General features: G+C 38.7%; 2 protein-coding genes across 2 annotated transcripts; both read right to left on the bottom strand.

The window, feature by feature from the left end:
- Nucleotides 1-16679: 16679 nt before the first annotated feature.
- Nucleotides 16680-26233, bottom strand: BLOC1S5 (biogenesis of lysosomal organelles complex 1 subunit 5). The gene is made up of 5 exons (XM_021534547.2): nt 26125-26233; nt 24918-25000; nt 22679-22808; nt 20976-21034; nt 16680-18764 (listed from the first exon to the last, which is right to left on the bottom strand). Exons 1-5 carry the CDS (start codon nt 26216-26218, stop codon nt 18585-18587), a joined length of 546 nt encoding a protein of 181 aa, XP_021390222.2. The 5' UTR covers nt 26219-26233; the 3' UTR covers nt 16680-18584.
- An 8486-nt stretch (nt 26234-34719) lies between these two features.
- EEF1E1 (eukaryotic translation elongation factor 1 epsilon 1) lies at nt 34720-51776 on the bottom strand. The gene is made up of 4 exons (XM_021534534.3): nt 51644-51776; nt 49514-49714; nt 42410-42505; nt 34720-35381 (listed from the first exon to the last, which is right to left on the bottom strand). Exons 1-4 carry the CDS (start codon nt 51740-51742, stop codon nt 35241-35243), a joined length of 537 nt encoding a protein of 178 aa, XP_021390209.3. The 5' UTR covers nt 51743-51776; the 3' UTR covers nt 34720-35240.
- Between the last annotated feature and the right edge of the window lie 20313 nt (nt 51777-72089).

The following is a 72089-nucleotide window of genomic DNA, read 5'->3' as shown; positions in this document are numbered from 1 at the left end:
ATCCAAATCAAAAACTCCAGTGCTACCAGGTCTGGAGAGACACAATGAGTTCAACATCTTCCTGATGAGCCACTGTACAGTGACAATTCTGTACTTTTTCTTGGTTGAAAAGAAATTTATACTCAATCCACAAGAGTGTTGTCAGGATTGACTCATGAATACTTGCAAATTACTTTGGAAAAAAAGATATAAATAGCAAATAAGTTTTATTGAGCCCTCCAGCCAGCAAATGCAGGAAAAATTTCTAGCATATGGTTAACTTCTACTTCATTCTTCCTTTAAGTTTGTTGTTTCCTGTTCTTTACAGTCACTCAAATAGAGTGAGGTTACACCTCTTAAACAACTCTACTTGGACATTCCTACTGTGTAGCAAAATATGAAAACATAGATTTTACAATGTGATTATGAGAAATCGTGAAAAAAAATAAGCTTTGTAATATCTGCTGTCACTCTTTACATCTCTTGCCACAGAGACAGCTGGTTTGGGGCCTCTGTTTGCAGATAAAGTTCAGGCAGCAGAAGAAGGAAATGCAGTTTCTTGACAGAGCTCCATAAGTCAATGTGTGTCACTGGCTTTATTGCAATGAGTCACCCCTCCAAGCCTCTGCTCAGCACCTGCCAGTGAAAGGAGACTTCACCATTTCAGGTACTCCAGCACAGCAACTACTGCTTTTGGACTACAATTAGAATTATGGCCTGTGGGAACCCGAGTCATAAATTTGAGATACATACCCAAGCTTCCACAAGGCTGGAGGGCACATTGACACCAAGGGCTTTGCCTCACTCCCACCTTCAGTGGCTCCTCACTGCCTCCAGCTGCTTAAATCTTCAGCAGTTGTAGAAAATGACACCCTGCAGAGAAGGATGTGGGGGCTTTCATGCCACTTTTCTCATATGTACATGCCTGAAGTCCCACTGAAACAAATGGACCCGATTTTAGTGTGTAAGCTATTAATTTTATGTGGCAATATTGTGCAACATTGCATGTTTTATAACCATTCTTACAAGGCACCTCTCTGACATGCCTGGTACATTAACACATTGCATTTTCTAACTTTGTCAAAGAAATAGAGAGGGAAATGGGAAAAGAATCAGTTCATAAAATATACTAAAATTCTGAAAATGGTTTTGACAGAATGTCCAACGGCTTCCAGATACCACCTTCTGAACTGAAACCTTCAAACCAAGCTGTCACCCCACACATATATCCTTGACAGAGATCTATAAGTCTCTTTGGACTTTTTCTGGGGGCTGTCCCAGTGCTGTGCCTGCACCATGTCTCAAACTCTGGAAAAGGCCTTGGTATCCTCTTAATGAAGAAAGAAAATTGTTTTTCCATTAATGTATTTAATTATTAATAAGAAGGAATTGTCCAGCTCAGAATAGAAGTATCTATTGAAAAGTTAAACAATCTTTTAGATTTCTAGGTTTCTGATCTGTTTGGATCCTTTTGGGGGTCAGATTCTGCAAAACCTATAGATCTGGATTAAATTAGAATAGTTCTCTCCTCGGCCTGTAGCTGCTGGAAGGCTTATTTGCCTTTGCCACTTTCAAATGCTATTTTGAAGTAACATCATGTGCTCTTTCTCAGCCAGCACAGTGAGTGCGTTCAAAGCTGTTTGTTCCTCAGTCCCAGTAACCCCTACCAGGTGCATTTGGCAGGTGCTAGCAAAATAACCCTACAGGGAGGGGGAAAAGCCACAAACAGCTGTGTCTGCCCATGTAGAATGTGAGATGGCAGCTGTAGGTGTTACTCAACTTTTAGAGTCCTTTACTCTGTCATCAAATAGTAGGCTACTACCTAGTGCAGCTACCAGATACAGTATCTTGGGTGTTGTCTTTAAGTTAACATTTGTGGTAAGAAAGGGCTTGAAGAAGGATGAGATGCCTGCTTAGAGTCCTCTGAGCCAATGTTACTGCTGTGTGTGAATAAGAAAATCTAAAAGCTGAGGGTCTCAACACAACGCTCCCTTCTGATCTCATGAGAAGGTGTTCAGCTTACTCTCTTCCTACATTTCTCTTGGGAATAAAGGGTAGTTCATGCTCCTGATCCATATTTTGCTACTGACAAGACAAGAAATCTACAACACTTTATAGAATTACATAATATCCATTCAAGATGGAGAACTGCATTCCAGCTTCCTTAAATTCTTGTGAAAACCCTTAGAATTCAAATGAAAAGCAGAACTGAATCTTTGGCAAAGTTAAGATGGTGCCACATAAAGGAAACTTAAGGAGATATTAGATGAGAGGGAAAGGGGAACAGTGAAAACACAACAGGCAAATGGAATCAATACCACATCACTAAAAAAATGTAGGTCCAAAAAAGGACATCAAATAACAAGCAGCATTGCTGATGCTTGAATGGCTGATTTCTTAGAAACACATGAGGTAAGGTAACGGGGTGAACACCCCAATACCTTCAGGGGAATGAATGCCAATGGGTTTTTAAAGCCATGGTTGTGACTTGTTGACTCTGGGTTAATGCTGGGAACAAAGAGACAGTCAGTCCCTGCTCACCTGGCTGATGTAAGTAGACAGTCATGACAAAATAAGCAGCTCCTGGTCCCACCACTCCTCCCTGCTCATTCCTTCCCTCTTGTGCTGGCACAGCTGTGCACACCTTCACCTGATGGAGGGCACCAATCCTGCTCCAAACACCTGGCACAAGGGAAGGGCACCACTGCAACAAGGTGAGGAGCCCTGCTGAGCCCCATCGGGGTTCTGGCAGCTCATGGAGCATCTCTGGCTTTGGCTCTGCAGCCATTGCCTGACAGTGGCTTGCAAGGTGGCTCTCAGTCACCAGCCCACAGTGCTAGTCTGCCTCATCATTTAGGTGTCCCAAATGTCCTTGCATGGCATGGCAGTGTCCTCAGTCAGAAACAGGGGTGCTACAATAAAGAGGTGGATTTCATTCATAACACTGACTGTGTCGATTTCTCCCAGGAGTGGTTGCATTTTTAAATGAAAATATTTAAGTTTGTCGGTTTCATATTTTGCCTTGTGATCTAATGTACCTGTTTTTTCTTTCCTTCCTTGGCACCACACTAGTTATTAGTTATTTATAGAGCAAGCAAAAATGGGATAAACTCTTAGAAAAAATAGATATGGGAAAGGCGTGGTCTCTGGTGCTAAAAGTCTGACTAGATGTGATGGGGTAAAGTGGGAGTGAGAAGGCTGGAGGTCAAGATGGGCGCATGGACAAAGATTACAGCATAAGTGCATTTTGGATGTTCCATTTTTATAATAATATTGTTGATTCACAGGAAATCATTATTTTGCCATCCTGACCTCATACGTCAGAAATCAGTAACTTTCTCATCTCTTGGTCTAGTGGTTATGAAAAATTTCATTGCAAACCATCTTCATGCTGTTTTTTTACTTCTGTTGTTTCTGCTGCGAAACAAAAATAATGATAATAGTTCAGGAAAGCCTAACTTTAGAATTCAAAATACCAGGAAATTTGAAGTTTAAAAATTGATAGCAATTTTTCTGTCCTGTGTTGAAGGAACTAGAGTCCTAAATTAGATACGATTATTCATGGAAGCCAGATCTGAGATCTGAAGTGAGAAGTAGCATGATCAAACAAATGTAAGTGGAGCTGGAATTTAAAACTTGTTTTGGGGGAGAAGCATGTGTCTCTGTGACCCTTGCAAAGAGCATGTTGCAAGCTGAAAAGTAACACATGATACCATAAAAGCTCAAATCAGAAATCTGGATGAAGTTGTGGAAAAAACTGCTCCTCAGAAAAAAAAGTGGAAGGATCTGAATATAATCTAGATGTATTGACAGGGAAGAAAGAAAAATATGAAAAAATAATCTCTATCAAGCCAGATTGGAAAGACAGTTTCTGACACTGAGTAATATCAATAAGTAAATTTGATTTAAGACATAAAAGAGGTGCAGAAAAAATTGCATGCTTCAGTTTCTCCTTAATCTGAAATGGGTTTTAGCAGTATGAAGGCCAGCTGTAGTGGACAACCCACAACATAAACTTTCCCATTTCTACTCACTCTAAACCCTCAGATTTTCTATATGCTTTTGTTAAATTAAACATATTGAGTAGTATTTCATTAATCATGATGAAATTTGTGTAACAGATTTATCTCCATCAGTTTTCCAGTTACATTCAACATGCTATTTGGTAAAATGGGTCTTTTGTCCAAAAAGCCATGCAAGTATCAGCTGCAAAGCTGTAGCTTAGAGTTACCATTTCAGTGAAGCCTGAGTTTCTCTGACTAGCTAGCAGAGGAATCTCCTTTCAGAGAGGGCTGTAATGAAGCTCAAATATTGATATAGTTTTTGTAGGAGAATTTGCCTCAGGTGTGGCTATATTTCTACTCTTGAGCAAAAGAGTCATCCAGATCAAACAGAGAAGCATTGATATGAACAGGTGATCACTATTTTGCAGAATAACACTGGAAAGAAACAGGTTGAAATGTCAAATGTGAACTGCTGTGAGCTCGTTTCACATCACCCTTACTACAGGACCTGACTGCTGCTCATATATGAAAAACCCAGCACTTCACCTGAGAAGACCTCAACCAACTCAAGGATGTGTGTACATTTGTGGACAACATTTACCTCAGGACCTAACTATCTTCAGAGTTTTGTCACTGTGGTTTTGGCACCTGAAAAAAAGCCTGCTGCATTAGGCTGGTACTAATAGTAGACCAGTTAAAATGACTGTCTGGCTCTCCCAGAGTATTCCAGCAACTGCTGGGTGCCTCTGCCTCCTCCTCCTCCTCCACCAGGTAAAGCCTGTAACGCCTGTTGGCTCTGGGTTGCAGCCTGCTATTTATCTGTGGCAGGCAAGCAGCAGCCCCTCTGCTTCCAGAGCTTCAGCCTCTCCCTGTGCTGGTGATAAGTTACTCCTCGTGTCCTTTCTGCCAATTGTTCTTGGCAAAAGGACCAGGGAAGACTTTTGTTGTTGCTGGCTGTTATCTCTGCCTCTGATTCCACTCGGCAGAGGTGCAAATCCATCTCTCTGGTGTGGAAACGGGCTGCTGGACTTTGGATGAGTCAACTCATTAATAAACAAAGAATTACAAAGCAAGCAGGGATCAGTCTTAACAAAATAAATGCTTTGAAAGTTTGGATGCTAAGGTATTTGTCCTCCCCAGCATGACACTGCTTTATCTTGGGCCCCAGCCTTCCTATCAGAAAATGGGGAAGTTTGTAGTTTATCAAATTTTAATCAGCTGAAATGTTGATGTATTACTTACATAGCATGGAAAGTATTTTCTCTGCTGTTACTGGTGAAAGTGGGTTATTTTTAATTATTAATTCATATCTGTTTCTATACCTTCCCTGCTTTGTGGAATATGCCAGTACTAACTGGAAAACCTTCCATCACCTACTGTTTACCCTATCTCTCTGAGGGAACCTAAGCAAGCTGCTCTGTGGGAAGCTCAGGACTGAAGTATTAGGTTCTCATGGTATTCTCTTCTTTGCTGAAGTAGAAGTATGTGATCAGATTCAGGAACATGGGACTTGGAGGATGGGGGGTTGCAGATTTTTAGTGGATGGGGTTGGTGAGGTTTACTTTGTGTTAGTGTATTTTTTTTCAAGGAGAGGATATTTGGATTTTCTTCTTGTCCATAGCCCACTGTTGACTAGGAAAAATTTCCTTTGGATGGGACCTTAGTTTTTGTTCAGCAACACCATTGTAGTGGTAAAAAAGAAAGCCTGGCTCAGCTTTCTTGGTGCTCCTTATGCCACTCCTAAGGACAGCAACCCCACTTTCCTTGTGCCAGCAGTGGTAAACCTCACAGTTTCCTCATCTGCTGTCCACAGCCAGATGCCCTTCTCTCACCTTCAGAAGCCAGTCCTGCTCTCCAGCAGACACTTCAATAGCCAGCCCTCACCGGAGGTCACAACCATTCCAGCGATATAAAAACAAAGCAAGATAAGTACTTTACACCTCAGAAAAGGTGGAAGTAAAAGGAGCTGTAGGCAAACATGCTGCTGGACTATTAATTCCACATAAAGCACATATGGACACACAGATAAAAAGCTTATTTACAGCAAACTCTTAATAAGCAAGAGCAACAAAATATTAGAGGTTTGGCACAGACTGAAGCCATCTTGTCTTTCAATACCTTTACGTGGTAAATTTATTTTAAAGCTTAAAAAGTGACTCTAATGGCATGGATATACTTGCTTTATAGAGGAAAAAAAATTGGGATCCTTTGTATTTTCCTAGCAGAAGCATGTCCTCTCTCTCCCCCAAGTCAATGTGTCATTTAGTTTCCCCCCAGGGTACCTGTCAAAGCCATGCAGGATCCAATGTCACCCCACCTCCTACAAGGTATTCCCAAACAACTGCACTGCTCATTCTTTCTGCCCCAAATTCACTGACAAGTTTAACACTGGAAATAAACCAGATATGACCAGATATGTACATTCTCCTCTTCAAGAATTTTGTAAAATGAACATGAATGTTTATCTACCCAGGAAAACAGTGAGGTGTCAATAGGATATGGGAACCTTAAAGGAAAAAGGATACATCATACTTCCAGTAGAATGTGAGATTTTTTGTTAATTAATTCCTAGAACTCCCTAAGAGTTAGACAGCAATTGTTACACAATATATATTGTGAAATAAATTGTTTGAAGAACTAAAATACATAGAAAACACATAGCTTATGACAGGTGTCTGATGAGATGCCTTCATCTGTGTTAAAAAAGTGTTGTGCAAAGGATAGTGTTCAAGAGCTAGGAAAGGTCACATAGAAATTAGGCCAAGAAAGCCAATGGAAAGTTTCCTAAGCAGAGTCCTTCGATGAAGCGTGGACAATTTTCCCAGAAAGTTGACTGACAAAGCAGTTGGTCAATGACAACCTACAGTGTGGACAACAAATCAATTGTGTGTTATATAAAAAAAACAATTTCTCTAATCAGTTGTAACAGTCAAATAGATTTAATCAATTTTTTTCTCTACTCTTGGATAATAAAGGAATATGAATAGATCTATGATTTACTTTGTGCTGTTTACTGTATTAAAAACTTCAGGCTCTACACCATGCCTCTGAAACTTTCTCCCTACATACATACCTCTCAAAACTTCATTAAATTTTTGCTGTCCTTTTCCCTTCTCAGTCATATTCCTTCTGAAGTGGAGCAGACTAAAGTGTATTTAGTAGTCCAAGTACATACTGTATATCAAGGTTTTACATTATTTTATTTTTAGTACTGTTCTCTATTCTTCTCTTAATACTACCTAATTTCCTATATATGTCCCTGCTTTTCAGCCAACATGGCATGATGGAAAGATCCTTTCTCTCTGTTCTTCACAGCCATATCTGTGTCCTTTTCTGACCTGGTTTCAATTAATTAAAATCCAGTATATACAAATAGTCAACATTGTTCTCTAAATCACATTACACTGCAATAGCAGCTTCATCATCATGTCAGATTGCCTGATATTTGTTAGTTCCTTCCACATTTCTTTCTCCTCCTTTCTAAATGTGACTGAGTAATTTCTTTGGGGTATGTGTTGATTTTACGATCCCACTGCTTGTGCCTACCTCCAAATCAAACATTAGACAGCACCAGCATAAACTTTGGGGGAACTCCACTTAACCTTAATTAAACTCTATGAAAACAACTTGTACCCACCTTTTCCGCTGTAGAGCCTCATACTTTTACCATAAAGTAAACCAAACTGCCCTTTTCATGTTAAAGAAAGAAAAAAAATAAGAGGAAAAATACCCAGAACTGTGCAATCCCTGATATAGGCTTGTTGAGGAAAAAAGTGGTTAAAAGATTGAAGTTAGAGCTCAGAGGGCATCATTGCTCACTAGGAAACCAAGCACAGAATAGAACGGAGAGGAGAGAAATCACAGGAGTGAACGCAACCCTTGAGGGTGAGTCTCACACCACTCAAGGAGGCCGTACAGACGATGGCCACTCTCTTGGTCAGACCAACAACACCTGGCATGGTTAAAGAAGGGACTGGTCATTGCTAAAACATGCACGTCCTCAAGGACCTCATCTCCTGCAAGTCCAAAGGCAGCTGTTGTACCCATTGCCAAGAGTTTATGGGATGCAAAAACCAAGTCATAAAAGAGGAGGAAAAAAAAAGAAAAAAGGGAGGGAAGAAATGTGCTAAAACTCTCCAGTCCTCCCAGGTATAATTACAGAAAATAACAACAAAAATAAGTTGGCTTTTGCACTTTTGGTGTTCCGAGGTGTTTACTGTTTTGAGTCTCGACTGCGGTAACGTGTAGGATGCATAAACTGTGGAGTTGGCCAAGCAGAACGGGCATGCAACCTGCTAATTGGGGAAAGTCTGCCCAAGCATCCGGCCACGGATGGCAACACAACAGCCCCCATAAAGTCCATTTTAATTTTTTAAAAATTATCTTAAATGCTGGCTCAATCACCGGTCTAAAAATTAAATGAATATCCATTTAATATGCAAAATCAATGGGTTTTGTTCTGAATATGCATTAGCCTTCATCCCTTCTCTCTTTGTAGCATTTAATAGTAATAAATATATAAAAATAACATAACTGCCAATGCCTTATCTATGTAGTATTTCTGTCTCTACAGTCTGGATTTTCTCGTTTTCCTTAGTTACACAGAAGTTACACAGATCCCAGGAGCAAGAAATTATACTTAGCACAAAATACAGCTATTCCACCAGCATATTCACGAACCACCCTCCATAAAAAAGCCCTACAACTCCCCCTGCTACTACGCTTGCATGCAAAGTAAATTTACCTGTTAGAAAGAAACACAATTTGAGACCTTTTCGTTCCCTTTCAATTTTATAGAAAAAAATTTGGAGCCTTCATGACTCAAATACTTGCACACTAAGAAAAGGTGACAATCCTGTTTTCTACAGACATTAAAATAATGACAATAAATTCCACTCATCTCTAATAAATTCCATAATTCCATGTTTTTTAAAAAATAAAGTATATAATAGATTGCATAAGGTCCCAGAAAACATATTCTAAAATATACTTTGCAAGCAAGATGACACTTGAGCCTTCTTATCTAATCTTTAGCTGTTTATTGCTCAGTTAAATTTCTTCTCAAAATATCAGTATAGATATTATAGAATACCAAGACATAAGGACTCTTCACTTTACTCAGTTCTCTGGGACTGTTTTTTCTGCCTCCTTTTTCTTCCTTATGATCCCATATGGAGTGAAGGTCTGATTCTCAGCCCAGGTTTTAGCTAATTACACAGGGCTGCAAACACTTTGAGTTTTAGGTAGGTAAACTACATACTTCTAAGTGTGAAAGGTGGCAACCAAAATAATGTTTCACATTGTAAATTATCTGACCTTTCAGTTAAACATCTGTTACTGGCTTAATGGCCACTAATGGTGCTCCAGGAACAGAAATAATTTACTGCCTTTTACTCCTTTTGTATTACACTGCCAACTCGGCAATGGGCTGAAGTAAAGCCAAAGGAACAGCACTGGTGGAAAGCAGAGCATCAAGTCCCATGGCAGTCACATACTTGTGAAAAAGGACAGGAGGTGAAACATGTAGGGCTCTACCAAAACAACTGTGGAAACCATTAGCTTATCACCTCTTTACTATGAGCAAGAGTAGAGATGGCAAAATGGAAAGAAGTTCACCTTCATACATGCCTGTTTATTCATCCAGGGATATCAGGTGGGAAAAGATAGATCTACTTAACAATAAACTAAATTTAACTTCTATTATTTTTTGGTTCATGTAAAAGCCGTTGTGACATTTTGGGTAAAAGACAAGGTACTCTTATTACCTACCCTTCACAGGTACTAACAACCAGCCTACTATTCATAAAATGTGGCATGAGCCATGAATCATGCTGAAGTTCTTTGACCTCATTACTCATGAAATGCCTTCCAATTTTAAATGCTTGGAAAAAGCTAATTTTGAGTTGTGATGAACTACTTAAATCTTGATACAGCAAACAGGATCACATCTTCACTATTTCATAAAAGAGAAATAAATAGCTAAGTTGAAAACCTACAACAAGATATTCAATTTGACAAAGATCTAAATAGCATGGATATAAAATTCAGTGGCATGAGAACAGTGATTACATTAATCAGATTTGCTCACCAGAGTTCAAGGTCATTATTTGAAAAAGAGACTACTTGCTTCTGTCCTCAAGAAGTCATGCCTGATTACAAAACCCCCAGCTAAATTCTAGCTGCAGTGATGTTCATGTGAATTTTGCTAAAGGCTTCAGCAGGAGCAGGATTTTGTCCTGTTTTCCCTGGCACCAACACAACGAGGAGACATGCAAAGCCCTCTGCTGAGTCCAGGTCTTTCTGGCCAAGCAATCCCTTGTAAATGCTGAATGTGCTTCCAGATGCTGAGTCCAGACAGACTCTGCAGCCTCTGCTGCCATGCTACAAGTGATGTCACACAGGCCTGGAGCTGGTAGAGCTCTGTCAAGCCCTCTCAAAGAAATAAGAAAAGAAAAACAACTCTAGGGAAGGTTATATGATATCTATATATTCCCATTAAAGCAGCACTATCTCCCTTCTGAATTAAATAAAATCAATACCTTTTAAGAATATTTTCTTCATACTCCATCCAGATGCAAGAATGTATCCATCCAGATATAAGTTCATTTAAAGGCTTCTGGTTTAATACTGCTTGATTTTTGATGTGCATTGACTTGAAGTTTCCTTATTATAACTTCACAAATTAATAGTGCAACGTTCCCTGAGCTGCCTAAGATTCTTAATTTTGGATCCAAACACACACTTTTCAGAAGTATTTTCCATTTGCTTGATTATTAAACATGTAAAACAAGCTCTTCAAAGATCAAGAGCATCAACTCTTTTCCCAGGAGCAGCATTTCTTTTTTTTATATGCCAATATAATGCCTATCATTCAGTGCAAATTGCAATCCCCTCAGACGTACTTGAATACAAATTAATGAGTAAGCTGAAGATTAACCTGCAAAAACAATTATTATGATTAAAAGCATTAATAAAACAAAACAAAAAGAAGAGGCATAAAATGAACACAGAAAGCAGATGCAGTCATTTCTGAGTGACAGAAACTGGACCAAGATAATGCTGGTAAAAATGACACTCACTGAAATATAAGAGCATAAGAAAGAGATAAAAATGCTTTGTCACCACACATTTTTTTCCCAGGTTTTCCTGGTACAGCACATTTCTGAGACCATGTCACTGGCTTTACTTCACAGAGATAAAATGGAACAACAATATCTTTATTGTACCTTTCTATCTCTAAATAAATTTGATTTGATAAAGGTATTTTGCCATCAGGTTCCTGTTCCTTCTATGTGCAATTCATGTGATTGCTAATGAAAGCTCATTAAGAAAGAAGCCTTTGCCTGTCACTGGACAAAGGAGGATGTAAAAGCACTTCATTGTTCCTGCTCTGAAGGAAAACAATTTGCCACAGCCAGACCCCCCTCCCAGCAGTGCCAAGCACATGGTAATTTATTACCTCTGGATGTCTGATTCCAAGTGAAGGAAACTGAAATGTCATACCTTCATTCATAACACCGTCTCATGGAATTATTTTTTCCGGATTCCTGGGAAGTTGAAATATTTGAGAAGAATATCAGGAACTGTTGTTTTAGCCTGTTTGGTGAGTAGATAATTGCCTTCCAACTCTATTCTTTCAGGAAATGATGTGAGTGTTGCATTGTTCCTAGATGGGGGCAGCAATGTTTTTTAACAAGACACACACATACATATTTTTAAAAGAAACAAAACACAATAAAAACATGCAGTCTAAGCCACTGTACTGAACCAGACTTTTTGAATCTGGCAGAGATAAGGGGTTGGCCCAGACAACATGTCCACATCTCACATAACTCAGAGCATTCTTTAGAAGGGATGTAAGCAACACTTCTTGTTGAAGTACAAAAAAAAAAAAAAAAAAAAAAAAGACATTTCAAACAAAACCTTTTATGATGTGAGAGCAAAAAGCTCATTATGTTAAGTGATATCAAGCATGACCAGAAAAGACCCTAGGGAGAAATTACACTTTCTTTATTGGATTCTGTGGGACAAACCAGCCTGGGAACTTGAAAGCATAAGGAAGGTGCACGTGGAAATCACATCATATATGAAGAATAATTCCTTACCATGTGAAAATTATTTGGAAATAGTTTTCAGCTAAAGTTTCACTTTATGGCAGCCTTTTCAAAGGGAGCACGCTGAGGTAATGAGCTACAGTAGCATTGATACAATGGCTGCTGGATAACCTACTCACAGAGGTATGTGGTCCTAGTCCAGCGATGTGTCAACAGGCAAAATATGATGAGGACTGAGACTTTTAAGAACAAGGGCTCAGTTTGAGCCTCTTTCTTTATTTTGACTAAAGATAATGGTGAAAATTTAACACAGTTAAACTTCAAAAGAAAAAAAAGTTAACACAGTTAAATTTTCAGAGTTTTTCAATTTCCATTTAATTTTTGATTGAAGTAAAATTGGGCCTGGAAAGGGTGTACTATTTCTTCTAAGGGAGAGGGGTTTAAGGACTAGGGGACAGCATGCAGGAACTCTGCTATGGCTTTCCATGCTTCAGATTGACCACCATACATTTCTCGAGGGCTTGCATCCTCTGAAAACAAACTGAAGGAAGATTTTTGCATTTAGTGACCATGTGCTGATGGTGACCACCTCAGCGGCAAATACAAACTGTACAACAACCTGATGTAATGGGCTGCATCGTCCATTCCCCCCCCCCCCCCCCCCAACTCAAAATCTGGCTAAGAAACAAATGTCAATAATTAGCTTTATTACATAATATTCTATCTCTTTCTGGATGTTTTAAAGGAAATTGCATTTGCTGTACCATCTGCAAGTCACAGCTGCAATAAAGTTTCAAAACACAATGCAACCTGGTCACCCCAAATTTATTTTTTTTTTAGTACATGTGTATATATTTTGAGATTTGGTGTTTGGGTTTTTTGGGTCTTTTTATGACTAGAGATGGTAGCCAGTGATTAGGCCCACTTGTCCTGGATACAATGGTACACAAAAAAGTGTTAAACAAAATGGGAGAAAGGGGCTGTCCTACACTAGGCATCTGCACAGGATTTGTATCCTGTAAATGTGCCCTAGACAACAAATTAATCACATTTGCTGATAAAAATGAGCATCTCTAAACTTGCTCAAGACACAAGTATCACAGTCCTGTTAGCTTCAAGTGCTTCTCAATTCCAGGAAATGTTTCCACTCTGGTGATGTATTGCAGGCTGCTTGTTGTAAAAAAAGTTTTGAATCCTTAGGACTTTGACAGCTTGATAGTTAAATCCTTCTTAGGATTCCAAACGGAATTGTTGTTTGAAACCAAGCTGCTACCTAGGCATACTACTGTAATTCTGCTTTACAATTTTGAACATTCATAGTTTAGTAAATAAATGATGCCCAGTTTTCTTTCAGATCATTGGAAGGATGTACAGTATTTCCTATTTATGTAATTCAGCTTAGAAGGTTTCTAGTTGACATAGTAAATATTGGAACATATTTAGAGCCATCTGGAGAGGGGATTTTCAGGAACCGGAATTTATTTAATGAGGGCTAAAAACATCTGGAAAGGACAAACTTGTGTCCACTCATAAAGGACTTCCTATGACCTCAAGCAATCCTGAACTATATTTCCCAGGGCTAAAGCTACTGAAAAGTGCTGTGCACATTCTAGAACACGTTGCAGCAAGAGGCGTTCTTGCATGTCCTAGTTTGGGAAAGCACTGACTAGGGACCACCCCACAGGCCTTCCAAATCAAGATGGCAAATTTATTTTACAATCAATTCAAAGACAAGTAAAAATGCGTATCCAGTTCCTGCAACATTTACTGAAGCAAGAACAAAGGTTTGGGTTTTTTTTCCTAGATTAAAGAATATTGGGACCATATGTCATGAAATGCAGGATAAATTTATAGAATATGTCCATCTCAAAATGTTAGTAATGAGTACCAAGCAAAAGCCATAAATAGTACTTTGGTTCCCACTAAATTCCATTACATCACAAATGCAATGCCTGATAAAAAAGAATAATAATACAATATATATATATATTCAATTGCAGGTCTCCTTGTATCCACCCAGTGAGTCATTAGTGGAAGACTGAGGAAATGCAGGGTTTTATAAATTAAGAGTTTTAACATGCAGTATTGTTCACCCTTCAGTACAGTTGTCTTGAAAGCTCATCTTGAAAGGACTTTTTCTTCACCATCTACAAAATGAGGTTAAACAAAAATCTGAACCACCTGTGTTCTGATTTGACCCAGATAAAGCATAGAAGGTGGCAAACTGAAACTTAGCTAGATAGTTCTACATGATTTCTAGTTAGGAAGTACAAGCCTGAGCCCAGACTTTCCAAGCTAAAGCTTTACACCCTAGCAGGACTTCTGCAAGGTTTTCTTCTTTCTAATGCTCACAACTGTCTTGAGTAAATTTGTTCCTACTTTTCTCATTGCTTATACATTGAACCCCCAAGGTACTGCATGCAAAACTGCACACTCTGCAGAACTGGAAGGTATGTGAATGTGGAGTAATGCATTTTACAGGATTTCTTTCGACCCCTAGAAAACTCCCTTTGTTAATTGCTTCAAAATAGACTCTGATGCTTTTTGACTTCTGCCTTCTCTTTTAAGTGTCTACATTATTTGGATTTTTTGAACAATCTTTGACTATTAAAACTACTTATGAATTTATGAAAGTTGTGGTGATCACTAACATCCTACTACAGCTGCTGCAATTCCATCTTCCTGTAAATTCTGCTGCACCTTGACACACAGACCAGAAGCTTGGCCAACAGCACCAGGCATACTGCATCTTTAAACACTTTAAGAAGTTAATTTCATCATAAGCAATTAAAATAACTGGCCTGTTTTAAAAATGTGTGGTAAAGTAATTTGGTTCAAAAAAATTATTTGCAGAAGAGTCCATTTCCTTTTTATGGTGTAATCTCCTTCAATAAGCTTAAAATTTGCATCAAATCTCCAGAAAAACTGATCCACTAAACCAACAGTAGTTAGAATGCAGCTCTTGAAAGTTTTAATGTTCAACATTTGAGTCTAATCTGAGATGATAATAAATTTTAATTAGAATGCAGAAGAACTGCAGACAACATTGTTCACATCAGCACGTTACATAAATAATTTTAAAAGTGTCCTGTTCTAATGGGGCAAACACCACTTGTAGCAGCCACTGGTAAGTAGTGTCACTTTACGTTATAAAGTATGTGGCTTCATCCATCAAATGTCTTTTACTTACACAACACACTGTGTTACAACTGAACACCAGCATTTAAGTTTCATACCTCGTATAAAAACCTGACTTCCTCATGCTCCTTCTCCAGACTACACTGACATCTGCTGGGGAACTGCTGCCAACCTCAGAATCCACACCCTTGAGACTATATTCAGCATTTTTCAATTCAGCAGTGAACTGATTGAATTCATTGCCTGATTATGCCATGTATCTGCTGTATAGTTTGACTTCTGAAAAAAACACCATATTTTTTGAGGAAAGATCTAACAATCCATAAATTATCAGAGAAGATACGATGTTCCAGTTGTAATGATCTACCTTTTCTTTAAAATGTATTATCTAGTGTGACCATGAAAAGAAGCAGAGGAAGAACATACAAAACAGCATTGTCCCTCATTCCTAGGAATAAAACAAGGTGGTAGGCCTTAGATATAAAACATTCCAAGAAGAACAGCACTTAGGTTCATTGTTAATGTAAGGTAGATAAAGAAACCCCAAACCCTTAAAACCTCTTCAGTTCCTCAATTTATTGCTCCTAAGCAGGGGCAGATTTCATACAGCAGTTCCAAGGAAGACACCAGCTTCTTGATATGTATTCATTAGAACAGAAAGACTAGGAAAATATTCCAGTGGTTACATGACATCCAAACCCACTTTCAGTTCTGAAGAACATTTCAGCAAAATAAGCAGCTCTAATAGTTAAACAAAAAGTTATACACATAGTCTGGTACAAAAAGGACTGCAAAACTCAACTTTCATGCTAGAAGTTAACACTGAGGACTTTTTTCAACTCCTACTGGAATCCAATGCAAACTTCTATCAGGTTTAACAGGGATAAAATAAAGCCTCAAGATTTTTAAAACTATGGAATCCAGACATGTAAAATTGCAAGTATAATGTGAAACACTTCCTTTATGCACTGATGGCATAAAACCAACTATTGAACTATTGATATTTCTATTTCTCCTAAATAGGTGAGACTGTGAATAACAAAATCTGGAATTTTGCAAAGAAAGTTTCACTGTGGAGGACTATTGTGCACAGACAGACCATAGTCCCACTTTGATAAAAAAATGCTATAGATAGGAACCTTTATGAGTCAGGCATACTGAGCTAGTATTGGACACATCAGGTATTGGTTGAGATTTTTTTAAGCATTTGGACAGAAAAATAGATTTTCCTACAAATGTCGGCAAGTTGCTTCAAAGACGATTAAGCTTTTCCAAGCACCTACAGCATAGCATGCAAAAGTGAAAGTTACTAAATGAAATTATTTCAGGAACAGATAATTTTCATTTAGTACCCACAATGAATAACATTGACTAAGAGGGTAGACACATTTTGAAGAAGTGCACTTTCAAATGATCTCCAGCATAAAACATTCTGAAAGAGGAACACATTTTCAGTGCTAGGACTTAAGAAGCTTTCAAAAAAATCAGGAGCACACATCCCAGGTTTTGGAAATACCACTTTATTTTCCAGTGAATATCCAACTTGTAACACTTGCATCATTGCTTATGAACCTTCAAATCGATGAAATCCTAAAACCTACAGGTCCAGTGCACAGTTAATTAGATATCTAAATCTTAATAAAAATTATCAGTGCAAAAATAAAAATTAATTCAGAATGCAGTTAAATGCATTTTGTTAGAAAGATATTTGGGCTTTGAGCACATATACATCAAATAATCTAGTAAGAGACGCCACTTCCAGTCTGTGCTCCAAACAAAACTATTCCACACCCAATTCTATAGACAAGCAAGAACTAATTTTTTTCTTTTTAAATGAGAAGTCTGAACTTAGTTACAACATTCATCACGGGTACACAAGCTGAGAAATACTACAGAAGTCACTCTCTATTCAGACAGGAGTTGTTAAAAAAAGAGGCTTTCCTATTTTTCATGTGTGGGATCCTTTTGAGACATCTAGGTTTTTTCCATTCAGAAAAGAGAATTAATAACATTCCAGTGTGCCCCGGTGCTGGCAAATCATCTTCTCAGTCCAGATGCACAATGATGATTGATGAAGCTGTTGGGCCCACGGTAGCAGGCAGAGCAGCTTGGCAGGAATTCAGTGTTATTGAAAGAAATCTCAGATACTTATTCCATCTCCTCCACTAACTTTAATCACACTATCAACATGCTGCCAGGAATGGAGCCTTGAAACCAAGCCATAAACCTACACAAGCAACCCTTGTTGGTATATTACTGCTGCAATACAGGTAAAGGGAGTAAATTCTGTTTATTTTTACCTGTTTCCATTCTACACTGGACACCAGCTAAATTATGGAAAGATATTTCCTGCACTAACGGTTAGCTTGCAGCAAATTTCATTAAGGTACTACGTCTCATTTTCCTTGGTTCATGAACTGATTGAGTTACTTCTTCAGTTACACTGCTGGAAACTGCAAGTTTGGGATAAAGGAAAGCAGTGCAGGAGCATATTTCATATACACTATAAAAATTGGTAAGAAAACAGATCAGTACTACAGGCATTTAACCACTAATCTGCTCATTTGTTATGCTGATAAAGAAACAAAAATCTTACCTCAATTGCTTCATAAAGTTCTGACAAGCTTATCCTAAGTAAACCAACAGCATGCCAAATATTTAAGGTAAAACTGTACTAGCTACAAAGCTAATACAAAGACTGATATGCTTCTCATGATCACTTTTTTGGCTTGTTTTGGCTTTGCTTAGAACAGTAAAAGAGATGCCTGAGACATTTACAGGGAGAAAAAAAAGGAACTGTTGACCAAGCTTACCTTACAATTTTTATGTTAACAAAAACCATTCAAATTGCAACTCTACTTCATAACACGGAACATTCAACCCAAAAGTTTGAATTGCAATACAATTCTGTTGAGATCTTTCACTGGTTAATCTTCAAAGTAAAATATTCCATAAGACAAGTTTATTTTCTTGAAATCTACAAGCAGAATTTAGTTTTCCCAGTAAATTCTCAGCTAACCACTGGCTGGAATCCATCAACTTACTTTTTGGGAAAGGGCTGTGGCTGCACACCAGGATAGTTGATATTACATTAGTCTCTGTTTTCTCAAATTATATGAAACTCTGCCGATGGGAGAGAACTCCAGTTTGCAACTCCCTGAGCTTGATGTAGTCACACAATTTCCAGTTCCACCTTCCAAAAAAGAAAGAAATACTGGCATTCCACCTGCCCTCAACCATAAAAGCATAGATAGGCACTTAAGTTGAAAGTATGCAAACCTTTTCCTCCTGTACCAAGCCTGTAGAGGAAATTCTCCTTTTTTCTATTAGCTTCAGCTTTCCAAAAGAACCTCAATTTAAGTCAGAAGCAACTGAGCATGGCACAAATCCAGCATTATTGAAAAAGGTCTTAAAAAGAAGCGTATTTGGCCAGTTCCTTCTCCATCTCAGAATACTGCTCTTTGAGGCGCTCCATTGCTTTTCTGTGCTCTTCATCCACCTCCGCACGTTTGTTCTGTTGTTCTTTCATGAACTCCTCCCAGTGGGCAATGCACTTCTCCTCACGAGCCATCACCTTGTCTGCCTGAAGCTGACAGGAGGAAAACAGGAAGCTTTTAACAATCATTTCCATAGTAAAACAGGGGGGTTAATGAGAGCTACATAATGTTAAAGTATCTGGAAACTAGCAAGAAAACATATGGAAAGGGGAAACTAAAAAGAAAACATTTATTTTTGTATTGCCAATCCAAAACAAGTGGTAAAATGTCTGCAATATTATTAATGTGATTGTGTTAGCGATGATGCTATTTCTTTAAAATACAATAACAGAGATATTAAATGTTTTGGAACTGGCAGCTAGTGTTTCTGCTTTAGCCAGGTAGCTCTCACTGCGATTAATGTCTTCCTTTAGAAATGAGTTATTTTTCCCCCTCATATTTTCCTACTGCTTGGCTTCTGCTAAGTCTAATTCCATTCACTATCTTATGTTGGAAAAAAAAAGTCTAGATATCTAGAAAAAAAGATCATACACACATCCAATGCACATAACAAAACACAATGTAATTCTGTGGATTGCTTGCAAGCTGTGTTGACCATCTGGCCCCTTTATATTACAAGTGTAGAAGCCAAAACAAATCTAGGCAGTTGTTCTTCCGTTCGCTCCATCTCCCAGCAAAACAGAGGATTAATCCTTTTTTTAGCCCCTCTCCTTTTCAGTATATCAACAATGACTATTTCTCATGTGTGGTATTTTTGTCAACTAATGGCACTGGGAACCCATTTATATATTCTTACACACTCTCTGCTGTTCTTCAAGATCACACAGCATGGGCTAAATACACGACTTTTTTCAGTGCAGCCTTTGATACACTTTAACAACATTATGCCAAGATCCATTTTGTTTGTACCCGATACAGTAACATCACCTGAGAAGATACACTAGTGCCCACTAACAGTTTGACTGATACACTACTTTGTATTAACAGGTTTTGAAACATTGGTGTTTCAAACACTTTTTGAGGCAATTACACATCACCTAACCAAGCCTGATGCTACATCAGGCCAAAATCTCATTATTTTTTCAGAACACATCATTTCAGAAAAGTAAGGAAAAGGTATTTCTCCTCAAGTGGCTGCACTACAATGACAACTGTTACCTTTATTTTTTAAAAAGTTACCTACATGTTACTACTCTTATTTGGAAAGTTTCAAGCCAGAAAGTTGTACTAGGCAAACATTAAGAAATGCTACGATTCCTGGATACCTATAACTACTCTTCCACTACATATTAAAAAAAAATAATACTGGAAGCATACAGCTAATAATTTTTAAAAAGAACAGTCACCATTCTTACTAAATGACCGTTCATCTTCTAAGTTATAAATTTCTTATTAAAGTTTTACTTCAAACAAACAGTAGCAGAACTGTAAGAATTTCCTACCTCTGAGTATCTACTCTAGTGTCAGACACAAGCAAACTCTGTCAGTGCTCAGACGTGTGTGTTGCCCAGTACCAGTATTCAATTGCAACTGCCCATCTTCATCAGTTGCAAAAAAGGAAAGAAAAACATGACTATCAGCTTACAACCATGAATGCACAGCCTGTTTTGCTTGATGGCCATGGAAATGTCTTTGGTTTTTCCTGAGCTAAATTATAATCAACAGCATTTTGCAAGTAAAGAGATAACACAGGATTATAATAAAGAAGTAGTAATTGGAATACATTAAACTAATTTCTTGTATAATTTTCCAGGTTTTAGATTCAAAGCACATGTATTTCAAATAAGCAAAGTGTAGCCAACTGAAAAGGTTCCAATGATTCGCATGTTCCTATAATATACCTCTTCATTAAATAACCCATCCTCAAGTGAAAAAAAACACTTCCTTTTCAACAAGCAACATATATAATATGGTCAATGTTCTCAGCTAACTAGGAAAGATTTACATTTCCATTCTGGTAGGTTGGTAGATGTTTTTTGTTCCACAGAAAATAAGCTTTTTTTATATTTAAGTTTTCCCTGTATATTACAAATGTTATAGTCTGAGCTAGGAGGAAAAATAAAGCAAAGGAAAAAAAAATAGTTTCCATATATCAGGAGATTGTAGAAGGAGTTAGCTAGATCCATTAACTTTGCAGTGAGCATTTTCTAAGTGCAGAAATCACCCCAAAAGAAGTTTTGCTGCCAGTATATAAGGTATAGAAAATTATGTTTTTAAGTTTGCTATACTTAAGGCAGCCAAACTTGCTGTGAAGCACAAGACTCTTGGATCACAAAATAAAAATTTATCCATCCATACTTTACCTTTCTTGTTTCACACTCCCTCTCTTGGAGTCTATGGATCATAGCATTGGCAGCTTGCACTGAAACAACAAATTGCAGTAGATCAGTCTGCTGTTGGAAATCAAAGAAACTCACCTGAAAGGGATTTATAAGATGCAAGGCTGTTGCAAGGTGAAGATTATATCTCACTCTGTCACTTAACTCTGCCAGAGTCAACTGCACTTGCAGAAAATGCTTTACACTTACAACTTTAACACTTATAAAAGTAAGCACGCTTATTGCAGAGTTCAACCTCTGTATGTTCTAGAAGCCAAAAGCAGGAAGACAGTGAGGTCCTCTTGTGCCCATACTCTTAGTGCTGCTGATGAGCTGGAGTGCACCACTCAGCACCTCAGCAGACATCAAAAACCACTCTCAAGTCAGTAAGTAGAAACAGGTGATTAAACTCCAACTCCTAAGTTAGTTGTGGTTTTTTTTCTTTATTTTTCCCCCATCAGCTCTGTATAGACTCCATATATACAACATCTTTATGCTGAAGTCCATCTCTTCTCTCCCAGACTAAGCCTGGGAAAACTTGTCAGTGGAAATAGGAACTGTATTGCCACACACTTCCTCCCCTCCATAACTTATTTAACACTTAATTTTAACACAGAATTAAATACACTAACTTCCCAAGCAGCAACTGGATGCAGTCCTGGACAACTAGCTCAAGCTGCTGCTGCTTGAACATAGAAGTTGGACATGACCTGCAGAGATCCCTTCCCACCTCAACTATTCTGGGATTCTATTACTGAAGATGTACTGCACAGCTGGCCATGAGAAAGTCAGGGAGCAGAATCAAAGGTTCACCCCAGTTAGATGGTATGAGGGCGCCTTATTTGCATGACTAAATTTTAAGTTTCAATGTTTTCCTGCAATCCTTTTGGTGTGTAAAGCACCATCTACCATTTACTATTCTGCAAATGCCAGATGACATATAAATAAGTTACAGGAAATTAAATGCTTATACAACATGCCACACATAAATTGTAACAAAACCCAGAGTTTCAACTGCATAAATTTCGCAGCTAAAGCTGTGTACCCAAATCTGTTTTGAAGAAGTCATCCTGCTAAATGAATAAGAAAAAAAAAAAAACAAACCACTTAAAAACTACTACAAATTTCAAACATTCTTTTAAAATCTGAGCAGTGAAGAAATATATTAATAAGGATGGAACTAAGATTAGCATGCAATTACTATTACTTTGTGACTGAATACTGATAATAATAATAATATAAAATTTCACAGCTATACAGAAGGAAGTTATGTTTTAAGTGATTTAAGGTAGACAGTATTATGCACTCCTGTGGGAAAATTAAGAAACTTGAAGTTCACATCACAGCCTGCTTCCAAACAAACCAGGAAACTGAAAATTGTCCATGGCTTTAGTCAATGTGGAGCACTATTTACAAGTGAAAAGAATGAGCTGAAACAGCTTCTACTTAAACAACAAACAACTTTAATATAATCTTAGCAAGAGCTGATTGGCTGGACTACTATGTATCAGAAAACATCCCTGTTGTTTTCCTTTTAAAGTTGTACAGAAGTGAGAACAATGCACATAAAGAATAGAAAATTACCCAAGTGTGATAATTTTTTAACAAATCATACTTTGAATCCAAACTATTTAAATTTTGATGCCTCAAAATGATGCGTCAAGAGCAGTAAGAAGCAATCTGCTTACATCTCTTGAAGGTTTCACTCAAATTGTCCTGCATTGCCTGCTCACACTTCGGAAGAACACGTTCATTTGTTTCAAAGATTGTATTTTTGAGATTTTCAAGTACTCGTAGTTCTCGGAGGCCACGTTTTTCCTGCCACAAAAATGAAAGAAAGTGAGTAGCTAGCAAGGAATTCCACTTCACAAATCAGAGATGATTTCCCAGCTGAGAAACTAATAGCTTTATCTCAAAGACTAGACCATTGTCTACTGAAGTGTTACTCTACTTATTTAACAACATAAATAAAATTGCCAAAAAGAGAGCAACGTTCCATTCTCCACATCAAATCACAAAAATCTTTTGAATGACTCCTCTGGCCCTTGTGAGAAAAGACAGTACTAACTATTTACACACCATGGGGAAAATGTCCTGTTTTGTATAGATAATTTACAGCATCTCTAAAACAACAGAGAGCAAGAGAGCTTGAAAGCATTTCATTTTTATAATTCAAAAATGAAGCTACTGAGAAATAACATAGTAGTGATTCTGCTTGCTTGATGTCTGACCTTCCACATTTAGTATGGCAGGAGGTGAAAACAATGCAAGTAAAATTGTTTTAACTGAAATAAAGCAATGAGATTGACTAAAAACTAATATAACACAGTTGACTAAAGGGGCAGCCCTTCTAGATCACTACTGATCATGATTAATTACAAGTACTCTAATTATAATCTTGTTTTATTGTCTAAATTTACAATAATCTATTTTTCTAATGCCACAGCACTATCCCCACTCTGAATTTCACCAGCATTTTACTTTAGATAAAAACTCTACATAAACAAAAAACAGTCTATCACATGAAGTGGGAGACAGGGATCACCACACCCATTTTAAAACTTCAGAAACAAAGACAAGCAAAACTCCTTAATAAAACAGACTCCAGATTTCCTGAGTGCAAATCTCCATTCCTTGCACACTAGGTGCTAATCATAAAAGATAAGACCATATCTCAAAGTTAGCAACAAGTGGAATTTTTGGGTGCTGGTGGTCCTAAGCTCACTTACAAGAAATTCTAAGTTGCAAAAATTTAAACAATCCTCTACTTTGCTATTTTCCCCCCCATGAAAGTATAAACCAGTAACTAAATTTCAATAAAAGATCTAAGAATATATTATATTTGTCTAAGAACAGAACAAGACTTCAGGCGAAATGAGACAAATACATGAATTATCAACCTAAAGATATAAGTTCTAATTTTGTCTAGGAATTTAATATTTTCCTTCCTGTGGAATGACATTTAAAACTACTGTTTTAATGTCACTCCATTTAAAATTTACTGTATCCTACAGCTTAGTTAGGGAAAGCAAGAGAAAAGAACTTCTTATGACTCTCAAGCACATATGATACAGATATGATGAGAGTTTATTTCATAGCCATATTTTGCTAAACCAGCAGAGACAAAATAGACCTGCTTGAAAAATAAGCTACAATCTAGGTTGTGGGGGGTGAGGGGGAAAGACATTTTAATGTCATTCAAATTAGGTCTGCATACTGGTATTTTGAGGTGTAGCTGCATTTTCAGTTACACTTTTAAATTCCACATTCTGTAAGAAAGAAAGTCTATATAGAAACAGCCTTTTGCTGGCATAGGATTAAAATTTTCTAAACTTTTGCTGCCATCTTGTGGAAACCAAATTATACTTTTCAGGCAAAACTGGACATAAACACTTCTACACATTCAGTACTTTAGCCTTACTTGCAGCCAATGATTTTATTACTTTGCAGAAAGTGTTCCTCTTCTCTTCCAATAGTAATAGCTTTCCCTTGTGTAATGAAAATGAAAGAAAATAAAAATACAAGTGTGCTAGCTGAATTGAGCTGAGGCATTAAGTAGCATCTCAAAAAGATGCAAACCTACACTGGCCAACAATACTTTCCTTGAACCAACCAGACTTCTCTAAGATGTTAGGACTACATTATTCTCCTCCATCAAAATTCTTGCCAGTCTTCTGCAGGAAAAAAATCCCCAAAAAATCCACATTTATTTTCAAAAGTTTTAAAAGAAAAAGACCTAAATTACTGCCTTGTTTGCTAAAGATGCAGATGTATACTACAGGTATATTATTTTGGGAAAAAAAATATCGACGTCAAGCCCTTCTGAAGACAGTTCTGTAGTTCTGTGCCTACTATTACATCTAAAAAGATACTAAAGCTGTCAAAGTTTCAGACCCTGCCAGCATCCAGTAAGATACAAATACTTACTTCAAATTCTTTAACAAAGTAACGTATTTCTCCCTGAATTACTGGTCGGTGATCCAGCAGCCTTGAATAGACTTCCCCAACATCTAGAAAATTAATGAAAGCCAGAATTTCAGTTTTTCTCTCACTCTCACACCAAGCAACACAACACAGGCAGCACACTGTTTCTCAGTGTAAGGAAGGACTATTGCTCACCAAGCTCATACAAAACCAAAAGAGCACCAGAAGAGAAATTGCAGGGTGACCTATGTATCCAGCAAACTGCCAGCTTAGATAAAACACAATGAACCAGTATTCCAGATGCCAAAGACACCTTTCTGTGAATGCTTTCCTCAGCATCCTTTGGCTCAATCCTCTTCAGTACAGCTTCCATATCTGATTGTCTGTGCTGGTAAAAGACCAGAGCTAAATGCTGCAGCTTAACAGAGATACACAGAGTAAGTATGGGAGTCTTCCGCAGCAAGACACAGGAGGAATCCTCACTACAAAGGAAAACTGTCAACATTTTCTTGTATTCTGGGGCCAGACTTGAAATTTAGTCTTGGAAACGAGTATTTACTATTTAAGATATGTGGAGAAACAGGCTCACGTCACGAAGAAAAAGGCTGCTGAACTGAAACACACTGTGAGAGCATAGCAAATGCTGTTTCAAGAAGTAGACAATGTAGTCCCAAAAAAAGACTTTCAGGTGGCACTGCCATCTAAAGGATGTGCACTCCTGCCCCAGCTGATGGACCTGCCCCGTGGCTCTGCTGCACCCACCTGTGTTTGTTCAACACCCTGAACCCCACCGCGTTCAGAATGGTACAGAACGATTATTTAGAAATTCGGGAAAGTCATGATTGCAGTAAATAATGCATGGGCTAAGCCACTCTACCCAGTCCAAACGCTTCTGAGCACGGATTAACCACGACAAAACTTGGGTGAACAACACCAAAAGCAAGAACTTCCTAGGAAACTCCATGCCCGCGGCAAGGTCCTCGGCGGCCGACTCGGCTCCCCGAGAAAATACAGAGCCACGCTGGTTTCCATGTCTGAGACGAAAGCCAGCTAAGCCTCGCAGGTGTCCGGCTTCAGACCCGGCACACGCTGAGGGCTGGAGGGCGCTGGGATCCGGAGAGCTGGCCCGGCCCTGGGGCTCCCGGGGCCCCGTGCCGCGGGGTTACACAGCGGGCTCGGCACCTCGGGGCCCACAGCGCTCCCTCCTTACCCTTTATGATGGGCTGGATCGGGGACCCGGCGGCCGGCGGGTCCCGCCTCCTGTCGGCGCCGCGGGCGGGGGACGCGGGCCCGGCCCCGCTCATGGCGCTCCGCGGGCCCCGCCGCGCTTCCGCCCGGCCCCGCCGCGCTTCCGCCCGGCCCCGCCGCGCTTCCGCCCGGCCCCGCCGCGCTTCCGCCCGGCCCCGCCGCGCTTCCGCCCGGCCCCGCCGCGCTTCCGCCCGGCCCCGCCGCGCTTCCGCCCGGCCCCGCGCCCCGAGCCCGCGGGGACGGGCGCACGGCTCCGCAGCGGGAAGGCAGCTCCTGGGAGGAGCGGCTTGAGGGAGCTGCGGGTGCAGAGCAGGCTCAGGAGAGACCTCACTGCTCCCTGCGAACGCCTGAATGGAGGCTGTACCAGCTGGGGTCGGTCTCTTCTCCCGCGTAACCAGCGACAGGACAGGAGGACATGGCCTCAAGGTGTGGCTGGTTAGACATCAGGAGGAATTTCTCCACAGAAAGGGTGATTAGACACTACAATGGGCTGCCCAGGGAGGTGGTGGAGTCACCATTCCTGGAGGTGTTTAAGGAAAGATTGGACGTGGCGCTTGGTCTGGTTGGCATGGTGGTGTTTCGTCATGGGCAGGATTCGATGATCTCAGAGGCTTTTTCCAATCTCGGATTCTCGGATTCAGTAATTACAGTAAGAGATACATTAACCCGGTTTGCTTCTAGCTGCAGCAAACGTGAATAACAACTGCTGGACACGCAAGCTACAAATAAACAAACAAAACCCAACCAAACAAAAAAGAGCAACAGTCTCTTTTTACAACTATTTAAAAAAGCAAAAATGATGTAAAATCGCTGTACATTTCTTTTAAAACAATTTCTGAGCACAAGAGAGGCTGTCAGTATGAGAAAGACATGGAGCTCCTGAAGGGGGTCCAGTGGGAAGCTACAAAATTGATTAGGGGACTGGAGCATTTCTTACAATGAAAGTCTGAGGGAACTGGGCAAGTTCAGCCCTGAGAAGAAGCATCTGAGAGGGAACCTTATCAGTGTTTATCTGAAGGGAGAGTAATAAGAGGATGGAGCCAGGCTCTTCTTGGTGGTGCCAAGCAATAGGACAAGAGGCAACGGGCAGAAACTGATGCACAGGAAATTCCACCTGAATACGAGGAAGAACTTCTTTACTGTGCAAGTGACTGAGCACTGGAACAGATTGTCCAGAGAGGTTGTGGAGTCTCCCGCCCTGGAGATACTAAAGTACCTTCTGGATGAAATCCTGTGCCAAGTGCTCTGGAATGACCCTGCTAGAGCAGGGAGGTTGGACCAGATGAGCCACTGTGGTCCCTTCCGACCTGACCCATCCTGTGGTTCTGTGAGAGCATTAAGATATTTTCAATGTACTTCCCCTCCCTTTTGGCCACTTGTAAATTACAGTATATTAACTTCTGTTTGTGACTTTTTTCTTCTTGCTACTCAATAAACTCAATAATTTCTTGAACAGGTTGATTGTATTCAGGCCATTGCATCTAAGTTTGTTTCCTCTTTTACATATTTTTTTTTTGTTTGTTTTAAATCTGCAATACATACCACACTTCTCAGTGTCACTGTATGGTTAATGAAGAATAAACTGGACCAAAAATTCTGCTGCAACTACTGCAGTCTTCAGTGTCCTGAAGGCTTCCTTCCTACCTGGAATACCAGAAAGGTGCCAGTTTAGCTGGAACAGTTACTAGTTTATTGGCAGAAAACAGAAGTAGTATGTTTGCTAGAAATTAGTTCTGCCCATGTTCTACTCTGCATAGCTTTTATAAGTGGGAGCAATTGTGTGGCTCAGGAAAAAGAGGTACCTTTTTTAAAGCTATTTGAACTGACACAAAAAAATTATTTTATTATTAAATCCTGTGCCACATCATAAAAACTTGGAAACAGCTCATGGAAATTACTATATGGGGTGGGGCTTTTTGGACATTATCTATAATCTTCTAAACTTAGGCTTAAAAATGAGTTAATTGGTTCTGTAACAATCTCCTCCAAAATCAGGCAAAATATAGCTGGAACCTGTCTAAATAATAAAATGATTCTTACATTGGGAAGTGTTCAATACTTCAACTAACATTATTCTTAAATTTAGCATAAGTATATAATGTAAAATAGTTTTTCACTCCTTCACTGTTACATAGTCTCTGAGTATTACATTAATTAAACAATAAGTAAATATAAGAATTACTTTAAAAATAGTTCCCTTCTACATTATGTATTTCCTGAAACTGATGAGCTGTTACAGCCTGTAAATTAGTATTTATATTTTTCCACTTGAATCCAAAACATGTAACCATTTGACAATCACCAGTAAATTACAGTCATGCTCATATATTAATCATATCTGAAGGATATTCCAGCTGGCTTAATCATCACTACTAATTTGGGTAGAATTGTTCAAATCTTAATTTTACCTATTCCAGCTTAGCTGCCATCCTTTCATAGCCTCTCAAGACAAGTTATTTGCCCCTCTAAGCCCTATACTCCAGCTTTTTATTTGTTAAGAAGCAAATCCTGTAGTTAAGGAGCTTTGTAACTACTGCATTTCTAGGAAAGGATTTTTACATCATGACTATTGTCAGGTTCAGAACTATGGGACTGCAACAAGATTAATTCCTGTAACAGATAGTTGCATTGGTTTATAGGACTACTGTTCTGAAACCATTCCTCCTTTGTTTGAGTAATATTGTTTTTTGCTTCTTTTTTTTTCTTTTTCTTTTTTTTTTTTAAGAATATGCTATTTGTTGTATTTATGCCTGGTTTTGTTTTTTGTTCTCTGCTTACTCTCATTGCCCAGTCAAGCTTATTCTCAAAACATACTTTAAAGAAATTAAGGAGGACTTAAAGAGGTGATGGCTATAAAAAGACAATACTTGTGGAGCCCCTAACCTGTCAGTTTGTAGAAAGTAGTCAAGTCACAAAAATATGGAAATAGCTATGGCTTGGAGCATGAAAATCAACATATGTAGTCATCATGTATTTTTTTGGAAGATAGGCTAAACAACCTCTGTCATTTTTGCCGTGCAATGGAACCCACTTTCTCTTTTAGGGATCACCCTGCCACTTCCCATTAGCATTAGCAGCACTCTGAATTGCAAAATCTTCAGATGAATGTGCCGAGTCCTGTCATTTCCCCCACAGGCTGTCTGGCGATGATAATCCACTAAAGGATTATTTCATCCAAGTGGCGGTGTCTGAGTCAAATGCCGGCAACAGGCAGGAAAGCCCAAACCTGTTGAGGCAGACATCTGCCCGGATGGGAGGAATCGGAGCGACGGCCCTTAAGAGGGCGAGGCGGGGGACATACTTTGTGCCAGCAGAATAAGTCCATGGGCTGCACCCGTGATGGGAGAGCAAGACCACGATGGTGATGGCTGGAAGTTTGCGGGCTGTGATGCCGATGCTGGCCAAAGCAGGCCCCAGGCTGCGCTCTTTGGAGGAGTGCCTTGTCACATTAGCCGGGCGGCCACTGTGTTTGATGCTCAACCTGGACAGACAGGCCTGCCAGGCAGAAACTGCTCAGGCAGATGATGCTGGGGAGGACAAAAATTATCCAGCACAAGACTGAGAAGACAGATGACACCCAGCAGGAACAGCAAGCCAAATCTGCAGAATCCACAATGCAGCTGGCTAGCCGGGGGCTACCTGCCTCTTTGAAGAGGAATAGACATCACCTACGAGCTGTCAAATTAGATCACCAGCCTGAAAATGCTGAAAGAGATTTGGTTCTTCCAACAGAGAAGGGAAAGTTTAATGGATGAAAATCTTTCTAAAGTGGCCAAGGTAGTGTGGGAGGGGAAAGGAGAATCCTTCAGATGCAGCAACAATGACAAATTAATCACCTCCCGTCTGCCTGCAGAGTGAGAGATGGGAAGTGCTGTAGTCACTACCAGCATGGAAAATAAAGGCCACGCCTGCAGGAACATGCACAGAGCAGCAACAAGTAATGCTTGTTACAAAATTGATCCCCCTTTCCAAATCTGTGATATCTTTATGTTGCCCTGGAGCTGGGCTCTGAGGTATGATACATCTCACATTCATGACATGCAGTGGTGGGATACAAAGGCCCAGTCTGAATCTGAAAACTCAGCAAAGCAAGAGGTGCATGCCTTTAATTTCTTTTGCAATAAAATTCCAAAACAAAGAAAATGTGTGTAATTGAAGTAAATTTTGATACATAAATAGAAAAAAAATATTAAGATTACCAAGTGAGTAAGCATGTGTTCAGGTGTATGGTGAATATGAAACCTGGCATTTTCATCAGGGACAGCAGAAGCATGATCCAATTATAGATGCAAAAAAGAAATACTGCTCTTAGGGGGAAAATACTAAATGTAGCAATCCATTAAGCAGCTGCATCATTGCAATTACACTTTGAAGTTAAAGACTGTGAAACACACCAAGATTAAAACAGGTGATAAGAATAAAAACTGAAAGGGGAAAAAATCAAATAGGCCTACTGATCCCTCTAAGCAAAAAAAAAAAAAAAACAAAACCGCACACACACACAAAACCAAAACCATCAAAAAAGGTAGAAAAAAATTACATACTAGGTTCTGTATATACATACAATTGTAAAATCAATTTATGGCCATACCAAGCAAATTTACTTGAAAAATCTATTCTCAACATCAACATTCATGTAGCAAACCATAAATCACCTGCAGAGATGTAAAGATGCTAGCAGATCAGAAAGAATATAAACCAGACTTCTGAATAGAAGAGCTTACACTCGATTTCTTAATGACTTTATAGTTCTATCCCTTTATTTTAATCTCTCTCAGCTAATCACTTTTAAAGTACATTGTCCTCTTCCAAATCAACATCTATGTTTTGATCATCTATTGTTTTTTTAACCAAGCAGAAAATAAAAGTAACCAAGTTCTACTGCTCTTTGATCTGTATTATTACTTGGGTGTATCTCACAGACAAAATGACTTCTAAGTCAGATTTTCATATAAAATAATTAATATAAATGAATGTTTTATTTGAATTCCAAAGTACATTTACCTTAAACCTTACTTAGAGTCTCAGCTCCCTGCAAGTAGCCCAGGATCCACATCCATACTGAAGGGTCCAGATTAATCTTCCATCAGCTATAATTGAAATTAACATGAGTGTATTTGTGTGAGAATGAAACAAAGTGAAGTTGTAGAATTATTTTATCAAGATACTCCAAAGCTGTAACACCTATTGGGAAGTCTAAGGTGTACCTCAAAAAGAATCAGCTCCCAATTTTTACGCCTATGTGCTTCCAAAGATTCAGCCAGTAGCATGAAATTCCTGAGAGAAGGTCTACTTCAGTTTACAAGTATTTTGAAGAGGGATGGATAGGCTATAGAGAAGGAATACAAGATGAAAAATATTAAAAATATGTGAAAATATCACCTCTTACTGTGTTTGCTAGGAGATTTCATTGGTAAAAAAAGAATCTTGGGAAATTCAGTAGGTGCAAACCTATTCACAGCAAGTACTCACTGTGGGTGGGGTGAAGAAAGGTAACAAAACTGGCTGGATTGGACTCTTTCAAGCTTGAACCAGAAGTAATACTTTCTAACTCATTTTCTGTGTGAAACACTGGGATGCCAGCCTGGAAGGTAAATCACTCATGACCAGGAACACAACAGAAAGCATGTTACACATTTAAGCTATCATAAATAAGTTCTTTAGTTTTGCTGCTCAAAACCCTTCACTTTGGTTCCATTTGAATGGACAGATCTTACTCCCCAGGTCTAAACAGGAACTATTTTTTTTTTTTTGTTCAGTGTAATCTTTCCAACTTTCTCATTCCTGCTCAATTTTTTCTAATCCCATATTAAACCCAGAATTTTCTATAAATCACTGTTGCCCAGTTACAAGTCTCAGAGTAAGAAACACCCCCAGAGACTTCAGAAGTCAAACTGAACTCACTTAAAAGTGAAGTTACACACACAAAGACAACTAAAAATCATCAGCACGTTTCTAACATATCTCATGCAATACTTGAACACCTGTTTCAACCTGGTTGGTCTACAAGCAGTCATCTTGGCATCAAGGGGAAAAAGACAAAGTGCTGTATGTAGGATTTCACTGAACACTTACAATTACCATATTTATTTCACTGTTGAATTCTTCTGTTGCTGAAAGGTTGTCATGCAGCATTTTCTCACCATATGGCAACACACTCAAGTCCCAGGGGCACATACTTATAAGACCATAACATGTCAGGGCCCTTGAATAAATTAGAACAATTATGCAAAATAATAATACTGCAATGATGAGATACATTAACAAATGAAAGTGGTGCTGTTCCTGAAATGCTGTGAAAATAAATTCCACATATCACTGTGGTCATCATCATCATCAAAATGCAAAGCAACGAAAGTAAAACATCACAGTGCCCTTCAGCAACTGGAGTTTTAAGCACGGAGAACGGGGTTGCAAGGGAGCAAAGTCTCTTTTACTAATGTTCAGTGAAAGTAAAATAAAATTTTACAGAAAGAGGAAGTAGCTTTAAAAGCAGCTCAACATTCACCCACGCAAACCCTTTACACAGACCATCAATGTTAATTTGAGAGCTCCTGCTACATATCTCATATTTTAAAATTATGAAGCATACTTGTAAAAAATGTACCTCATACAGTCTGAGACCAACTCAGATAGAATGGTGTAATTTTTAGGAAGTTTTCTTACAGATTTATTTGTCCTTGATCAAAAGGTATTAGATAGAAAGGGGGAGAGGCAAGAACAATCAATACCATCTGGTTTTCCCAGTCATCTCTCTAAAGGCAAAGTCTCAATTCATCCTTCTTTGCTTTTAACCCTCTATCCCCTAAAGTTTCTCCAAGAAGGGGAAAGAAAATTGAATTATGCTCAAGTTACTATATGATAATAATCAAATGCCTTTTAGATAGTAGGGAGTTAAATATTACTAATCCACTTCTAAACATTTCATCCTTCCACTAGATGAATTTTTTTTTAACATTTTGGCAGCAAGTAGCACTTTTGTTCTACACCAGAGAAAATAAAACTGGCACAAGAGGCTAGGGGATACACTAGCAGTAGCATGTAGCCAACCTGAGAAATCCCAATACTTGCAAACAGCAGCTGTTTGGGATTTAAAAAAATATGACATTTTGTAGTATCATCTCTACAACAACCTAACTAAAAAGATATCAGTATTGTTCTCAGCAACATTTAGCTCTGTCTCAATTTCATTGTTCTCAGCCGTAATGTAAGCTATTTTCACGGATGAAGGCTTGCACGTTTGCTTTAAAGAACTTAAAAAAATTTCACTTGCAAAAGCATAGTTAAAAACAATAAATCAATAAGACTGAACGTGAAAGTTCCCTAAACCCTGACCAAATGCACTGATGATTCACACCCATGCTCCCCCTTCTGAAACAGAAAATGGTTCATTATAGCAGAATTTAGTACAAATGCAGGTATTTTTATAAGTCTTACCATCACTTGCTCCCACACGTGAGGGAAAAAGCAAACTCACTTGAATACAGACTATTAGGTAACAAATGTTTGAATAAATTGGATATTAACAGTACAAGTTATAACAGTAAACACCTGAAGCGCTCAGGCAGTTGAATATGAAAAGCTTTGAAAATGAAGTTTCTAATGTACATTTGTACAGATGTCAAGATTTCAGAGAGGTCTTTGTAAGTAGCTAAGGTGAGAGCTTTTAACAGCAAGGAATGAGAGTAGCTAGAAGTGGAGAATTAAGTCCCCAAGAAAATCTGAGAAATTTCTGCACATTTTGCAATTAAAGTAACCTGTACATCTTCAGTAAAAGAATTAAGAATTAAATTATGTATATCTACAGAAAACACCTATTAGAGCCTGGAATTGCCCAAGTTATGCTTATCCATCCAAGTTTCTTCTGTCCATTATGTGTCAGGATATATTTTAATTACCTCATCTCATTATCTACTTTTATTTTTTTAAGGCCTTTTAACATTCAAAATGCTCAAACATCTATCCAAGATAGCTTTTTTTAACATTTACTGGGTGAGAGTCTTCTAAGTAGCACATAAAAGAATGTACAAATGAAGTTGTCGGCTAAGCACTGCTGAAGAAACCAACACAGAAGTTAATTTATCAATTAAAATATCAAAGTATTTTTGTATTTCTTTTGTATCTTAAAATAAATTTTATCTGAATTGTGCAGAAGGTAATTAACCAATTCAAGTTAGCACTTTTATACTTACTACAGATAAAAACCAGAGGACCACCTTCTACAGTAAAATGACCCATCCAAATATGTGACTCAACAACAGTGCAGTTCGTTTTAAAGCCCATTTTAAACAAGGGTAATGAACTTGACAGAGCAGCAAATTATCTTAAGTTTTGATTGGTTTTGTTGGGGGGTGGAAAAAGTGCATTTGCACTTGTGTAAAAAATGAAGTGAGGCACATGCAAAATCTTTAAGAACACTAACTTTGCTACCCAGTTTTGAAAGGAAATACTTTTACTATCAAAACAGTACACCACAAAATGAAGCAGGAAGTGAACTAACCTTTTAAAATATTCTTTACTGAAGAAAAACTAGAAAGTTTCACAGCCAAATTAAGACTACAGTTTTAAAATAATTTATTCGGTCACATAAATACTTTGTAACATTTGCATGTTCCCTTTTTCACATCCTTGGCACACAATATATCTCTTAACTTGTACAAAACTAGTGTAAACATCAATGGAAAACAAATTAAAGGAAAGCTGGTTGACGTACATAAACATTCAATAAATAGCAAAAGGAGTGAATAATTGATGGTAAAGATCATGTAATTTCACTTGAATGTTTAATTAAAAGAACCTTAATTTTTTAAAAAAATAGTGAATTGAAACTCAAATTTTTCCATCTTTTACCATTTTTGCATTTAATCAGATACACAATAACAATTCTTTAGTTCAAATTCTTGAACAACAGTTACACTTTATGAACAACAGCAATTCAATGCAGTTGTATTATTTGAGGCATTGACAGTTTTGGTTCCCATACAGAAGCTTACAAAACAGTATTTGCAGGTTAGTGGTTTTGGACAGTACAACTTCTGAACTCCCACACCTCATTCCACCACAACATGAAGATTTGTCTTAATGAGCATTAGTGTACAATCTGTTCTTGATAAAGACGACATCAGAGAGATGCTGTCGGACACCTGGGTAATGCTGAATGTGGTTGAACCAACGTGACACATTAAGGTATTTCTCCTTTTCTTGCACTGTGAGGTCCACCTGCATGGGGAATAAATACAAGGCACCAGTAACACCAGGCACTGCATCATTAGACTCATAACATGTGGTAAAGCGAAATAAAAGTGGATCATTTTACGATGATTTAAACTCAAGTAACTTGTAACTACAAGTAACTCAAGTAACTACAGTCCAGCAGTGTTCTATCCTAATTTCACATAGTAAAACTCAAACTCATAATATGTATGGAAATTTAATCTACTCAAAGGAACAGACCTGGAGGTGGAATATATAGGTGCATGACAGAGGTGGAAAAAGCCTACATGAATTTAATGCATCTCTCTATTCACGGGGTCAGCATTCAGTACAGGGCAGTGCAGGGAAGAGTTCCACAACATGCACAACCCTTTCATGTTCATTCCGCAGACAGTCTTGTCTCATAGGCAAAGTGACTACTTCATGTTTCAAGGTGCATTTTAAATACAGGAGTAAGCTTTTTCCAGGCAATTTCTGGACCAGATAGGCTAATTGGAAATTGTTTTGTATGACTATTGCTCAAAATGGAATAGTTACTAAGAACCAGCATAACTTAACTGTTCAGATCTGCTAGCTTACATTATTAAGATATCAATGGCATTATTCAAATTACAACAGTAAAACAAACTGGAAAGCTGCCCATACTTCATCAAAATATTTAAAGTAGTATCACACAGAACAGCTTCAGCATCAATCAGGAAGAAGTCTCTATCACACTATTGCAACAGCCTCTTGTCACAGGATATATGGCTAAGATTAATGCAGAGCTTCAAGCCTATCCTTAATAAGAAGACTGTCTTAGGTAAAGTTATCTACAGTTACAGATCCAAATTCTACCTTTAAAAGTCTTTCAAATTTAGGTCAGCAGCACCCTCAAAGCTTTACTACAAAGTCTGTTATTACTTTGGAATTTTTCAAGCCAGCTGTAGAACTATTCCCATCTTGTATCACCTGCATTAGTATTCTTGATTAGCAATTTTATGTCTCCTTATTTTTCTGTAATCAAGTTGGCTTACCAGTTTAGACCATAATTTTTTTTTCTCACCTTGACATACAACAACTGAATTACAAATAGGGTAGTCCTCCAAACAGACTATAGAACCTGCATCAGGAACAAATGTGATCCTCACATCAACTCCCCTATCCTATCTCACCAAGAGTGAAACCAATCAGTGCACGATTCACCTCTCTTCATTTTCAGTCAGCCAATTCACCATCAAGCTTAACTTATATCTTGACAATGCCAGCATGAAATGAAAAAGGGCTTGTCTGCAGAGGACAGTTTTACCAGATAAACAGTGATCTAGACATGCCTAATATTTTTCATACTTAGATTTCTAAGGCTAATCAAGGGTAATCTCCTCGAAAGCTAAACAGATGGCGTATTCCTTACTATTTGTTCTACGAACACAAGATTTTGTAGATACTGCAGGTTCACTGAAAATTTGGTACTGGGCACAAAGCTGGAAACACATCTGTTTCAATAAACTTTGGATCACAGAAAGGGCTAAACATACTCATTTACAGATTTTCAGGTGTATGAGTAAAAAGCTGCTCTTTAAACCCTCATCTTGTCTTACATTTCATCTTGTGACATACCACCCTTTTGATTTCAGGAGTTTCCTATCAGATTTACTGCTTCTCCTTACTGTTCTCTCACACAGCCCAGCACTTGGCTTAGAATGGGAAGCTTTAAACATATAGCAGCAAAAAGAATGTAAGGATATATACTAGAAGATGAACCAGTGGAAAAATACTGACAGAAAAGAATTTCAAGGACTTGCAGAAGGGAATTCTAAAGCAATGGAACATAGCATTAAAGCGCAATTAATGGGAAGTTAAGAGCATAGTTACTGTGGCAGTAACCAAAAGGCAAGGGATCTTGCAGCTGCTCCTAAACCCTAGAAAGCTGCTCTTCCTAGGGAATGTACCTGCCAGAATACAAGCACTGCTCTACAGATGTACTTCCTTCTGCAATTTTGTACTGCTATGAACTCCAGTTCAGGTAATATGAGAAAATCTGCTCTTCTTGCTGCTGGCATGGAAATGTAAACATTGTTCCAACAGTTGTACAGTCTGAGAGAAATGCACAGAAAAACCATAAAAAACAGCCACATATTTTGCAGATCTAGAAATATAAGAGAGTTATTGGCAATTAACCAAGTGAATAGCACTAACCAGAACAGCACTAAAAAAGAGGGAGAAAGAAAGCCTAGAATTTTTAAAGGCATTACAAATTAAAAGTGGAAGCTGTGGTAATATAACACTGTTTCAGAAACTGCCTGAGTTTCTGGAAGTGCAGAATATTCAGGACCGAAAAAAAAAAGCAGTACCATTTAGGGAAAGATGGTTTTCATCACCTGCAGTGTGTTATAATTAATGGTAGCTGGATGCTGATGCTTGATATGAAGCTGGGGGGGATCATCTACAAAGTAACAGAGTTCATGAAAAGAACAATGTGTGTGCTCTAAAGCAATCTAAAACTACTGGAAGTGAAGAAAGGTATTTAAGTATGAGCAAATACTAAAATACTGAAACTTTAAGTTCCTTGAGTTCACAATAATCTTTTTCAAATTCTTCAATGGATAAGCACCTGGTTATGGAAAAGCTGAGCTAAATTTTAGATTTTGCAGCAGATACAGTATTTCCTTCCCATAATCTTTTACTGAAAATTCTTGATCTTCATGTTTCTCCAATGTAAATAAAAAACAGAAGTCTGGAAAACTAGTCCTCTTTCATTCTGTTAGCACAGTGAAAAAACATCTGAAGGGCAAAACAGACAGCTATGCTAATAATAAGACCCCTTTTTGTACTCTAGGCACAACAAGCAAGATATTTTTACTTATTTACATAATGTACTCTATCAGTGAAATATATTAAAAAGCACTTTGCGGCATGCTCTACTTTTTACTCGGAACATAACTCTTAGGTTAATTGTTTAGAGATCACTTCCATGGCATTTTTTACAACATTTTGTTAGATGGGTATTTTCTGTTCTTTCTCATTAAATTAGATAATTCCCCCAAGTTAAGAAAGGCTGCTGTTCTGCTGTTAAAATAATTATTTGCTATTAAAGCAATTATTTTAATAGCAAAGAAGCAGACACTTAATTTGACAGGCTTTTTTTTTTTCCATGTCAAAAAAAAAAAAAAAGGCTTTTTCTTCCACCACAAAGCCAAAGCTCACTAAGGTGGTTATCATACAATGCAACTCAAAGAGTTTCTGAAAGGGCTAAAAATACACAAACTTTAATTATATTTTCTTCCTGTAGCATTGGGGATGCAGGCATAAAGCCCCATTCCCACAACCTGCAGGTCATGGAAAATCTAAAAATACCTGCCTACATATGAACCTCTTCAGCACCAAGAAAAGCATAGATACTATCTGACTTTTTAAACTCAGTCTTTAAATATGGGAGAAAGAGAAAAAACCCAACAGCTGGATGGTATATTTCATTTCATACGTGTGCCTTCACATAGTTTTATCTAATTTTCTGCTGTTAAAAGAATAAGCTTAAAATTACATCTTTTTTTTTTTTTTTGAGGTTAAAACTGCTTATTTTGCAATTCAGTTGAAAAACAATTTTAATATAATTGCTTAGAAGAAAAGCATTTACCTCAGTACTAAAATAAGCAACAATTCAGCAAATATTAACAAAAAGTCATGGCAATCTGTTTATTACAGGAAATAGTCCTTATGAAAATAACTCAAAAATAAATTACTATTGTAGTCTCATTACAGTTCAATATCAGTGGTTCTGACTCAAGGACAACTACTTTGTTTTGTACTTGATCATATTGGGTTTGACACCAAAGTTTTGACTGAGACGTCTTCCATGTGCAGATATAAACTTCACCCATAAGTAATTTTCCAGACCTTATTAAAGAAATTTTCAAGTCAGACAGATAGATTCAAGACCACTTCCTTGGTTCTGACAACATTTTTGAAGTATAAAAGCAGATCAATCATCATATTGATTATTTATCTTGAAATAAAACTTGACTGGTTTTAGTCAAAAGAGCTGGTCAAAAATATTTATGAATTAAGGCATCTGAAACTTAAAAAACAAAACAAAACAAAAAAACCCCTAAAAAATCCCCCAAATTAGAAAATAAGTTCATTACTACAAGGGGAATTTAATGCTTACTGATTGCAGAAAAAAACATGAATTTAGATGCATTGCTTGAGGTTAGCTTAGGCAATCTATGCTTTAACCTAGTAGAACTTTATTGTTCATATTTATCCACACATGTATATCTGGAATTGAAGTGTCTATAAGACAACAATATTCATGTTACATACACAGAAACATCAATTATATATGACAATGTAGATCACACTGACTGAAAATGCAGTATCAAGCATTGCATTTTTTGGGTGTTTGTAACCTGTATCATGATGCAGAACAGTGTGTACTATTTAGTTCCTGCCTTCTTACTATGAGTGTGTATTTCTAATTAAAAGACCCAAAAAAGATTCTATCTGCAAAATCCCTGAAACACGACCTGTGAATCTGATTCTCACTGATTGAAATAGTAATTATTTTCCCACAATATGGATTTTTAAACACATTGCACAACTGTGTTTATTAGGATAACTAGAAGGGACAAAGAGAATGAAAGGCAGGCACACAACCACAGAATTAAGAGTTGCTGCTGTTCAGTAAACAAACTGTCAGTTCAAATGGATGAGCCTGGACAGTGAAGAACCAGACTCCAGAACCCCTCCTGGATAATGGGAAGGGCAAAATGAAGATGGGAGGGGGGAATCAATATAAAGATGCACAATCTGTACTCAGACAAACCAAGATATCACAGATGAAGAACTGAGCTATAGGAATGGTTGGTCTTAAAAACTTTTCAAAGGAAATGTGAATCAGAAGGGTTTTAAAGTTTTACTACTTGGCTTATTCAGAATGACCATGATATGTCAGTAATAATTACAGTATCCTATCACTAATATCTGAGCTAGCATGTAGTTTTTAGTCTATCAAAAGCAGAGATTAACCTTTAAGGTACTACCAGTGATGTTTTCAAATCAATTTTCTAGACAACTTGATGGACATCAAGATCTGTGGGTATGCCCTATGCCCCACGTCTCCCATTTCTACCTCCTTTCTTAAAGCATCATAGGAGACATGTTGGTATCTTGCACAAGGCTTAGCTGAAGCAATGGTGGATATGACAAATTGCTTCTCTGAAGTACATCACATGAGATATAGCAGCTTTCCCTGCCTCTCCCATAAAACTTAGGGTGAGCATCAGCTCTGGACATACCCTCTTCCGATTACAAGAAAAATAAAAATAATTAAGACATTAAAAAACATAAAATCACAAGATTCTACAGTTGAAGATCCTGCCTCTGTATGTTTATCAATTCTGAAGCCTTCACAATACATGTAATTCCTAGTTAGTAGCTCCTAGATTTTCATATTTATTTAGAACAGTCACCCTGTTGCTTGCCCTTTATACCTTTCTGATTCAGAAAATTACCTTTGATAAAATCAAACATTTCAGAAACAGATGCTGTACTATAAACTTGTCCCAAGTAGTGTCTGGATGGTTACAGGCACCCAGGAGCACCAAGTCATTTGTTTTTACCATCTGTTCTATTTCCCAAAGCAATAACTTGTATCTTTTCATCTTGATTAGGTGGTCTACTCTAGAGCAAACTCTAAATTTAAAATATGTTTGGCTTTTCCCCTGCCAAGTTTTTTTTTAAAAAAGTCTCATTTGAACTTGTACTCTCTTACAGAATATACAATCTTAGTTTTAGAAAATACTTATAGTCGTTTTTAAGTCTGCATATCATATGTGAAAGGTAACCTATTCTGACACTGTAATCAACACATCTACTGCTTAAGATATTTCACAAGGTAAATATTATTTAACAGAATTAATTCTACATGACTTACTCTAGCATGTTTTCAAAAACCTTTTGAACTGAAGCTTCCCTCTCCTCTGCTTGACACTTATTTGAACTTTTACTCCTGGAGAGTCAAGATACAGATACATAAGTCTGCTTTCATTTCTGGTAGAATTTCACTACTTGATTGCCCCTCCCCTCTGCTTCCATTTTGAAATGGATTCTTCTACACTTCTCCCAGAGCTCTACTTTTAATTGTACAAAAGTAACCATTCACCCAGTTGATTGAATTCAATTCTCAGACACACATGCATTTGTCAGAGGCATCTCCTTCTAATTATCCTCACTCCCCCTCTCAATTTTCTAATGCAAAACTGACTGATTTCATCTTTTCTCAAGAATCGAATAGACTTTTTTATGTGAGTCCTTTGGTTTCCTCCCACTCCAAAGAATGATAATGGCTCAGTTACAAACACATTCCAGCCACCAAAATGCAAATAGCATCTACTGCTTTATCTTTAAATTAACACTTGGGGTTCAGAACTGAAGGTGCACTTCATAGTAGCCTGAGCTGACTACAAATAAGCTTAACATCTCCCCCACTCACAACAAATTTATTTTTGGTGTGGGCGTATATTTTCCTTCTCCTCCTAAGCACCAGCTCCCCATGTTATTTTCATATTATGTACCTTATCAAGCCTTATCACTTAAGTCTGGAAACACAAATGACAATTTGTTATGGCTCAAACTTTTTTATACGTTTTAAGGAGCTTAATTTACATGCATTTGTATTTCTCTAATATTAATTAAGTTAATACTTTCAGTTCTGACACATCCTTTCAGCCTCATCTATCTATTTGCTCATGTACTTATGTGACTGTAGTTCACTGATGTTTCAGACTTGAAAAGGCAAGAGTCCTCAATCACAGAAACACAGGAATAGGTATCACCCTTTCTATATTTTGCAGATGAAACCAAAGCATTCTGACACTACAGATCTTTTGACAGATCCATAGCTAGATATTCAAGAATAAAATGGAAAACTTAAAAACAAGTTCTATTTTCCTCTGTTCTGTTCAGTAAGTTAACTTCTACAACAATAAAATGTTCTTTAGATAAGTAACAATTATGATAGCTGTACATACAAAAATGATGCAAGTAATGCTTACCATGATATGATGCAATCCATAATACATCAAAATGTCTGCTAAGGTAAAAATGTTTCCTGCAAGGTAGACTTTATCTTCAAGGTGCATGTTAAGATCCTAAAAAGAAAGAAATTATTATACTGCTGTAGTATGGGCTTTGTGAAACGATATATTAATGCAATTGTTAAAAATAATAGAAATTTCCTCTGGAGACCATGCATATAAATAAACACCAGTTTTAAGTTATCCCAACTCTGCAAACAAAAATAAATAAAAGAAAAAAATTCTAGAAAGTAAGTGACAAGATAATAAAATATCATTCTTTGACAGTGAGATTTAGGTAAAATTTAAATGCAGATCTGTAAACAAAGCACTTTATATGTAGCAAAATTTTTGTACATGCAAATGTAAATTATTTTAAGCTGACTCCACAGAAATACTTTCAAGTCTGTCTTTTCTTGGCTTCCAATTACTCAATTCAAAAATTAGAGTTGTATATTTATTATGAGTGCAGTTTCAAATGTTTAACATCTGATTACTAGAAAATGCAGTCCTATGATAAAAGGACAGCATACTGTTCTTCCAGCAGCAGCTATGCCTGTCCTCCAGGACTCCGTGCAGCTGGTCAGCAAGGTTCTGGAACTCCAAATGCCTAAGAACCAGGGAAACACACAGAATAGTGGGGTGGGAGACAAGGTGTTTCAAGCTTGATGCTGGTATCTCGGCACCCATCAGCTGCTATCACTTGACAGCTGCTTTTATTAATGATGAAGTTACTGCTAGCAATTCTTTGTGACTGATATTGTCAATTCAGCTGCCATCCAAGTAGGAAGAGAGAATTCCCAGCATTTTAAGATCACCTCTCAACTGTTCCAGATCAGAGGCTATGAGGGTGGGTAGTAAAAGGTTTCCATTCAGGTTCAGTAAATAATTATTTCAAACGTGTATTAACAGAAAGACTCCTCTCCATGGCTTTTTGTATGCAGCTATTCTCTACCAGAAAACAAGAAGCTGACAGGCTCACTGTTGCCCAAGTTTATCAGCTCTGAGGACAGAGGCATCACACATCAGCTCTATCTCTTTACTTATCCTTCCTTTTCTCCAAATCCTACCTACTTTTCATCCAATTTATACACCTCTCTGCCCCCCTTTTTTTTCTAAAGAAATGTAACAACACAATTACCTACTTTAACCTCCAGCATAAGCTAGCTTTAGTTTTACAGTATTATTTTCAGACACCTACAAAAACAGTTTCCCAGATTTCCCTTGGATTTGGAAACTCCCTGTATTTGAAGGAAAAAAAAGAAGCACACAATGTGGTTTAAGCCACTCCCTTCCCCTGCCCCAGAAACAGAGGTAAGCAGCTTAAATGTAACTAACATTTTCAAAAATTTTAATTTTTCATTCTCAATTAGAGCACATTTCATTTTCAGCCATTTTGTTGAAAAAACAAGTCTTGGGCAAGGAGAAGGGGGTTAATACTAGTGAACAATTGAAAAATTATATTTGGCCTTTAGCATGTTGCACTTTTTGTGGTTACATAATTTTACTGATACTGTGATTTCCCATAATGCATACATAGAAAATAAACCAAGATCAAAACACAAAACTAGAATGTTAAGACTTAAGACATCTAACAGTGCATTTGCTTTTGACAAGTTCGACTCCATTAAGCCACCTCACTATTCTTTGATAACCTCTTCATGACAGGACTCCTGTACTTCTGTAATATTTGAACATCCCCATGTCTGCTTTGATTTCTTTTATTAGAACAAATCAGGGAAACATATTAACCCCTGCATAGTTAAAATTCTGTAAGGTCAACTGCCCCTGGCTATGTAGCTTCTTTTCTTTAGAATGGTGTACTGCTTTGTTCATGTTCGTGGGTGCTCAAATTACCTCAAACATGTAACTACAGTTCTGTGGAATTTTCTACACTCAACACAAAGGCAAATCCAGTGTTAAGAAGAACAAACCCCAATCTAAAGAGCAGCTTTATTGGGAAAAAAACCCAAAACAACAAAAACCTGTCTGTTTTGAAACAAATTCTCTGACTAGCATTTTTCATTTCAATTAATCAGAAATTCCACATGCATTGTAGTGAAAACTATCACCACTGAAATGATATCTTTTCCCCCTCCTCCCCTGCTCTTCTTGGCTTAGGCTATGGAATCAGGATTTTGTAAAGCAAAAAGCTCATTATCTCTGAAGGTAGCATCACCACACTTATTTCCCTGCTGAAAATTTTGGACTTCTTCATCAAAGAAATTACAGCATTACTCAGCTAATTCTGAGTTTTATATTGCATGTGTACACTCAAAATAGTCATCAATAAAAAAATCCTAAAACTTTAAAGGCAAGGTAAGCCACTAAAGCATGAACAATTATTTATTCTGGTTCATCAAATTTTATGAAGTCAGTTAACTGAGCAAATTAAATTTGACAAGAATGGTTTAGTCTTGTATAAATTAGCATTAGTTTACAATTCTGGTTTTGAACATGTACTTTCCTCCCCTAAAATATGAACAGATATTCTGATTTCATTCTGCAAGTCACACTAATTCAGAAACACCATATTTTTTTCATGTGCATTAGGCACATTTAGATAATCTTGCCTTATGGGTTATGCATCCCATGGATGATTATATTACTGGCTAATAGCCAAATGTGCTAAAATTCCTGAAAGCCAAGTTTGCTCAAGTGATCACAGTATTAAAGTGAAATAGTGTTCCAGTCCTGGAGAGATTAATGAAAATATGAACACAAAACTCTATAAAATTTCTATCACATGCAGGAAATTCAGGCCTGCTGGCTGTCATCTGAATAATTTGTCTTTCATGTACTGAACACCGTTACTCAAATGAATTCCTATATACAAACCCAGGATTAAAAGACGAAGAGAGTCCTCGAAGTTGCTTGTAACTATATAAACTTACTGTTGCATTTCCTTGGGAAACTCTCAAATTTCAGACAGGTATTTAAGGCATAGCTGCATTACAACGCATTAAAACTGCATACACTGAACAACTGCAGCAATTCAAATACCATTTTTGGATATGACGGGGAGAAAAGCAACAGAAAGAGTTGTTGCATTATTTATGGACTAACTGATGGATTTCCATTTGCTTGTTCTATGTGGAAAAAAAAAAAATCCTATTTACAGCCTCTATCTAGCAACAGCTCAACACATCCCATTCAGAGCACATTTTGAGCACCCCCAGCAATGCTCACTGCCTGTTAAATATGCAATCCAATGGCCCCTAATCCATTTAATCTGCTCAGGCTGCTGAATCCCTGCCAGTCACTGCCAGCTGTGACAGTGGCTCTGATACGAACCGTTGCTTCTTAGGACAACTCAGGAGCTTCCAATGGACCTCCTGATTTTGTTCTGGATGTTTTGCCCACGACACCCTGCTGGTGTATGTGCTTCCCTTACACACAGACTTCCTGTCCTTTCAGTCAGCAAGATTCTCAAGGTCATTTATGCCCTAAATGCTTTTATCTCTGGCACCATGCAAAGACAAAAAGCTGAGCACTCCCAAATGTTTCAGGAAAGTCCCTGACAATTCAGAAGCCAATAAAGGGTTTCTGCAGCCACATCCAAGAAAAGCAAAACTACACTTTTGATACATAGACGTGTTTTTAATTCTCATGCAAGACTCTTCTCTCTAACTGGCAAACTATGAGCTAAACCTGGTCTGGAAGAATATTGTATTACTGAGTTTCCTGTAAAAGAAGAAAAATAATCAACAAATATTGCTGCAATAATAAAAATTCAACCTTTAAACCTGTAAGTATGCAAAAGCAGTGTACAGAACTGTGGATTAATGGCATGAACAGAGCATGGATTAACTGGCTTTTGTACCTGTGGAAACAGTAATTTTTCAAGCAAGCACATTAAATAGAAATTGAAGCTCTCTTATTCAGATTTCTATTTGGATTTCATTATTAAAGCCAGACAGTACAGGAGATTGGGATAAAGCTAATTGAAATCATGGAACATTGCTCTCTATGAGACACTGAAAGTAGTACACAAAGACTCTTAGTTATTATCCTTCAGAGACCAGAAGTTTCTACATTCATGTGGATGCTTTTATGTGAATTTAACAAGCTACCAGTTATTTGTCAGAGGTTTCAGAATAAGGGTGTGAAAGGGAAAGAATCCTCAGGTTTAAAATACCTAAAATTGATATGGCAGAGACATTAAAATCTCCTGAACAGAATTCACTAACACCTAAGTAGACATTTGATGGCACAGAGGAACAGAAAACACACTTGTTGTCCTGCATGACAACTCAGAAAGTTTCAGAATTTTTTTTTTCCTATGCAGCTTAATTTGCCACTAAGCATCAAAGAAACAAAAGATTATACCCTTCTAGCCAGTGGAAAAGAAAGTTAATATAAGGCATTGTATATTATGCTATCACTGCTATTGACATTCATCATTCCTATGGATCTACTGAGAAACAGATTTGGAGCAAAAGTACTGCTCCCATTTATTTTGTCAAGTACAGAAGCACAAATCAAAATTAGACAAAACTCAACAAGCCTTTTATTGGTCCATTCTGAACATTGTGGCATTTGCTCTGGATGAATATGAAAACCCTGGTTGAGATGGTCTGTTTCACCATAATTTTCCTGCCAAGTAACAGCTTTAGGCAACACATTAGTAAGAACAATTCAACAATCTATTTTCATAAAGCAAACAGAAAATCCTCCCCATTCAAATTAGCAAACATGAAACAAGTTATTTACTGACATTTTGTAGAACTACATCAGTTAAGGGTTAAATAGAGGCAGCCTAAAGTTTATAGCAGAAGTTACTGAACTGTTTTTGGCGTAGCTTATTATAAATTGTGGCTCTAGGCTGCAACCGTCCCAAGACTGCCATTGTGTATTCCAGACACGTTGTAAAACTGCAGCCTCATACTTCCCTCCCTATTTTAGTTCTTCTTTTTTTTTCACCCATACTCCCTTTTGGCACAGTATACTTTAATGGTAGGCTGCCCCTTTTCTGATTAATCATGGTGGCAAGAGAACAAATTACAAAAAAAAAAAAAAAAACCCAACTCTTAATTGCTATACTATGAAATTATTAGTGCTGAAACAATTCCACAGCAGCCTTGTGTTAAAATAAATTCTGGTAATTCAACACTTAAAAAAAAAATCCACAGAAAAATTTGTAAATGCGCTTAAAGGCAGAGATTCTCTCTAAAGTAACACTGATTGTTTCTCATTAAGGAAATTTTACGTTGCTTGGAAACACTTAATATATCTACATATTTGTATTTTGGCATATTGTCTTTTCTAGACAACCAGTGTCACTAAGGCCAAAGATGGAAAGGGATCCCAGCTCCAGCAAGAAACTGTATCTCTGCATCTGGTTTTAATGTTCCAATGCAGTTCTGCAAATACTCACATGTATGTGCTAACACTGCAGGTATCGTCCCTAAAACCATCCTGAGCAGATGAATTTTGTTATAACAAGACAGAAAACTTGCTTTTGGTTTTTATAAAAGGCAAGAGGTAAATGGAAATTAATTATTTGTTCTCATATGGTTTTCTCACAGTTTAGGAGAACAAAAAGCATCACAAGTTTCAAGTTTGTTCAAAGAATGACTGAAACTCTGTGACCCTTGTCATAAAAGTTTAGACAACAGGGACCTCCATGGGTCAGCTTGTTATACCACAGCTAAACCTGAAGTTAAACCCTGATTAGTCAGTGCCTCCTTTAATCAAGTTCTAAAAATCCTAAAGGATTGACAGTTTTCATGCTGTATCTGTAGAGTAACCATGACTGTGAAGGTTTTGATAGCATTTGCACATAGAAAGTAAAGAGCAGGTATGTTACAAAAAGAGAAGAAAAGTGAACTAACTCATGATTGACCAATAGAAGATAGCCCCCAGATACAATGAAACCAAGATAACTCTGATTATTTGGGGTTCATGTGAATGAAATGGTTTGTCAGGATTTTCACCAAGTTGGTAGGTAATACAGGCTCCATAGGCCTCAAGACCAAGAGGGCTATCAGCTCGAAGAGTAACAAAGAGTTGCTTTGCATCACTTTAAGATGCATTTTCCTTTATTTTAAGCAACAGTGTTAATACTGCTTCGGTTTGTCTCTGGTTTCTGCACACCTTGCCAGAGCCAGAAGTTATTAGGACTCTGTCAGCTTCAAGTAGAGTCAACCTTGCAGCTCTCAAATTTCTAAACTCAGACTCACTGGCAGCACTGACCAATAGAACTCTCCATCTAAAACATACTTTTAAAGAGAGAAAAAACAAACACTTGAAAAATTGATCAAATTTCACTGCCCTTTTATACACAGTTTATAAAGAGTGCTTAACATTGCAAAGCAAATTTTCTCTTCAAGTTGTTCTCACAAGACTGCAAAAATACTTTTTACCAGTTGCAAGAAGTAAGGAAAATAGAGTACGTTTTGCTATTGGCTCCTTGTCATCTGGCTGCTCAAACAACAAGGGGGACTCTCAATATTCTCTTTTCTGCTTCCACCTGTTTAAGAGGAAGTAAGCTTCAGCCTACAATAAAAGTTTAATAACAGCAGACCAAGGACTCCACACAAAGTAGCTCAATGTTAAGGACAATGTAGAGGATCCTTTATGAGTTCAGTTTTCATACACAATTCTGTCCAGTACCTCCTTTTAGCATCAATACCAATTACCACAGCATCAAGCATGGCTTGTATCCCATAATTGCCACATCATTAAGAATAGCTCTAAAAACAGAGAAGTGCTATCCTGGAACACAACACCAACTTGCTTATAACCACGGGTTTATGAAGATAGTAAGAAACTGGCGCCTCACACAGGCAGCTGAACAGTCTCTAAACTGTGGGGAACACCCTTCACAATTTACAAGCCATTGGGCGCTGCAAGAGCTCTGCTTCACATATGCTACAGTTTTAGCTGTTTTGCTGTTTCAGGTTGTTGGGTATTTTTGTCAACAAAAGTGAAAAGCAGCAAAAACCAATACTTAGTGATACTGTCAAACCCTTAGTATTTGTTAAATTTTATTAATTGGATGCTCGTACACACATCAGCCCTGTAATTTTCAAGGTCCAGTCACTCCCAAATTCTGTGGAAAGGTAATTAAGCTCTCCTTACCTTCAGAATTGTCCTAGTATCTTCCTTACTGGAGCCTCCATTTACCCGGGTCACCCTGTATTCCAGCCACTGCTGCACCACAGCCTTCTCCTCGGCAGTGCTTCCCAGCAGCTGGTCTTTCCTAGCCTGCCTGACCAGGTGGGCAGCGATGGTCATCAGCCCCGTCAGCCCAGGGCCACTGTTGCTTTGGAGAACAGGAACCTGGAAGTGGAAACACAAGGGGAATGAATGGCTATTGGTTTTTTTAGGCTCCCTCAGAACACAGAAGCATTCAGGTAAAGGTGGTGCCATCAAAACCAGGTTTTTGTTCACTTTTTGTTCTTTGGGGTGTTTTATTTTCAATACTTACAGAAGAACAAGAACAAATCAGGACACTTTTAGCTCCAATTAAGCAAATTCTGCCAATATGAGGCAGAAATAACATTGTGCGTTCTGACACTGGCAGAAATCTTAATAATAACTGACTTCTAACTCATTTCCCAATTCAGGACTCTGACTTAAGACTGTGAAGTCAGTAGCATCCAACTTCTCTCTGAGCAAGCAGGCTGCACTAACCAAACCTCCTGAAAAGCTTACTCCTACATACTGCACCATTCCAAAACACCCCAAACAGCAGCCAGGAGCTCACTGGGACCAGCAGGACAACACAACCTTCAGCTTTAGCCATGACGTCTTTGTGAGTAACAGCAGCATGTGTTCAACCCTGGGAAAGGAATCTGGACCAACACCTCAAGAAATGAAGTGAGTGAACTGAACTCACTGCAACAAGCTGAAGCCCATTCAGGCATTTATGACATCAAATGAAAGAAACTGATTAAAATGCAACACTCAAAGTATATGACTGCACAGTGCAGTCTGTTTATGTCCAGATTTATTTAATCTAAGGTGCAAGCTGAAAGCATAATATTATTTTTGTACTTGCATCAAGAGTCTTTCACTACTATCAAGTTTTTTTTTTCCATTGAACATCCAGCCAGGAAAACTACACAGAGACCTAGTTACTTGGATTTTTCAACATTATACTTTATGGTAATAGCACTAAAATACCAGCTGGGCTTAAAAATAATGAAGGCAGTTTTTGCAACTGAAGAACACACATCGATATTCAGTCAATTAAAAAATTCTGTCAATTAAAAAAACCCCAAAACTTGAGACAACTGCTTCATTTCTCAACCAACCTTTTCCAGGAGGGAGGATCAAACAAAGGTGTCAAAAATTTGTGACACTGCCAACTCCAAATTGCATTTTTCATGCCTTAGGTGCCTCTTAAACCATGAAACCTAATGTTTCAGTATAAACTTTGAAACACTAAGACATCTAGGACCATAGAATCATCAAAGTTTGAAAGGACCTTTAAGAGCATCCAGTCCAGCATCCACGCAGCACTGCCACTGCAACACTAAATCCCTAAATCACTGCCCAGTGCCACATTCAGACCGCTCTTAAACGTTTCCAGACACGGATTCTCCACCACCTCCCTGGGCAACCTATTCCAATGCCTGAGCACCACGAGGGAAAAACATTTCCTAATACCTAATCTGAATCTCACGTGTCTCAGTTTAGGCCATTTCTTCTGGCCCTCTCACTGCAGGCTCCCACCCCACTAGAACCTCATGTCAGGTAGGAGTGCTTTAAAAGAATATAATGTTTAAGAGCAACACGTCCTCGACGCAGGCATTTTCCGATTATTAAAACAGCACCTTTTTCTTCCCATGTAATTTAATCAAAATAGCACGACGCAACTCGCACAGGCATAGGGAATGTAAAGTGCTGAAAGAACAAGTATAAAAAAAGCCGAAATCCCTTCCATGACACATGATGATCCATCCCACAAGCAGAGCGAAGGAGTTTCCAGAAGGTACAGGCTCGCAGGCAGCGAGGCCCTACAATAGCCACAACATATGTGGAGGAGGGAGCACAGGTGAGATCCCGCTCACGGAGACGTTGGCTGCTCTGGTACCTGGGGGGGCCGCAGCCACGGTCACATCGGTGGCTGAGGGGAACTGCCAGGGAGGCGGGAATGGAAGCTCGGAGGGAAGCAGCCACTGGGGAAAGGAGACCAGAGGATGCCCGCCCTCCCCCGCGCGTCGCCACCGCCACCCGCTCCAGGCCCCTCCTCGCTCCCTTCACCTTCCGCTCCCCCTGGACGCCGTACTTGTTCCCGCCCGGCAGCCCCAGCAGCCGCTCCAGCAGCTCCAGCTCCTCCGCGCCCCGCACCGCCGCCGCCATCTTGCGCGGCGGGACACGCGGACAGGGACGGAGGGCGGCAACAACCGCTCGCCCCATTGGCGGACAGCGCCAGGGCGCCGCCGAAGGAAGCGCCATTGCCATTGGCCCGAAAGGGACGGCCAGCCAATGAGAAGCCAAGAGAGGCGGCGCGTTCAGCCGTTCGGGAGGGGAGGGAGGAGCAGTGGGGTCGCGGACGGCGCGTGCGCAGTGGCGCCTGCACGTCCCCGGCCGCATGGAGCAGCCGTGAGGGGCGGAGCGGGCGGAGCCGCCGCTTTGCCCACCCCGGCGGGGCGGCGGGGGCGTTTCCCGGCCCTGGGGTTCCTCGGTTTCCCTTCGGTGGGAGAAGACCTTAGGGATCGCTGAATCCCGTCTGTGAACCAACACCACCGTGTCAGTTGGACCGTGGCACTGACTGCCACGTCCAGTCTGTTCTTCAACACCTCCAGAGATGGCGACTCCACCCCCTCCCCGGCAACCCATTCCAATGCCTGATCACCTTTTCTGTGGAAAAATGCCTCCTGATGTCCAGCCTGAGCATCCCGTGGCGCAGGTTTAGGCCATTTCCTCTTGCTCTGTTGCTGGCTGACTGGCAGAAGAGGCCGATCCACCTGGCCACAGCCTCCTTGCAGGCAGCTTTAGAGAGCGATCAGGTCCCCCCTGAGCCTCCTTTGCTCCAGGCTGAACACCCCCAGCTTCCTCAGTCGCTCCTCACAGGACTTCTGCTCCAGACCTTTCCCAGCTTCACTGCCCTTCTCCGGGCAGCTCCAGCGTCCCAGCCTGCCGGCCCCTGGCTGCTCGGTTCCTACACAAGGAGCTGCCCTAATGTTTCCACACAGACCGTCCCTCCCTTCTCCGGGGCTTCTCAGGAGCCATTGCACCACTTCTATCCATGTTCACCCGTCCTGTCTTCCTCCAACTAGCAAATCTTGAACGTGTTGTCCAAGTGCAGCCAAACTTAGTAGGGGAGTTGAAGTTTCGTGGAGAGCTACATCGCTAGGGATCTTGTGAAAATATCAGCCAGAACCAAGGTGCTACTCAAGGGCATAAAAGGAGAAGGAGGGATAAAAGTATGGTTAAAAAAATCATCCAAATCACCACTGTTGATGGTAGTAGTGGAGCTAAGAGATAAACCCCATAAAATCTCAGCTGGCCACAAAATAGCCTTACTTAACTGCACTTTAGTGTATTTGAGATTTGATGAAGACATGATTTAATCATCTTTCCAATGGAAGATACTCTGCTGCAGATGTCATACTTTTACATCTGATAATAAATGTTACAAATTAAAACAGTTTTAGACTTCCAGGTTTATTTGTGCAGAGTATCAAAGTGCAATTCTTGATAGAAGACTACTAAACACCAAATTAACATTTTTTTTTACTAGAAAGAACAAGCTACTCTTGTCCTACTACTGACATTTTAATAGTACAGACTCAGGGCTATCACTGCGTTAGTCATCTCAGATAAGATGATCCTGACAAATGTCCTGTTTCTCCAGTGAAACACTTTATCTTGATACAAGGTGACATTTAGATTTGTACCTTCTGTTGTAGAAAAAAATCTAAAAGTGGGCACTGAGCCTTCCTCTGACTGGGGAGCAGATCTGAAATTGTGAGTGGATTCTTAAGCTTTATAGGATCTCTTATATTAACATCTGCACAGCACTTAATTAAAAAAAAAAAAGCCTTGAAAATGGCCTTGCTCTTTGCAGAGCTTTTAAAAATTAATCAGCTCCTTTCTTTAAGCAGTATTTTGAAATTATATTGTTCCAGTAGTGTTCCAGCTCTGTGATATCAATGAATGATCTAAAATTATACAGAAGGCTTCCTCTTCAGTGGGAAAATTGAAAGAAATGCTTTGCCCCCTTTTTGAAAGCTAGTTGATAGTTTCATTATTGAGCAATTTTACTTTTGTTAATGAACCATCTATCAGTAAATATATGCGTACAGGTTATTTTATATAGTTATAATTTTTAGAAGCTTTAGAACCTAGAAGATGTGATCTACCTGTGTAAAATATTAGTACTGATGTGTTGAAATATCTATCAGTTAAAATAAAAAGGTCACATTTTCAGTCACCTTTTTTTTTTTCATGACTTTGTATCATCAAACCTCAAAGTTTTAAATACTTTGGAAAAGGAGATTTCATAAATTAGATGGAGGAGATTAACTGCTTATGGTTGTGTAGTAGTTTTCCTTGATAGCAGTGTTTAGAAAAGTCTCTCTTTTTCTGGGCACAGTTCTCCCTTCATTCCATTAGGTGGAGCTTTGTGATTAAGGCTGCAGAAGAATCTTGCTTCCGAGTGCAAAATAATTCACCACGAAATGGCTGGGGGAGGAGGTGAACGATGCCTTCTTTGCTTAGAGGTATCGTTGTCCTGTACGCAAGCTCAAGACACAAAAATCTGAATCAAGACCCTCAGATACAAGGCAAATAAATTGAAAAATCGATTCTGTCAAACAGGGCCCTGCTCTAATCTGCTGTTGTCATAGTCGAGTTCCGAATCTAAAATACCTTAGGTTATAAATTAAATGTCAAATATAATTAATTTGCCACTTGAAACATGAAGTGGATGACTGTCCTTTGGAGAAAGCCTGACAGCTTTATGTATGTCACATTGGTATCTGCTAAAACAAGCTTCACATGCCAGATGATCCTTGTGTGAATCATATTGCTGTTAGCTGTACCAGAATTTTGTCGATGGAGTAAGCCTCAGAACAGTTTTCTCCTTAATTGTCTAAAGCTTTTGCAAGACAATAAAAATCAAGTGTCATCTGCATCATCTGTGCAGAATAGTGGTTTTATCATACATCAAATAAGCAATTTATTTCTTATTCATTACTACAGAAGCTATTGTTGAATATTTACATACAAATCTATATTTTATACAAATGGAGAATGTTTTCTGCCCTGTGCTTTGAACCCACTGCAGTTACAATTTGAATCCAGTTTTCCTTCCATCTTCTTAACTTCAGCAACAGCGGCTGTAGCCCTGCAATTCTCTTCCACAGGGAGGCCAAGGTTATAATTGAGTACCACTCCTTCCTCAGCCCACTTCCCTGGGGCATGGACATCCCGTTTGCACGGCCTCCTCCCCTTGCCCCAAACCAGAAGCAAAGAAGCCTTGCCTTTTTCATATTTTGCGTCCTTGCTTTGCACAATGAACTGTGCTCACCTTGAGGCTTGTTTATTCACAGGTACCCCCAGGGAGGTGGAGAAGGCAGGTTTGCCCAATGGCCACTTTTACACAGTAGTTGAAATAAAGATGTCAGTATACTATGTTATTTCCCACTAACAGGACCAGTAAGATCTTCCTAGTCCAAACCTCATAAACATTTCCCAAGCAGGATGCTTTAGCAAGGTTTCACCATTAATTTTTAAAATGTGAGTAACAAACTGGCTAAATGTTTGTGGATGATACCCTTTACATTGCCTTTGTGATCAGGATATTCATTTAGCTTAAAAGGAAAAAAAAAAAACAGATTGAGACCATACTGCTCATTGAAATGAGGGTAACTTGTGTAGACAGACTGAAAGATCCAGATTTGTTCCTGGTTTCTGCAGTGGCTGAATGAAGCAGAGAGGAAATTGACCTTTTTTTTTTCAAGTGCTCTTTGAAAATTGAACTCGCGAAAAGAATGGTTTTTGTACTAGCCAACTCTCCTCTGCTTCAGCTTCTCTTTTTTTCTGCTCAACACCATGCTCTATAAGAGAAACATGAGCCCTAGGTCTGTGTTAAAATTTAGCCATTCTTGTATGTGTCAGGCAGAAAACAACTCCAAAACAGTATTTTGAACCTAAGAGGCACAACAATTTTTTCTTTTTGTCTCATTTCCACTAGGTTACACTGACAAAAGGACTGCTACTTAGAAACCTTTCTGCAGGCAGGCAGTCAGAGAGGTTAGTGTCCCAGCAGCTGATTTTAGCCTAAGTGCATATTGAAGGAAACAGCGGAAGGAACTTTGCCATGTGATTACTGCTTTGACACTGCACCACCAGAAGCGGGGAAAGGGAGACTTGTCATACTTCTGAGAATACTGACCTTATGCACATGTATGCCTTAATTTAGCAAGAGATGCATATATTTATATTCATTTCAGTCATATCAACAACAGGATTGGTCACTGACCATTACAAAATTGACTGATTTCTTTTTTCACTTCTGTTCCATGGAAGACAATTGCAAGTCGTGGTGCTTCCCAGGCATTACAGTGAGTTAAGGTCATCATCTTACCTGCAAGACAGGGACAGATCCACAGGCAGGATAGCTGCATTACTGCGCTGTTGTATAGAAGCTAATTAACCCAGGTAAGAGGAAATAAGCTCCACACCACCACACCTAAAATGTTCCCAGACCTGACTCGCTTGTGCATAGCTCAGAGCTCCCTGAAGTTTGTCTCTTATAGACATATCTACATTTGGGTCTCAAAAACCTTGTGACTCAATTTTGAAATTAAACAACTATTGAACATAGGTTACAGTTTGGGTTTGATAATTCCAAAATAACTTTGACTGTTTTCCATGGATTTGGAGACCAATCAAGAGAGTGTGTATGTATTCATAAACACATATATTCATCTATAGAAATTGTTTCATTGATGTTTCTTTGGAGTATTTTTTTGACAGAAAGCCCAGGAAACTTTATTCTTCAATAAGGAAAGAGTCAGCTCTTAAGGACTGATTGTTATGAAGTTTATTTCCCTGAGACAAGAAAATATGGACCTACACAGAAAATTTGCTGAAAGTTTTGTAGAGACATATTCTGCTCTCAGCTTCATCCTCTTAAGTAAAATTTACTGTCCTTTATTTCTCACTTGCTTTCCAAATTTGAAGATAAATTAAGATATCATTAAACAAGAATTACTCCTGGGTGTATGGAAATTTGGGCTTATAAAATATAGCACAGAAGAAAACAAACTGGTGTCTGACATACCATCCTGAATGCTAAGGTTTGGTTCAGCAGTCGGCTACTGTTTTTTTAACAGTTGTGTGTATCTGGCACAAGCAGTTCTGTCCCTGACAGCCAAATAGATGAAGCAGGTGACAGATTTTAAAAGTGCTATACCTAGAAAACTGCACCTGGTTTATCATGTGTAAATGTGGTACATTTGGTTGTTGAAATAGAATATGCATCTTCTTTTACAGATAAGTAAGTCTGTTGTGTTTTTGAGAACATGATCATTGTAAGTGAATTGCTGCTGTCAAGAAGCTGTTTTTAGGGGGTTTGACCTAATTACATAATGCAGAATCCTGAGATGAAAAGGTTAAGCTATTTCAGTGTATCCTATCAGTGACGTGCTACATTTGTCCAAACTACTTCTGTTCTTTGTTGACCAGCTATGGCTGTGCTGAGCTGGAAATATATCCAGAATATACACTAGATGGCAGGCGGGTCAGGGGTCTGGAAGGGAGCCTTGCCCATTCATCACACAGCCCTCTCTCATGCCTCCAAAAGATCAATTGGTCTTCCCCAGGCCTCTACAAAGCACATTTGGCTGTCTGTACTAGATGAGTATGCAGTCAGCAGACTAGAAACTGATGTAGCCCTCTGCCCACAGGATGCTAGGCCATGTTGTTTCTGACAGATTTGCTTTTGCCTTTTAGACGACAAGAAGATGCCTGATCAGTAACAGCTCGATCAGTAGCAGCTGTTGTTGAGAATAAGGCTTGTGTTAGAGAAGTGGATGTGTTAAAGAAGTGCTGTCAGCACCTGAGGCAGGCTCTGATGGCTTGTCTTCAACAGCAGACTCCTGTATTTGCCCTGCAGGAGATGATGGCAGCTTGTTGCAAATTTTTTGTAGCAGAACATCTTTTCAATGCTCTGTTGATGCCCCAGGATGAAAGATGCCCTCAACATTGCCCTTAAAGTCATTGCAATGCCAGTATGTACAGCCTTGAATACATTATTGCTTACTGGAGGATCCTTTGGGAGCTGTTGTGACGCAAGGTCAAATTCAGCCCTCATGTAAACTTGTGGTACTTGCTTGACCCACAGCTCTGTCACTGTAAGAGAAATGCTGTCAGCTTTCACCTCTCCTGATGTCCTTGAGGAAAGGGTGGATTTGAAAGGAGATGTCACATCACTATCAGGTTATGCTAATGTCATAGGTGAGTCTCGCAGGGCTCTAAGAGTGAACCACATTTTAAAATAGTCTTTCCTGTAGATCTGTTTTTTTCCATTAGTGGTAGTTGTAGGAAAGCCATGAGTGGCCATCAATTGCTTTTCCTGTCTCAGACAGAAAGGTTCCTCAGTGTTGAGTTGCAGTCAGATGCATTTAGGATTCCTGCTCTGGTGTGAGAATTTCTGAACTGGTGCACCTCTTCTGATTTTAATGATCAAGTATTCTTCAGATTTTAAGAATACAGCTACTCCACAGACAGACTCATGCTAATATAGTTATTGGTACAGATAAAAGAAGTCTCTACTTAGGTAGTTTCTTATATCTGTTTCAGGGCTCAAGTACTTACATAGAAGTAAGGCAGTTTTTATTGCCAGTTCATCTAAACCTAATCAGAACATCTCTGGATAACAAAAGGTGGAAAACATGGGATTTTTTCTATACTCCTCTAAACCTACTGCTGCTTGTGGCTCTGTATCAGTTGAGAATTATGAAAAAGCAAATGCTTATATAGTTTCAATTGCCTTACTGGGTAGTGAAATAGTTGGGACTCTTGAGTGTAGCAATGGGAAAATTGCACTTTGAATAAACTTATATATTCTAGTATTTAGAGAATGCAGTAGTTAAAACAGTAACAAAAAAAAAAAAAAATAAAAGGGAATCAGGCTTAGATTGTTCCTAATCCTACCATCTGACAATTCCTAGAGTAAAGTATCTACACATTTTCTCTAACAGGACATGAATGAGCAAATACTACACACAAGTACATTTGTCTTTTCTTTTTTTTTTTTTTTTTTTGAGTCACTGAGGAACCACTCACTAAAATGAGGGAACATTTCAGAACAGGAAAATAAGAAAAGAGCAATAGAGACTTGGCAGAGTGAATAGGCAGGTGTGTTTATCCAGACATAAACACCGAGAAGCTCCTTCCCTGAGCAGCAGCCAGCCCCAAAGGAAAGCTAACAAACCCTTCCTCCTGCAAATGTGGTTTGAGAGAAGTTGCATGAAGACAACAGAAGGAAACATCAGGTCACAATCAGACAAATGAAAATATGAAGCTACTAATTGACCAGAGTTTGAAATCTCCTTCATATACATGCAGTCACAGGGTTTATTTGCAACAAAGTCCCCTGAAGCTGGTATTGCTTGTGCAAGTAAATGAGAAGTAAAAATGAAGGTTCCTGCATTTGTTCTTTGCTTCTCTTTACTTGGTCTCTTAATTTCTGGAGACATAGATCTACAAAGTAAGATAGCAAGTCAAAAACATCAAATTGAATTAGGCAGTACATTATATAACTTTTTAATACATATTTTTCCAGGAAAGCAACAATCTTAAAAGTAAAATGTGTTTGGAATATAATTTAGACACCCAGGCCAGCACCAACTCTATCTGTGGGAGGCTGCCTTTGTGAGAGGAAATTTACATTTAGCTTTTGGCAAGTGTATTAGTTTCATATTAACACACACCTCTCCTAAATGGAGATCTATATTAGTATGGAGACATCAGATGAAGCTCTGAAGCTCATGGCACTTTACCCAGGATTGCAGGGAGGAATTACACAAAAACCTTATGAGTTTAAGAATTTCAGGTTATGTTGACCATAACCCATGAGTTTGATAATGGACCTACAAGAAGAAAACAGGGTCACAAATAGAAAATTATCTTGCTGTCCAGTGCCTCTGCAAAAGCACACAATTCCTCTTTTTCCTAGGTGTTAGGGTGGTTTTTGGTTTTGGTTTGGTCTTCTTTTTTAAATTTTGATTTTTGTACTGATCTCTCCTCCTTTTTGCAGTTCCTCCCTGCAGTGATCCTCAGTCTTGCTTCTACTGTCCATCCAAAACTTGTCAAAACCATATATGGTGAGACAGACATTTTTTTTTAATTGAATGTTTATTTACTCCTGTTTTGGAAAGCATTTTGTGGAGGTGAGGAGCAAGGATTACGTGATGACGAGTATTTGAATTGATTACAGCAAGGAAGTGTAATGCAAAGGAGGCAGGTTATGGTTATAAGCTGCTGGGTGTTGTTCAACACATCAGTGACATTTTGAAATATCTGGTTTAGAATTATTTGAGCCTATAGTCTGGGGGGGCCTGTAATTGAGTTTTACTTCTTGGGAGCTCACAGAGGTTCATATAGTGGTTTACAAAATATACACAGAGATCAAGTGGTTTGAAATTCAGACTGATTTTCTATCTTCTTTTTGTTGTTTTTTTTTGGTGTGGCAAAAAGGGATAAACCCTCAAAACATTTTCATCCAAGGCCAGTTCCTGCCAGCAAGGGAAATTTAATCCACTTGAACCACCAAATCATTGAGTACATTTATTCATTAAAGTAATCAATCAGTGGAAATAGGTTTTTCTTTTTATCTATTAAATGGCAAAAATGATGAGTTCATAAAAATGTCAAGAAATTTTCATCTCTGCTATCTCTTTTCTAAGGTCAGCTGTCTTCAAACATATTATCCCATTTGTGGGAATCTTACTTATTCTGTCTTCCTTGTAGAAAGCTGAGCATTGAGTATTACACAGAGATTAAAATTGAGTAGAAACTATAGAAAATGTCAAACATAGCAGAAATCATGACATGTGCTCTTTTGACTAGACACAAAAGCACCAACAGCTGTTAATTTTTGAAGCTAGTAATCTGGCAGTGTTACATTAATACATCAAGTCACAGCAACTTCTTGTTTCCATTTTTGCTAGCATCTACAAGTTTGTCAAGATCTATCATCTCTTTCCCTTATACAGTTGGCTTCTTTTATTTTGACAAATGGATCCTTGCCAAGAAGTTATCTATATGCTGTGCACATCATCATTTAGAAGCAGGAGACAGTGTTGGGATTATAATTTTTCTTTACCATTTATAATGCAGTTTGCTTCTTTGGGATCTTTCAATGGAAAAGACCGGGTGAATAAAATCATCAACTGTCCATTTGCCATAGGAAATAAAATTAGATGCATTGTTTGCCTGACCCCCTCTAAATCTAGAAATTAAGCTCCTTTTAATTTGGAAAAGATGAAGTGCTTCCCAGGTTTGTCTTTGAGTTCTTGTTTATTTAGGAAAGGAGGAATATAAAGTGACCAACTGCATCATGAAATCACTGTCTTACATCTGTAAACAGTCCTTTAAAACAGACTAACCTATATTTATGAAACACTCTTTAAGACCTCTGAGTGAGAGACTTTACAATTGTTATAATGATTCTAAACCTAAAAAATGTTGCTACAGGTAAGGAAGAGATGAAATAAAAAGCATTGCCAATATTTTGGGTGAAGTAGCAATTTCTTAGGTGGAGTTTTCAGATCTTCCCAGGAAGATACGGGACCGTGGGCCATGCCCCAATCTTCAGAGGATGAAGGATATTACCAGGTAATTTCCTGAAGTAAAATTCTGTCCTGAAATATGTTGGTACCAAACCATTAACTTGCTATTACTGAATTTGGTGTTGGGTTTAATGGTGTGAGTGTGAAAAATACATGCTGATCTTCTTGAGTAGTGTCAGGAATATCTACTACCTCCCCCAGCAACACAGCTTCATCTGTGGCCATCTGACAGAGGAAACTGATTGACAGCAGCCCTGAAGTATGGACTAATTAAATATATCATAAGTAGGTTGCAGTGAACACAAATCAGCTTGACCCAAAAAAATTTGGTTCCCAGATGTCAGCAATATTTTCTGTTTAGCTTTGTAATATGGTCAGGGTTCAGAAGCAGTCTCTAAATAACAGGGGCATCTTTGATGTCAATTCTTACTCCTCACAGTTTTAAAGTTGACTAACAAATATCTGTGGAGCAAGCAGACTCTAAAGGGCAGCCAAAGGCCTGTTTGTGTGGAGAAATCAGCATGGGGTAAGGTAAGATGAAAACTGAGGGTACAGAAGCTGTCTGCACTCATTCTTTACAGTGAGAGTGGTGAGCCCTCAGGGTGTGCTCAGATGGCCCCTGCCAGTGCTCACTGAGGTTTATGGGGTCACTGTCCCTGGGTGTCTGCTTTGTCCTTTTGCTGGAGATTACAGCCCTTATTCCAGTGGAGATGGAAAGGAGCTCATGGCCAGTCTTCCACCATCCTCTTTCAAAGCCTGCTGTGTTCACTGAAATTAGCCATGAAGACTGATTGGTGTTTATGAGCTGAGCTACTGTTGATGGAGGCTGAAGAACTGAACCACACTTGGGTTTGTTGCCGCAGCTAAGGGAAGAGGACTGCTCTCAGAAGCATAGGGCATGTGCCATAATGGCATAAAAGTTTTAAGAGCAACCCTTTGTGAATGTAGATAATAAGTATTTAATGATTAAAAGGCTCTACACAGTGGATCAGGGCAGAATAGCTGGTGCCTTGTGTATTTCCAGATTATGGTCTCGCACTAACTTCTTAGGCATATCACAACATAACACTGTGAATTTCAGGTATTCAAAGACACAGTAAACCTTTTTCTTTTGGGGCAGAGCAATATCATATTATTTAGTTATTTCACTAGAATTTGTCAGTCCTTGTATACTGGATGACATTAAACAGAGCAGAACTTTTTCTGAGTAAGGAAGGGCAGCTACAATGCAGCAGCTATCATTATCCCTAATTGGAATGACAAAACCTGTTCAGATCCTACTGAGCATTTCCTTATATGTCTACTGCATGCACTGCAAATCAATTTTTCTTGAGGTTTTGATGTGTTGTACTCACATCAAAACATATTCTTGGGACTGGGCTGTATCAGCTTTCTACAGAGATGCAATATTTAAGTAAAGAGAGCAAAGAGGCTGTGATGCAATCTTAGAGACAGTCTATGCAATTTGGAGATCAGTTGTCAGTGTGTAATAGTTCCTTGAACACCCAGAAGAGAGCAAACAGACTAATTGCTTTGCATTTTGGAAGGAATTCAGGTGTCTTAAAGGTATGCAGAAAACACAGTTAAGTGTCAAGCTATTGAAGTTTGGGCTCACAGCCTTAGCATCTTAGCCTATAGGCTAGAAATGACCAATCTTTACTACCCATCAGAAATATCTATGGATGAATGACCATTAAAAATATTGTGAATGCCACTTCATGCTTGCAAACTAATCTTTTCTTTTGCTCATTGGCAAAATGATCAATTTTGGGATAAATAGGCTATACACAGAAGAGATTGATATATATGCCACGTGAGTTAGCTCAGTTGGTTAGAACAATATCAAGGTTTTGGGTTCTATCTCTGTGTAGCCCAATCAGTTCAGAGCTGGACTTGATGATCCTTCTGTGTTTTTTTTCCAGCTCAGAATATTCTGTGGTATGATGGCTGTAACACTCTTCTGCATCCAATCTTTGGCTAAGTGTAAATGAACATACCCAGTAGCAGGAACAATTCGCAAAGTTTAATGCAACAAATACTAAGGTGGTCTGCTGTAGCAACCCCACCAGCACAGAAACTTTCCTGACAAGTTTCATCTGTACTTGGTTGGGTCTAGTCAAGTGAGAAGAGTTCAGGAACTTCAGGCAGATCTTTTGCAACAGGTTTCCTTATGATAAAAAATACCATGTCCTCATACAAATGGTTTTATAGACAACGTGAAGGGCAGCTGGGTTAATATTGATAATAAAGGGGAGAAACTTGAAGACCTGCAGTTCTTCCATGCACCATTGCTCGTACTGAAGAGCAGATATTTGCAATTTGACACGTACAGTTACTTTGCTGTGATGGAGGCACCCAGCTCTGCTCAGCAGAGTTATTTTTCATCCTCCTCTGATACTGATGCCAAAAACTCAGTTCCAACATATCAGGTTGCTGTTTTTTTGAGAAGCAAGTACATGAAGGAGTTTCTGGGTTTGCAGAAGGTTTTGTCTATTTCTATTTCACAGTTTGTCTCATTCTGCTGCACTTTATAACATCTGGATTCTGTATGGGCAATGGAGCACATGTTGGTCTGTCAAATGCTCTCTGCCCTGGAACAACAAGTGCTGCTGGTCAAGACTCCTATTTTGTGGTTCTACCAAAGCGAGAATGCAAGTGGAAAACAGGTGGAAGAAAATTATCAGTGATACTCAAAAAAGTTACTCATATCAACTGAAAATGCTTAGCAATGCATTCAGAATCCTAAGGAAAGGGAAATCCTATGAAAACACACCATTCCAGGCCCAAATGAACTTCCACTCTTTACAAGGGAAGTTTTGCCAGGAGTTAAAATTAGAGCACTTGGGGTAAGCCTTCTGCAGCCACTGATCCTTCCTTTGTTCATTCATATGATGACAAAACCACACTAAAACAGAAGGGAAGAAGTACTTAGAGCTCTGAGGAAACACAGGGCAGATCATCGGGTAATTAAATTAGCCCAGTTCCCTTGTAGCCAGTGATGTATACTGTTTTCACTGAAGTTACCTGTCCAAGGCTCAGGCTGACAGTGTTTGAACATATCATTGTTCCATAGGCTGCTGCTCTCTCTGTACCTCTGGGTGGGATAGAAATCAGAGGGCAAATGCCCTCTTCAGGCAACACTTCCGAAGTGTTACATTTTGTATTAAACAATGTAAATTATTTTCAGACTGTCTTTAGTTCATTTCTCACAGGCTGGTTTTACAGAGATGTGTAACTGCAGCTGGACACTGCTTATAGTAGTTGAACTTCATAATTGTTGTGAGGGTCCAGTGACTTGGAGGGCTTACAAGTGCAGCTGCTTTGTCTTTGCAGCCTGAGTTATGCTGCTTTCACTCACCTGCTTAACCTTACACATGAGAGGCAGAAACTTTTCACCTGGCCTGATCTCCCACATAGGTACAAATATGCTCATGTGTTTATAGCTGCAAATAATTAGCATATTTTAAAAACAAACAAAATAGAAGCAAACATTAAATGGAGACACAGGATGAGAAGCATGTAAGCATGCTGGGGGTAAGGCCCAGTTTTCAGAGGCTGCTGACAATTGCCTCATGCCATAGGGAGAGCTGCTGCTTTCCATAATGCATGGAGCCAATTATACCAGTGTCTTGACAGAGGGGAAGCGGGAGAAATCTTTTCACTGACTCTGACAGACAACAAACTTCTACCCTGAAGCTGGATGTCTGATTAGTTTTTCAGGCTTTTTACTGAAAGGCTGTTAAGTAATACAATAGTTTATTCCTAAGACCAATACTATTTCATTTACCAATATACCGTTTGATGCATTCCTTCTTGTTTTTTTCTGACATGAACTTAAATACCTGTTTTTTCCCCCGCTGAAGATGTGGAATTGCTAACTGACAAGTCCAGTTAGTGGGAGCTGAGTCAGTAATACCTCCAGAGATTAAGAGGGCAGAATATTTATAAGCAATTTAATGTTTTGGAGTACTTTTCATGAAGAAAAAAAATTAACAATTAGGTACTAATATAAAATGAACAAAATAGTATACTACTAGAAGGTCAGGTTTATGCAATATGTTTTACACTCTAACCACACAAAGAAAAAAAGTTAAGTATTTGATTTCAGTCTGAACTTTATGCCTTTGATAAATTTAAGATTATTATTGTATTTAAGCCATTTTATGTCCTCAGTGGGAGTTAAGGCACTCAGCACTTGCAGAATTGAAGTAAGGATGTGAGCAGTAATTTGACCACTCTTGAATTGTATTGCCTAACATCTGAGAAGGATCAGGAAGACAATCCTTAGCCCTGAGCATTATATACAAATGAAATAGGGGTTATCTGGGGGCAGCATAATTCATTAAATGTTCCTTCTAAATGTAAAACACCAAATTCCCTCGATACAGTCAGCCTTTCTATCTGCAGTCTAGTTCTGACATAAAAAAAGATATTACAGTAAGAGTAAACTGAAATTCAGAAAAGCTCAGAAGTTCACTGTTAAAGTTCATTCTATTTTCTCATTGTATCTTTTAACAAACAGACGGAAAAAACATTATAAGAACCACAGTCCTCTGCAAAAAATGTCTGATTTTAGAAGATAAGACTAGATTCTTAGATGGTATCAATCAGGAGATTTGCCTTAATTGTAATCCAATTACCCTGTAGCTCTATCGGCTGAGAATCTGATCCAGGAGCTGTAACAGAAAAGCATCCATTTGTAGTTTCATCTTTCCCTCATACATCTCTCTCTTTTACTTTAGGCCAGTCTGGGAAAAAATTCAAATATTCTGATCAGATTTTTATGAAGACTGCATAGAATTACACTGAGGCAAAAAACCCCAGTTTATTTCAATGGAAGATATAACGTGACCAGACCAAAGTTAAAAAAAAATCTCATAACTGTAATTGTACTATAAGACATGTACATCACCCCGTTACACAGACTGTGTGTTCTTACCTTTGAAATATTTAGTCTTACACCAAACCCTGTCATGGAACAAGGAAGGGTTAGTTGTTGAGTTTGGCCAAACAGGACACAACAGGGTAAGTAAGTGGTTTGCTCAAGGCTACCCAGGAGAGCATATCAGAAGAGCATGAGTCTTTCTCATGCTGGGCTAATGCCACAGTCCTCAGACCACTTTCCTGCTGAGGTCTCCATCTGTTATTTAATTGATATAGAGGCTATCGATAATCTTTGAAAAGTCAGTTATTTATGCTCCAGTTTAAACAACACAGAAAAGCGAAAACATCTGTCTTGTGACCTGACAAATGGAGAGTGTTATATAAGGGCAATTGATGTTAAATTTGCTGTTGCCACACCATTAACAGGAGAGCAGCCCAAAGACTGGGATGATTCAAAGGCGCTCCCCTTGGCTCCACCAGCACTGCCCAGTGCTCGTACTCGGTGTCATGTGTGAGAGAGGCAGACAAGTAACCAGGCTGCTCCCCCTTCATTGTACAGCCCCATCTGTGCTCACAAAGCTGGGACAAAGTCTCAGGCTCTGAACGAAGGTACTGCTGATCCCACCGGATATTCAGTTATGCCAAGAGACACTCGCTTTCAGTTTAAATTGCCAACAAATAGGAAGGAAAGTTCAAGAAGTCTTGGACAACAGTTTTGTAGGATCTACCCTAAAGTATACTGTAAAAAGAAAAGGGAATGGAAAAACCTTAAAAAGAAGCATTCATGTTTCCTTTTCCAGAATTATGTTTTTAAATTTCCTCATGCTGCTGATTGCTGATTCATGTATTTTAAAAATACTCTCTTCCTGTTCAGCCTCTCCCACAGTAGGTCAGTCCTGATTCACTGTCCACTGAAGTAGATATTTGTATTTCCTCGTGTTTGCATTAATCTTACTACATCTAGAGTCCCTCCAAAACTTTAGAATATTTTTTCACTTCAGATATTTTTAAGTCCTTTAAGAGAGAATATACGAAAAATGATGTTACAAGTGGGTAGTAGAAAGATTTTGTTCCTTATTTTCTGTGACCATGCAGAATTGCAAAGGAGACAGTGAAAGAAATAGGTGAATCTGGCAACTTACTGGCTTTTTATTACCTTAATACAGCGAGATAGGGAACAGGCAAAAGCATGCCTTTTTCTGAGTGATTCCTGTTTTATTCAAAATCCATGAGGGCTTACCTTAAAAATATATGATGCTATCAAGTTCAGCAAGCTGCATGATTTATTCAGCTGGGGTCACAATTTCTTCCTGTCAGTTATATGTGATCAGTTATTGAAAGTGTCTATCACTCATTATATATTTAGTTTTTGGAGTTTAGAGACAGTCTTTAAAAGATTTCACACACGGGTATTAGGGCCCAATATGCAAGAGCTGACTATTAGTTAGTCAGTGAAATAAGTGTTTTGGGACACATTATCAATTGATACAAGTCCTTGTAAACTTCATGCTTCCAATTCACCTCAGCCCTGAGAATCTGTCCTATTATCACTGACCTTGTACCTGGCAATTTTTTGGTGCAGTTTCATTTTGGCACAGTGCAGTGTGGCTGAGACGTTTTCCCAGAAAAAATGCAAAATGTTATACACCATCTCATGTCAGGTATTTTGTACCTCAAATTGGTGGAACAAAGCATGTTATTTCCACTTAGTGGGAAGAAACCCACATTGTTATTTCTACTGCTCTAGTGTCAGGGCTTTTTATTTCCACTGCAGTGATTGTACAGGCTCTCATAACCAATAAGCCAACATCCACCCTGCCAAAGAAAACAACAAAAAACCACCTTGGTTGGTCAGAAGCACATTAGAGCACACAAAAGAAAACTGACTTAGGCTGCAGATAGAAAGGAAATGTCTAGTGTCCTGATAGTTGGGCAGAATTAGACTAAAAAAATACATTTTTCTGACAGATGGACAACCTCTGGATCATTTCCTGTTCTTCAGATGATGCAAGTACAAAAATCAAAACAACAAGCTGAGGGCATGTATAGATTCCTAAATTCAAAAAGGGGAAAGGAAATATACATTACTTGTTTGTGGTTTTGTAAAATAAATGGAATTCAGGTTTAAAGATTCTGGACACAAGTCTAAAGGGGCCAGATACACCATATCAGACAAAAAAAGTCATATCTATCAACAGCAGTGTAAGTTCTTAGAGAATTTCCTCTGAATAAGGGATACAGAATCACTTCTCAAAATGTTCTGCAATGAGAAACAGCTTCAGGGTGAAACTGTGGCTCCCTGGAAACTTTTGTCACAGAGTTGATGTGAACTAGTTCACTGTGAACATTGGCTGTGCCCCATTCCCAGATCGCTCTTCCCACTTTTCAACCTCAACTGCCCTCAGTCTTCAGCCCTCTGAGTGACCTTTTCTTATAGCACAGCATGGTGCTCTGACCTACTCCAGCTCCCAACAACAGGCTTTCTGTTGAACAGAATGTGAACCTGGGCCAGGAAAAGATGGCTTAGATTTTATGAGGATTGTGGACTACAGAGACATTGCCCCTGAACACACAGGAAGCTTGATTCTTGGGTTGGTGGAAATCTACAATAGCTCACGAATGTAAATAGAACAAGATGCATTTGTCTTAGATGAGTGTACAATCCATAGATTCTGGGTCTACCCACAATTTATTTGCCGTTTTGAGAAATAAAGTATCTTGGTTTTATTCCTTATCAGTAGAAATAATATGGTTCTATTACCCACAAAATTAAGACTGACTCACATTTATATGGCTTAAGTAACATGATGTATTTTTAAATGATAGAAACTTCATGAAGAAAACTAGAAGATACTTTTAGGTGAAAACAATGGTTCTGTTATATGCAAATATAATGATCTCAGTTCAAAAAATTAGCACAAAATGTGCACAGAAATATGAAAATTAGTGCTCGAATAGAAATTATCACCGTTCACCTTGGAATGTGTATGTTAGTGCTCTTAACAGCTTTGTTTTTTTAATTAAGATGTACTGAATAATTATGGACTGTGACCTGAGACTTGACTTCTTATATTCATAATATAAGAATATCAGAGATATAATTTTGAAAAGCGTAGAAACTTTCATGAAATTGATTTACTTCATAGAGAATTTTACTGAGAATTTTTTTCATGTCACCACAGCCTTTAAATTTGAGGCTGACATCAGCATAAGATACGTGCTGTTTATTACTATATGTTGGAGGACAGTTTCAAAAAGCCTGCTACAAGTGCCCGCAAAAAATAGTAATATTAAATTTAACCCATAATAAACAGTTCTCACTGGTACCAGCCAACATCTGCTTAGTTACTACTGTGCATCCGTACCCAGCGACGATTGGAGGTGTGGCCATCCTGAAGCCTGTTTCTCAGAGGGTCTGAGGATGGGGAGTTGGAGAAGATTTCAGCCCAGTCTGAGATCTCAGATCCCTCACCTGGATCTTTATCAGAGAGCAAGAGCAGTAGCAGGGGGTGGGAATGCTGGGCACATTCCCGCTGGAAGCAGGGCACGGCGGAGCTGTGGATGCGGTGCCCGCCGGGCCGCCGCTGCCGCACGGTCCCTGCAGCGCCGGCTGAGGTCACTGTGGCTCCGCACCTCCCGTTGCTTTTGGAGCAGCTTTTTGCTGCTGGAAGGAAGGATACCACAACAGATCTTTCTAATTTTTTTTTTTTCCTTTCAGCACATATAGTTTCTAAAAATGGGGACTAACTGATGGTTGTAATTTTGATGGAGATTTACCTGTAGGCAAGGCGGCAATCAAACCCACACTATTAACAGAAGGCTGATCGAGTTAATGAATATAATTGTCAACTCTGCAAACTGATTCAGTCTGTCTAGCAATCTATCAGTTTGTCTTTCCTCTTGCAGTTGTCCCCATTTATATCTTGCTCTATGGTGGCTGTAGCTGAATACTTAAAATCCCCATAAATATAATATTGTTTGAGGGAGGACTGATGGATGCTTGGGAAAGAAAAGGGGATCTGCTATACCGGGTAGCTGAATTTATCACTGTTCATTTAAGCACAATAAATTTGGACTCGGCAGCTGAAATAGTAGGTAATATTAACTTTTGATTTTATCATACAGCTGGTCTTCATGAAATTCAGGTCCTTTATTCATTAGACAAAGACTGCAAAGGACTCATCCTGAACTTAAATGAATTATGGTCTGATGAATGAAGCAGTGTACAGGAAGCATTTTGTATAGATATCAGAGACTGATGCTCCAAAGTAAGAACAAGATGTTCTGTGGAGCAGGGATGAGATAAGGAGATATGAGAAACCATAAAAAATGCTTTCTGTGAGTCTGAATTTCAGGCTTGGCAAGCCTGCAGCCCACCAGCCCAAAATGAACCACAAAGCCCACCACTGGATCTGCAGGAGATTTCCTTCCATACAGGGAAACCCACGGGCCTGTGAAGAAAGGCTTTCCATCCTCCCCATCAGTTCAGAGAGAAAAGAGTGATATATTAGAAGAGGAAGACTAAACTCCTGAATAGTCAGAAAAGCTTAATTCACAGCTCAAGCAAGGGACAAATCCAATTCAGAAGAGCCCTGTAAAGATCATACAGCCTTTCTAGAAGAAGTTTCTAAAAATTACTTTTTTCAGATGACTTTTTCAGGAAGGAGTGTACATTCAACTTCTGATAGAGGAAGGATATTCTGCTTCTTCAGAGCTTGAACCAGTCCTCAGAGCTGCTGTCACTGAACAGGTGAGGGTCAAACTACAAGAGATTTGCCTGCCTTTTCCCTGGGGTCACTCATAAGAGAACAACAAAATGAGACAACACTCCTGTCACATGTCTGTGATGAGCATTGTAAAGCAGTGTGGAATAATAATACCTACCTTTTACAGTGGAAAAAGCCCCCTGTATTTGCAGAGGAGCCACTTTTGAATTCTGGTAGTGAAAGTAAGGAGCAAGAAGCCACAGGGGGGGGGTCAGAATTACTCCCCAAGGCCAGAGCATTTCTGGAGCAAAAATAAGATATGTCCTTCCTGTGCTCTAAGGGAAAGGTCAGGTGGAATTAGATTGCCCCAGCTCTACTTGTCTGTCTGTAAGTGAGACTTTCGTGCCTCTAATAGCAGGGACAGAGTCAGGCCTAGGTAGTCCATAGCTATGTTTTATTAGTTGACATGAGGCTGTGGTATGGGCCTGATCTAGGTTAACTCATGGAAAGAAACACAGATTGCCTGAGTGAGGGGCAAAGGGCCACATAATAATATAATTTTTAAAAAGAAGTTGTCAGACTTAGGTAAGCCTCCTAATAAAGAGGTGATCAACTTTTCTGAAATCCGTCTTATATACCTGTGTTCAGGTAATGCTGTGTTTTGCAGTCTTCCTTTCATTTGCAAGACTTTTTTTACACAACTATAATAATACCATACCTATCTGTCTTCTGACATGAATCTGTGTTCTTAAAGCCTTGCATGTAGCAGATAAAGATTTATAACCCATTTGCCCATTTGTCAGCTATTCCTTCATTAGCTCTCACATATTACTAATTTTATTTAATAGAAGAGTATTTTGCATGTCTTGTCATGCAAAATAGCAAGCCTCTTTCCAACATAAAGAATCCTTCCCCTCCCAAATTTTCTTATGCTGTATCACTGTGTGTGTGTCACAGCTAACAGCTGCTGAATACACATCATCTGTGTAAATGTGAGTTTATCCTCAAGTTAGTTGGATTAGACAGTAGGTTCCAGAGACTACACTGCCATTGAATACACTTACTTCAGATTTAGCATGAAGTTTAATCAATAAAAATAACAACAATAAATTTTTCTCATTCTCCTTTTCTTATGATGTAGAAATTCCTAAGTATAGATGGCTTTCAGCTGTTCCTCAAGAGATACCTATGTCATTTATTAAGCATTTTGTGCTTCACAAGAATTCCTACTACAGTGTCACAAATTTGCCTTGCCTCAATGCTCTTGAAATGCCTCACCAGCTGATGGAAAAGGGAGTATCATTTGGTACT

This window comes from Lonchura striata, chromosome 1, assembly GCF_046129695.1.
Source record: "Lonchura striata isolate bLonStr1 chromosome 1, bLonStr1.mat, whole genome shotgun sequence".
NCBI lineage: Eukaryota > Metazoa > Chordata > Aves > Passeriformes > Estrildidae > Lonchura > Lonchura striata.
The sequence above is the reverse complement of the archived record's forward strand: the minus strand, read 5'-3'. Positions and strand labels throughout refer to the sequence as shown.

Coding starts and splice junctions, on each gene's coding strand:
- BLOC1S5 (XM_021534547.2), bottom strand. CDS start 26,218: ATGAGCGGGGCCGGGCCCGCGTCCCCCGCCCGCGGCGCCGACAGGAGG. Junction 22,809..24,917: donor ACTTTGTTAAAGAATTTGAA/GTAAGTATTTGT, acceptor TTTTTGTGGCAG/GAAAAACGTGGCCTCCGAGA. Junction 21,035..22,678: donor GAGTGAAACCTTCAAGAGAT/GTAAGCAGATTG, acceptor TTGTTGTTTCAG/TGCAAGCTGCCAATGCTATG.
- EEF1E1 (XM_021534534.3), bottom strand. CDS start 51,742: ATGGCGGCGGCGGTGCGGGGCGCGGAGGAGCTGGAGCTGCTGGAGCGG. Junction 42,506..49,513: donor ATACTAGGACAATTCTGAAG/GTAAGGAGAGCT, acceptor CTTTCTTTTTAG/GATCTTAACATGCACCTTGA. Junction 35,382..42,409: donor ATGGATTGCATCATATCATG/GTAAGCATTACT, acceptor TTCCCCATGCAG/GTGGACCTCACAGTGCAAGA.